Consider the following 72,089-nt stretch of genomic DNA (forward strand, 5'->3'; position numbering starts at 1 on the left):
GGTATTTCGATGGGGTTTGTTTGAGTTTTGACACAAATCGTATATTGTATAACTTTAAATTCATTGGATTATTTAGGAATATTTATAAATTTATTTACCGGTAACTTTATTTTTCAGGTTGATTTTATACTTGGATTTTGCAAATAATTACTTCAAAATTATGTTTATATACTGTGATGGAGCTTTTATTGTATAGTTTAGTGAATTGACGATTTTTTGCAATGAATGAGTTTGGCTAACATTATTCATCGTTCGTTGTTGTGTTATGTTATGTTGTTAGTCATCGCAGTTGTTAATGCGTTTATATTTAAGTGACACACACCCCCATATTGAACCCGGGGGTGAGGTTTTGGTAGAAAACCCCCGTTCGAAAACGAGATATAATAAAGTATTTGAATAATAAATCATTCTTATCCTCAAATCTAAAACCTTAGCCCCTAAGTTCCCTAGTTAGTTACACATTATTTATGAAATTAGCAGATATTAGACCCCCACAAAGAAGTTATCAGTGTAAGGGAATCTTAATATAAAAAAAACAATCGAATAATCATTTGAATAGCGTCTCTCTAAAAAGCATTTGTGTAATATTATTCTAAGTGAGTCTCTTTTAGTTTATCTTTTGTGAAAAAGCATATTATGTTAAATCTTTCATGAAGTCTCACCTAAAATATCTTACAATAAAACTTTTCTGTTGATTCAAAGGATGATAAACAGCATGAAATAGACCTAGCTATTAATGAGTGGTTAAATCTGGAGTGGTATGTAGCTTTTAGAAAGTTTGAAACTAGGTTTGAAACTTCATATGTAGTGGGTATAAATGTTCCTGGCCAAAGAAACAGTTGATCTTAGTCTGTAAAAAACTATCATCTTATCCATCCAACATTCATCTTTCCCTCAAATACGCACCTGGTGTATCGACATCATGCAAATATAATAATCTAATCAATATGCCAACGATTTTATCCTGTGAATTGGCAGAAGCTTTTCAGTATTTAGACCCAGCTGTGCTTGACCATTAAGATTTTGGTATATGCTGATCCTGACATAAGAAACATTCAATCTTGGTCAAAGCTAACACTCATCTTTCACTAATTTTTTACTTAAAATACTCATCCTGGTGCAATTGCTTCGTAAGATACATAAAGATGCTGGAAAAGTACAGAAGAGAGAAAACTAAAACTGCTAAACTCCTGGTGGAAGAATTCGTGATGGGTTGGCCAAAGAGAACAGCGAGCTCAGAATAGAAAACCACTGCCATGACGTATTTCCCATAACCATCCAATCTGCAGGCTGGCTGAAGAGGACATAGTTCTAAAACAGCTTCAGTCCACTAGGGTTTCAGCTGACTGGACTGGGACATTGCGACGATGACGACGAAGGGATCCACCTCCTTCGCTATTCGTAAGAGAAGATGTTTGAATCAAGGACTAATCAAACTAATTGGTGTCGTGGTGTCTCCATCTCAACTAGGATAATTGACTGATTGATTGATTGATAATTAATTGTACTTTTCCATGTTCCAGAGGCACCGCGTCCCACCAGCTGTCTGCCACCGCCCTCCTCTCGTCCCCGGACGGCTCGCGGCATCCTCTGGACTTGTATGAGTTCACCGAGGAAGACTTCACTCCCCGCCGGGCTGGACCTGGACTGTGGGAGTGTCTGGTGGGGTGTCGACACAAGATGGACCAGCAGCTGGCCCGCAGGAGGGTAAGTGACTGAAAGTCATACAAATAATGTAACATAAGAACAACACACAACCTTTTACTGGGTTGACAAAGATTGTAAAGATCCTCTTCATATGTGAAAATTATTACTTTGTTCCCGAAGTGATTCATGATAAACATCATAACAGCTTTTGATGGTGGAGCTATCAAACTTCAGTTGTTGCTATGTGCAGTGGTTGATTTTATTGACAGTTGATAGTATTCTAATGACGGTCTGTATCTATTGTGAATATTGCGATATTGACTGCCGTTGTATCTATTAACAGTAGTTGATATTTTATGACAGTAGTAGTTTCTATTGGACTATTTTTCTATCTTAGATGTTTGCTATCTACTGACAACTTTGTATTTTATTGACCATTGTTGTCATTTACTAACAGCTGAGTAGTATAATGTCAGCTGTTATAATCCAATGACCTTCGTACCTTTCTAATTATTTCAAGTCTATAATTATATGGTAAGAATACCAAGCTTTGGACTGTTAAGGCAACTAAAACATTCAAACGGCACGGAGGAACAATATAGTAGTACATATTTAATAATTCATTAATATATCCATGGCTTTCCAAAATTTTGCTTTTGAAGTGTTAACCATCCCAAACGAGAACTGGTAATAGTAATTAGTTGGTGTAAGAATTATTCTAAAACTTTATTCTAGAAAATAATTGTCAAACTATGACTTTTTAAAACACTCTAACCAAACACAACTATTTATCAATATTTTGTGGGGACATTGTTGATCAATCCAAAGCCAGATAAAAAAAATTTTGGGATATTAATTAATGGTGCTATCCAACAAAAATTTACATGTTATGCATAAAAATAGGTTAAAATCGTTTCCTCACAAACAAAATTTTAAATTTTCAACAGCATAGAGAAACACAAATTAACTATTTCAGTCAACAACTAATCTCTAAAGAATGAAAACTACTTGTAAATACGCAATATTTACGAAAGTCAAAATAGTTTACAGATTAACAATCTTGTAAAAACAAGGCAAACGCTAATAATCCGTGGAAATTCAAGTGCCAACTGCTCATAACACCATTACGACAGTGGTGTAGTGCTAAGTGCAGACCCTTGTCTCAGAATTGCTCTGCTTAGCTTACAAAAGGGTTGTGCAACTGATCTTAGTAAGCTCTTAATGTAATCGCCTAAACAACCCGGCTAATTTGACTTTGTGGTGTTGTGACCTTTGTCGATTGAAAGATCATTGAAATGGGTTTGGTTTTGATTTTCACTTTGGAGATTTCATTAACTGTGAACAAGTTTTATTTGGAAATTGTTTTATTCACACTGTTATTCATTGTGGAAGAAAACTTTAAGTTGAAAATCTCTCCAGGATTAATTTTTAATAGACCTTCTGAAACAGACCGTCTTGTTTTGTAAGAACCGTCTTCATGTAAGTGATATAGGCCTCTTCAAGTTGAATTAATCAGAAAAATAAAGTAATAATTTCGAACACAGAAATATACCCTTTTGAGCAGGAGTTATCTAAATGAAGTAGAAGCCATTTCCATTTATAACTCTGATATTTTTATTAATCAAATAGTTAAAGAATTGAAAAAAATAAACAAACTGTTACTGAATATGCATCCAGGTATTTTACTCCTAATTGAATAATATTGAAGGATTTTGCTTTAAAATATGAAGCCTTCTGTCGAGGTTTAGCTAGATCTGTTCTATAATATACAAGAGGAACTCATCTGTGGAATATACATGTGTATGAAAATAATTTTTAGGTTAAATATAAATTTCGATTACTATTTGCTTTATTAATTATTGTGTTTTTTTGTTATCTGTCTTGTTATAAAGTTAAGCACATTTAATTAATTGAAGTTAACAGCGAGTGTTATTTTCTTAAATTTATGTTCAACAATATTTTAATACGAATTTTAAAACAGATCTTATTTTACAAGATTCTAATGTTCTGGCATAAGATACCAGAAACCAACTTTGGCCAACGGAAGTATAAACAGAAACTTGGTTTCCTCTATTGAGGATAATCAAATGATTCTTCTTAACATTTTATAATGACTAAATTCGTTTTATAACCAAAACATTAATTAGTATTGTGGTTCATTTCCAACCTATTTAGTAGATAACTTTTCATGAATGGTTATAGACATTGCGTTACAAATTTCCCTGTAGCCTTGTTAAGTCAATTTTTAAAGTTGATCAAACAAAGACCTTGCTTTTGTCATAACCGTTTAACAAATACTATCTGAATAGAAAAAGTTTTTCATCACAGATTCAACGTTTCATTAGTCGCGTTATCGTTGATTGACTTTAGGTGCTGGAAAACGTAGTAAAGACTCAAACTTTAATTAGCATTATTCAAACCACCTACCATTAGCCCAGAATCCAGTTGTTAACACTTTTTAAATAGCATTGTCATGCCAATAAGATTTGTGTTAGAGATGGATTACGTCATATTTTATTTTTAATCTTTGCTTATAATACACACTAAAACATTATTAGTATACATCGTACCTAGGGCTGAAAATGAGGTTTTACTGAGATAGTTTTAGAGTTCTCGACTTCGTCTCGAACTTAAAACGATCGAGACCATTTCGGTCCGTGGTACGAACGCTATTTTTCACCGCACTATACGCTATTACCACTATTCAACACAATAATAATATTCACTAATAGTCATAACAACTACAACTTAAAGGTTATGTGAAGAAATAATTTGAGGAATCAGCAGAACAGTTGCTTGGCAGCGGTGACAAAAAAACAAGTCTATTGCAATGCTATGGATACGGCTTGTGTATTTAATGTTTTAAGAAAGTAAGCGGACAGCTGATTTTGCGGCACTAGGGATGTAAAAACCTGTTCGGTCCCCAAACGACGATGACAGCTGGCATGGCCAGCAAAACGTAACTTTCAGCCACCAATCAACGTATGTAAAACAGCTAAAAACATCTAAGTGGTGAAAAACCATATATTTGTATAAAAATATATACAAACTCAAATCCCTGTGACAGATGTGTCCAAATTATTTCGTAAAAAGTTCAATCAAGGTCAACCACTATCTTCAGTGAGTACAAACGTGTACAGCAACTCTCATGAAGATTTGCTTTGAATCTAATTTGAGGTGGTGACAGTTAATGTTTATTTATATTTGCCAATATTTTTAAATCAAAGCACTAATACAGTCTCCATGTTGTTCAGGTGGAGCAGGGACTGCGCCTATACAACCAGCACAAGCAGCAAGCAGCTGTTTCCAAGTGGCGGAGCGCGCTCAAGAGGATACGTAAACCTGGGGACAAGTTTATCCTGCTCGGCTATCTCTACCAGGCCTACATGGACTGGGGCAAGTTCAGGTAGTTTTCTATAAAAATATTCGTTTCACTCAATTTGTTGACTTACCACTTTTTTATCATTATTAATTGAGATGGGACACCTAGGTGCGTATTTGAACCCGAATATTGTTAAAGGATGATGAAGGATGAGCGTAGAACGATAAGGCATTTTTAGCGGTGTTGCACCAGCTAAAAATGCCTTAACGTTCTACGCTCATCCTTCATCATCCTTTAACAATATTCGAGTTCAAATACACACCTAGGTGTCCCACATCTCAATTAATGCTGCTCAGCTGTTGCTGTTTAATTAAACAGCTGTTTATTGAAAGCCAGAGATCAGGGACTGCTGGGTCTAGTTTTGAAGAATCACTTATGGTTTCAGGACAATTAATCTAATCAGGAATTAAGTCTCGATTTGAGGTCCCAAGCATCTTTCTTAAGAAAAAAATCAATTTTATTACGGTTAAATTGTGACGACGAGAATAATCCCCTTTATTTTATGACTAACCCCTATAAAATTGTGTTAACCACAGCCTTGTTCATATGACTTACTTCATATGAATTTACTATCCTACTATCCTGATTCAAATGGCATTTAAATGAGTTACTGTAGATCCATGTACCCTGGCTCTGACTGGTTTAGTTATTTAATTATTTACGGGAAAATCGCAATTTTTACAATTAATTACATGCATGGAAGTTTTTGGATTTTAATTAATGCCATATATATACATAACATAATACATAAAATATATACATAACAGTGACTTTTAGATTGTGCTTTATGCAAGTGCTTTATAATTGCGTGCTCAAACTAATAACATTTACAACAAAGAAGCAAATTAAACGGTGATTATTTTTGACGCTATAAAACAAATGCATTTATGTAACGTTCGTTTACAGTGAATCACAACACCAACAAAAAAGAGAAAACATGCAAACATCGTGAATTTAAATAAAACTATTTTTTCTGTTGAGCCTCACTAGAGAACAGGAATTGAAATGGAAGAATGTCAAATATGATTGAAAACATACAATATAAATATAAATTCTGTAAAGACAAAAACCAATTACAGTGATAATTTGACTATTTTTTGGACTAGAATATAATGATGGTTTGTAGAGAGATGCATCCATGTTTATCTTCTATTAATTGTAAGACATGGTTAAACTATTAAATTTCTATAAATTCTGCCATCTGTAAAAGAAGCGTCAAAACTCTCCCAAAATTGCCCTAAAAAAATCCACTGAAAATTAAAACGTAAATTATTGATAATTTATGTTAATATGAATATTCCAATCATTCTACAATCAAATCATATTCATAATTCAATAATAGTGATAATCACAATATTCATAGTCGGGGCAGCGTGTTTGTTCGGCTAAATTATAAATGTCCACATTGAAATGCAGTAATTACACTCATTAAATCCTATGACTGGAAACAGTAAATCGTGTGTTAATTGCTTTGTTCGTGATTGAGGTTTTCTAAATATACATTTTGATTGTAGAAATACAAAAACATGTCATGCGATAGACTTCATTTGAATGTTTTAACAATATTATTGATATATAATAAATTAAATGTATTTGTACCTAATTGTTACACTTTTTACAAATATCTTTAATATTTGATTCCGTAAGCGAATCGTTCCCCACGAAATATATCGAGCTAAGAAAAAGGTGGCATGGCTGTTGAGTATTCATTTTAAAGCTTAAGGTCCAAGGACGGTGGGGAAAATGTCAGAAGGCTCAAGAATTACCCCTGCTCTGCCCCACAGGCCGTCAAAGATCCAGTCACTTTGTAATGGAAGTACTGCTATCAGTGTTTCTATAAGGTGTTTTAAATATACCAGCTGGTGTAAACATTGCGTATTTGTTTATTTATTGATTTTAATGTTTTGATTTTAAGTTAGAAAGTGTAATTAAGAGGTTTTTGGGGGAAGACTGCAACTAAAGAGAGTATTTAGGGATGGTGCAAAGCAAAGGGGGTGGTTAAGGCCTAGTTTTTCTTAAAATCACTATACTATACACTACATTGTAAATCACAACAGGCGAGGAACTTTTGCACATTTTAATCAGCTGATTTTGCATATTTCACACTAATAAGCTGGTTCGAAGTTTAACTAAGAATGAACAATTTTGTATAGAGAGAGCATGGAGTTCGCACACCGTCAGTTGAACATCGCTGAGGAGGCGGACAGCCCCAACCTGAGGGCGGAGGCCTACCTGAACCTGGCGCGGACCCATGAGAGGATGGGCGCGTTGGAGCGGGCCCTGGCGTGTGCGAGACACTCCCTGTACAACGAGTGTGATCAGTGCAGGACTGCTGGGTTGGTGCAGATCACTGTAGGCAGTGTACATCTGGAGTTGGCCACCTTCTGCAAGGCGCTCCAGGCCTTCCAGCAGGCCCACAGCATCGCGCAGAGGATACAGGACCCTGCCCTGGAACTACAGGTAGTGTCTTAGTAAAGGACAATAGGATGCACAAACCTCTCACTACAAGCCCCCAATGGTAGGGGGCAAGCTGGTCAAGTGGTAGAGCGCGTGACTTCGGTCCTTGAGGTCCCGGGAACAAATCCCACCGAATCACCAATGGATTTTATCCATGTGACAATGCCGCAAACCCCTAGTTCTAGCCTGAGGTAACGTGAAAAACAATTCTGGGCTCGTGCCTAGCGTCCTATGAAAGCAAAAAAAACCAATGGTTATAATAAAATTGCCAACCTCTAAACCTAGCTTGAATGTGTAAAACCGTCTTGGGATAGAGCCAGGTGTCCTAGAATGTGACGGTTGGGTATAATAATAAATAATTTCCTCTTCTCTATGTACCGGGTGTCCATTAAGTAAGTAGAAAATTTTTATGAATATATTGAACGTTTTAGATGTATCTATTTGAACTTTGTCGTGTTTTTTTTTTTTTTTTATTTCAAATTCTCGACTAACATGTTTGAAATTTTTTTACAAAATCTGCCATTTTGTATAGTTTAAGCTATACGAATTAAAATTACCGCTATTTTGAACACAAAAAATGTTTTCGTTTGTGAATAAATGTATACTAGATTGTTTACATTTAATCTATTCCCACATTCGTGTACTTTCTTCCGCGCCACCCTACGTAGACAATAGATTAATATATTTTTAAGTTCTCCCGTAGCATTACAGGACATCAGACTCTAACACAAAACACTATTTACACACTCAGACTTACGGGGCCGCGAAATTATCACACCATTGATTGTTGGGATTTGGACTTGGCACCTCGGTGACCATTTTCTTGTGCTTCTCCACGAGACAGATCGCTTCAGTGATATCAAATAATTTATTCAATTATTGCTAATGCCTAAAGTGACTCTTTTCAACATGGTGTCTTGTTTGGAGACCAAGGTGAAATCAAAGTTGGAACAGAGCGAGAGTCAAAAATACATTTCGGTTCGTGTAGTGTTTTTTGGTGTCCCACCTGAACATCCTAGGACGCTTCCCCGAACTGTTTTACACATTAATTCAGGCAATGAATACAGAACCTATAAGTTTCGCTTCTTATTAGGTTCTGTATATTGCCTCAGGCTAGTCCTAGAGGGTCGTGGCGTTATCACTTAGATAAAATCCATTGGTGTGGTTAAAACCCGAAACATCTTGAACCAAAGTCTCTACCACTAGCCATCTCGCTCGTGTAATTTCTATTCAATAAAAACTTGATCTCGTGTCAAATAGGTTCACTTAATGACCTAAGAATTAAAACTACTACAGTACATAAAAGAGCATAACAAACTTTACAAAAATGGCTTACAAAATGACAAAACATTCATAATGATATTTTGTCAGGTATCGAGTTTCCAACTATTGATAAGTGTTCGTTAATTCAGCAATTTACCATTTATATATATTTACCAACTATAAAATCACAAACCTTGAATGTTAAGCATAATGTTAAACTAGAAATGTAGATGCAAGTAACATATATGGTACGAGAGGACATAAAAACAAACATTACAGGCAATGAAGAGGCAAGTCCCTATAATCCAGTAACAGACCGATGGGGACAGTTCTGACCACAGATAATCTGCAATCTTTTATATCAACACCTTTCTTCACGCAGTAATCTGTGTTGGTAAAAATATTTCACCAAACTTAAATATTTCAATTTATATGAATAAGATGTTATTGCAATCGTTATTCTGGTGTAGTAATTAATATCATCTAGTAAAGCTGTAATATCATCTATGGTAACTGTATGAGAAAATAATATTTTATTTACAAGTAAATAGCACCGAAAAAAGTATTTCGCTAAATTATGATATTTTATTATAATACATCAAGATTAAATTAACACTCTGTAACATTAATTCTGTAGTCTTTAGTAATTACATTCTCCTAGTAAAAATCTGAGAAATTTTGGAGAAGAGTTCGTATCTTTACACCCAAAAAATAGCAGTTATCGTTTAGAACCTCACCTTTATTTACATGGTAACTTGTAGTTCAAAAATACCTCACCAAAATCTTTCATTGCATAAAAACTCATTTTTACATAAAAAACCATTAACATTATCGTAATGAGCTTGGACAGCGCTGAACACAGGAAAAACCACAGTCATCTGAAATGAAAAAGCAAGTCAGCAAACGCACCTTTTGCACATTCATGTTTCGTCATGGAATAATAATTTTACTGAACTGAAAATTTTAATCAATGTATGAAAAAGTTGCCATCATTCTTTTACATGAGGATATCTTTGGCCCCAACCAATTACGCAAAGAGCCCAACCTCCAAAAACTACTTCAGCTTGTGTTTTGACATCGGAAACTTTAATTAGACTCGATGGACAAACGTCAAAGCAGTATTGGAGCTCAATGTACAAATTGATTGTTGATTACTAATTAACTATTTCCAATTAAATGATCACACCAGCCAATGTCAATTGGTGTTTTCCGGTTTTGGATCACTTTGCTTATTGCCACAAAGGTTCATGCTTTCTTTTTTTTATTGACTAACACCAATTTCCTTTGAGTGCCAATGTCATACAAATTTTGATGGTATTTAGCAAAAGAATGTTTATGTCTATTTTGTATACAATAATTGTAAAACCTTTTTAGCCTATATTTGGATTTTTGTGAAATTGGATTTCCTGTTTGAAAACCCCTAAAATGTGGTTTAGAAGTCGTTAATTAATTTAGAATCAACTAATTTTTTTAACTATTCATAAATAGTATGGCTTAGAGTTTGAACGGGTTTTCATACAATACAACAAGGATTTTATTTTATTTTGTTAGAAAAACAACTTTTCATAAATTTATAACTCAACAAATCGAAATAATATTGCTTCACCGCTTGGGTAGTAAATAATTTGTAACATTTTGGTGCAATTAAATTTTGGTATTTCGAATGTACTGTATAATCAATGCTAAGTATGGATTAAGTCCAAGTTGAACTATTTCCCGAAGTTATTCATTGATTATGGTATTTATACCATAATCCCTTTTATCAGTGAGAGCAAATGAGGATTGTTACCTTTTGTAAAGTTAGATACATACAAATTAAATACCAATTTTTTAACTCTTTAAATTAAAATATTGCTGCACGTCATAATATTGCAGCATTATTTTACAAAATAGGTTAGAAAACGAAAATACTATTCTCGTAAAGGTTATCTCTCAAACAACTCTTAATTAGTTTTAAATTTTCCTAATGCAAATGAGCAGCTGGTTAGTAAGTGATTCAATCATTTCGTCTATTACGATAGTGTTAGTGGACATTGTACTATCGATATGTCGAACTATTGAAAAGAGTGCAACAATAATAAGCTAAAGCCGATCAAATCAATCGATATATAATTACGATACATGCAATTGTTAGAATCGAAGTTTACGGCAGGGTAAAATAGCTACTTTAGACCCACAACGCTTGTATTAAAAATGGCTGTTCTTGTTGAAGTATGACCAACATCTAGCATTGTTATGTTTGATATTTTAAAACTGGGCTCAGCTGTCATTGATTGGGCTATAAACAATTCTGGCTGAATGTAGCTACAAACATCCAATTGTAGTTATAAATGCTGTAATAGTATATTTCGTACCTAGGGCCGAAAATGAGGTTTTGCTGACTCGATATAGTTTTTTCACCACACTATGATGTTTTTGGCTGTATTACATACGTTAATTGGTGGCTGAAAGTTACGTTTTGCTGGCCATGCCAGCTGTCATCGTAATTTGGGGACCGAGCAGGTTTTTACAGGCCGGGGCCGCAAAATCAGCTGTCCGCTTAGTTACTAAAAACATGAATGCATTTTAAATACACAATCAAAATCCATAGCATTGCAATAGAATTGTGTTATTGTCACCGTTGCCTAGCGAATGGCCTGATTTATTTTCGTTGACTATCAGTGTGCATTATTATGGTGGTGAATAGTGGTAATAGGGTATAGTGTGGTGAAAAATAGCGTTCGTACCACGGACCGAAATGGTTTTGCAGCTCTCGATCGAGGTACGAAATATAGTATTAAGTTCTCGACTTCGTCTCGAACTTAAAACGATCGAGCTGCAAAGCCATTTCGGTCCGTGGTACGAACGCTTTTTTTCACCACACTATACCCTATTACCACTATTAATTCACCACAATAATAATGCACACTGATAGTCAACACAACTACAACTTTAAGGTTATGTGAAGAAATTAATTTAGGAATCAGCAATAATAATAATAAATAGTTGCTAGGCAGCGGTGACAATAAAACAATATTGCAATGCTATATGGATACCGATTGTGTATTTAATATGCATTCATGTTTTGGGAAATCAAGCGGGCAGCTGATTTTGCAGCCCTAGGGATGTAAAAACTTGCTCGGTCCTTAAATGACGATGACAGCTGGCATTGCCGGCAAAACGTAACTTTCAGCCACCAATTAACGTATATAAATCAGCAAAAAATATCATAGTGTGGTGAAAAAGTCATTTTGGCCTAATTCATTTTTCACTTATCTTAACATTAAATTTAGTTTGAAATATGTCTTAGTTGAGTCACCATATTATTATTGTTGTACAGTTATAAGCACTCAATGTAGATAAATATGCATTCAAGTCAGTATTAACTCCATGTAACTTGTATACCAGTTTTGTATTTAATAACTCTCTGGAGTTCCTCCTCAAACACGGCAGTCAATTAGTGTGTATGAGGTTGACAAAGGAGCAGAGTCCCTACTAGACTCTAATTGGCTGTTATACGTCACTGTTTAATAAGCATTATGCACTTTTTCCCTGGATTTATCATTAACTAAGTCTATCGTTTTTTCATTAAAAGTAAAGAAATACTGTGGTTTTGTCAATAATAAATGATAAGTAAAAATTTTAGAAGTTCCCATAGAGTATTGATAGAGTTACGATTCCATTAACAATCTATTATTCTCAACATTCGTGGAAAACTAAGTATGAAGATTATTAAACAAGGCATTCCACTTAAGAGTAAAAATAAAATAGAAACTATGTTTATGTAGTGTTTAACTAAGTTCTTAGTATTGACATTTTCCCACCAGTTGCCTCAGGATAACAATTCTTATGGTAAAACACAGTTTTGCATATTATTTATTCGTATTTATCATTTAGTTAAAGGAGCGTCAGGATGATGCTTATTTTAATTTGCAAAAAAGGACGGATTTAGAACTGAGTGAGATTAAATGTGAAGCTTTTAATAAATAAATCCAGTGTTTCTTCCACTATGATAAAAAATATAATAAAAGGCAGGTAGGCTCCGTTTTAAACATAAAAAAACCTATCGTCTTTTGTCAGGACAGAACAAACTATTCTGTGGTTACACGACAAGCACACTATAACCACTTAGTCAGGATAAAATTTTACCTAGAGTTTTTAAAGTAGCCATTTCAGTTTAGTTCTTAGAATTGAAATGTTTCACATAACAGCATTGTTTACTTTCAAAACGGCATATTTTTACTCATAACAACACGGGTAACGGACCAATGAGGTTCAGAGATTGAGAGAGAAGAAGTAAAATTTTAATGATTCGAACTTCAACTAATCAGCTGTTCAGGCAATTTAAAATTGTAAAGTGGTCAATTAGTGTTTGGTACAATGTTTCGTTGTATCACTGTCAGTGGCAATGAGAGGTTATAAATGAAAAAATAACCTCTCTTAGAAGTTATGAGTAGTGATTTTAGTAATTAAAACACTTTCGTAGGTAAAGTAGTGTACGCAACTCGCGTAAATAGTGTTAACGACACGAGAAGAAAATTTAAGGTACGAGCCTTATTAGTGAATTTATTTATAATTAATTTCGACGGATATTTTATTGTCTGAAGCCTCAACTGAGCGTGAGTGGAGGATGATGGTAGAACATAGTTAAATTATAAAAATATCTTAACTCAGACCGTTTCTATATGAATCAGTTTTAAAGACTCCAATAGTACAGTAAAGCTACGTTAAGTTTTGAACCGTCAAAATCTACTAACCCTTATGATTGCACACAGCTAGGTCATCCCCTTGACTATATTTTATATTGTGTCCATCTACGCCAGGGCATTTATTACCTTTTTTAACGGGGACAGTCCTAACACTGGTCTTGTTAGGCTACTATCTAACGCCAACCTATTAGAAATAATTAATTGATAGCCCAGTGACAAATGACATCTGTGTCTGGTAGCGATTTTGCTTGCAATCCAACCAGCGTCCATCTAATGTTCTTCTAATATTCATGACAACTTCTACTCACCTTCTGTTGACCTTTACCAGGTGTACGTTGGCTTGTCAGAGCTCTTCGGCAGACTACAAGACGCCGACAAGAGCGCGAGGTACGCCTCCAAGGCTTACGACCTCAGCAGGAACCTGCAGCTCGGGGACCTCAACAGCAGACACCACAGGGCCGCGCTGCTGCAGATGGCTTCAGCACTCAGGAAACAAGGGGAGCTGGGGGATGCTCATGACTACTGCAGCGTGAGTATCCACAGTAGACTCATTATCCGGACATTGATTTAACCGGACTCGGCAGAATGACATCTCTGTAACCGGACTGGATCGGCAGGAAGTGGGCGGATATCAAACGAATTTTATCGTAGGGAAGACTTGGGACCATCGATCATGTGTCCGGTTTGACTATTTTTACGTAATAATCATTATTGGTTATGCGTTAGATGTTCCTAATTTAACGAGTTGTAGCGTTGTAGGGGATGTCGGTTTATCCGGAACTCCCACTATCCAGATTGGTCTCAGACCTGATGAGTCCGGATAAGAGGGAGTCTACTGTATTGACTTTTTATGTTGGCAGCCTGGTTAGCTTGCATTTTCCTATCTATATAGGTCTAAGACATTTCCGTATATCCGTAAAACGTATTTAGCAAAGTAAGGGGTGAGCCGGTACAGTGTGCTATCGCACTAGAACATGACATCACTATCGTGGATTTTAAATACTTTAAGTTGGTACGCCGTGTTGCCAACCAATGATTAATATTTACTAGGAGTAAAAGTGCTAGTGTCTTTTAAGCCAATTATTTTTTATTAGTGAATAAGAGCACCACGAAAACTGTCCACTCGCTCATATTTTTGTGGATATTGTCTAACCTGTCCCTTCAGCATTGAGCAACACGCTTAAAATATGTTTGTATCTTTATAAATATGAAAACCTACATGGAAATTATTTGCTAAATTAATTTTAATGTAAAAAAGAGAATCAAGCATCAAATGAATAAAAAGAAATCGGCTTACATGGAATGCTAAATGTGGCATTTACAATTCAGATGCCTGGTATTTAATAAACTCATCAATCCAGAACAAATGAAAGATATAACGTTTCAACGAGAAAAATAATGCGATTTACTAGCAATTTGGTATCATAAATTTCTAATACATTTTCTTTACCATTACTGTACAACACGTATCATATTGGTTCCATATAGCCATAAAATCCATAAATCCCCAAAGAGTTTTAAACGATAAAACTACTTTCATGCATATATTCCCCGAAATATATTTGACCCACTATACTTTTCTACATACTAAGTAGTTTGGAAGACTTGTAAAGATAATGTAGCCAACTTTGAGCAAGCAAAGGAAGGTAATATAGTTAGGAAAGTTTTAGAAGGCAACGTTGTCGCTTTAAACTTCGTTCCTCCTTGCACTCTCGAATAAAAATCATTTACGCTCCTTCCATGCTTTTTACCTGGATGTTAGATATTATGGTAGTTACAAAAAATTTAATTTGTTTGGAAACGATTTGATAAAATATTCTTTCTGCAATGTTGGCACTATGCCATTCAAGTATTGAGATATGTGCATAATTCAATGCAGTGCATTAATTATAGTACATGAACTATTGTACTAATACATTTTTTAAGGTTAAACCGGAACCGGAACTCATGACATAGCTTCCTTGGGTATCCTGTCCATATCGGTATCACAGACGATAGAGTAATTAATAGAGTATTTCTTTTGTCTGTGACGGTGCCAACTGATCCACAGATTTACTATAAACTTTGACTACCAATAGTCAATGCTATAAACATACAAGAATTCCCATAGAATTAAAGTTGATGGATATATTTATCTCATCCAAGAGACATTATTTATTTAGAAAAATCTACATTTAAAAAGGCACATTCCTTTTAATTTTTCCAAAAATATCATATTAATGTACCCACTCGTAAAAACAGCTGATTAAATCAAGCGTTATAGCTGACATAGCATTCAAAAAGTTTCTCACGGAAAATATTGATCACGCAAAGAGCTACACTATTTAGAATGCATAGTGCATGTTTATGCAAAATATGTTTTCAGCTTTGCTTTAAAGCTCTTATTGATGAAAAGCAAAGTGTAGCTGAATGCAATATTAAATGAAATAGAAAATATCAGTTATTAGTTTTAAATAATAATTTCAGCATGAGTTAAGACTTGACTGCAATTTTTATGAACCAGGGCGTTTTTAAAATATGAATGGATTGAATTTGATCAAAACTAATGTAATGAAATAAAATATAAAAGAAAAAAAAGAAAAAATATTAAGTTATTAAAATGAAATAGAATATAATCAAGTGAAATAGAATAACTTAAAATGGAATTTCTTGAATAAAATGGAATAGATTTAAATTGAATCACAAATAATTTATTCATGTCCATTAGAATAAAATGTAGCTGAATACAGGGAAATTGAATTAAATTAAATCTATTCAAATTGAAAAGGGTGGAATTTATTTAAATGCAAATTTTTAGCATGGATGCAATGGTTGAGAATTAAATAACATTGGGTATAAATGTTATCTAAGTGCAACGGAATAAAATGTATTTCCATGAAATGTTGTTTTATAAAATGTTTTAAAATAATAAAATCCATATTAATTGAGATAATTAGTGTATATAATACGTCATAATGACTTTTCAACTATTAGAGTGTTAACATCAGTTGCCGTATCAGTCATAAGATTACACGCCCAACTTCGCTGAGCCCATTAGCCCCAGCTTCAAAGGTTACGAATAAAACCGATGTAATAGTTTATACGTAAAACTAGCTGTAACCCGCGGGCTTTGCCCCGTTTAACTTCTTAATTTTCAAGATTATCTCGTTCGCATGGCTCAATCACGTCCTGGTTGAAGTTTGTTCGCTACGCTCACTCACCTTTAGGTTCGAGCTCGTTCGCTGCGCTCACTTGCCTTCAGGTTAGCTCGTTCGCTACGCTAACTCGCCTCCAGGTTGAAGTTCGTTCGCTACGCTCACTCACCTTTTGGTTGCAAATTAGCTGTTGTCATAAATGTAAAAGAAATAATAGTGCTGCACCCTGTTGGTAATCCTTGTAACTTTAATGCTATTGAACATCATAGAACAGGGTCTGTTAGGGGAGGTACGATTGAGGCATTAGTTCAAAATTCCTCCGTGAACAGCGCTGTAGTAGAGAGCACTTTGGCAATGAAGGTTTAAGCAAGTTACTAATCGCAAAAATAGTTCTGTTCATAAAATAAAACTATAAACGCCTCAAATTTAATTTTATTATTTTTTAATTATAAAATTAAACTATCATAACCTAACCGAACTAACCAAACTTGCTGATAATGAAATAATACAGTATAACAAAAGTTTAGTAATAGAAAAAATAATTCTGTTTATTAAATAAAACTAGAAATTTGCTCAATTAAAATTTTATAATAACTTAATAATAAAATTAAACTGTCATAATCGAACCAAACCAACCAAACTTGCTGATAATGAAAAACTCTTAGACAAAAAGTTAATGTAACTAGCGGGATTCGAACCCGGGATCTTCAGCATACCAGCCCGGCACGCTAACCACTAGACCACCGAGGCCAATGGTAATGGCTCGTATTGTTACGGTAATGGGGTTCCCTCAGCTAATAAGAAGCCCACAGCTGTCATCGTAGCCTCTTCTGTACCTCCCCTGAGTAAATACCCATAGAACAGAACCAACTTGTTTAATTGAAACAGCTGTTAAGATTCAATAATTCCATTTCTCATAAGGTTAACATGGGAAACTCCAGAGCCACTGGGGCGGAGCCCGAAAGGATTTTTGAAATAAGAATATGCCTATATGTTAATCGGGAATGTGAGGTATCATCATGCCAAATTTCAGCCCAATCCGACCAGTATTTTTCGCGTTCACTTGTCACAAACATACATCCATACATCCATACATCCATACATCCAAACTTTCTCATTTATAATATTAGTAGGATAGGATATACCATATACATTTCATATAAATTGTGTAAATCATTGTGCCAAAGGAGAAATTTAGTCAGCGATGCATTAGTGTAAACAGCGTCAAACACTATGTAATTTTGAACTAATCTAACTGGTTTATAATGTTAAACATAACGTGTAAAATTAAATAAATTGTGTAAAATCGTGTAAAACTTGTTTGGAACTAAACAGGAATCCAGACAATCAGCGATGCATTATCTTAAACATCTTTGATCACTACGGGATCTTAAAACCAATCTAACTGGTTTTTACTGTTAAAACAAAACGTGTAAAGTGCATCTATATATGGTGTAAAACTCCTAGTTTATAACGAGGCTGAAAATCAGACAATTTTCGACGAATTTTTATAAATATCTTACAAACATTACGGAATATTAAAGTCGATGTGAATGGTTTATTTAAATAAAATGCACGTGATATATACGCTCCTATACTTATGAATCGTGTACGATCTCCTTTTTGGTGAGGAGACAACCTAACAGTTAGCGAAGAATCAGAATGTAAACTGACTCAGTGCTGTACTTCCAATAATTATGGTTTTCCGATAATGTGATAAACTTTGGTCCGGATTTGATAGGAAATAATGTTAGGGCACAATGTAGTTGGGTTCCCACAAATGTTTAAATTTTCCACCAATGTTAACTGTTTATGGCAAACGTTTTAAAAGTAATTTTAATAACAGTGCAGTCTATGGTATAATATATCTTATACACTAGAAATCTCTGGGAGTGAGCTGGTCTAGTGGTTAGAGCGTGTTACTTCGGTCCCTAAGGTCCCGGGTTCAAATCCCGCCAAATCACCAATTGTTTCATCTAAGTAATATTGTTGCATCCAATCCCTGGCTCGTGCCCTAGCGTCCTAGGACAAAAAAGGTACATTATCTCTGCGACTAGTAACAGAGAAGTATACAGAAACACATCTCTTTGTCTAAGTGAGTAATATTTACTCAACGTGCAATTAACGATAAAAATGGATTCCGAACCCCCGGGTAGTAAAATCACCACGTAATCATTAATGTTGATAGTGTCAGGATTCAAACTTGTGCTCCTCGGAACAGAAATCCCATGCTCTAACCACTTAACCAACCCTACTTCCTTTTTAGTCATGTCCAACAAATCATGTCTTTAGAAAAAAAAGCAAAGACAACTTACGTCTATGTTTTAAGGAAACTCTACTCTGAATATACTATAAATCATCGTACTATTTTCAGAATCGTTCTTTCATACTATTTATATTTCCAAACATAAATACAACTCTTGGATTCGTTCTAAGTTTGCAAAAGTTTTTGTCGACAGCTCGCTCCTTCTGTAGTTTGCTAACTTAATATTACCTTCCACGTCTTTGAAACTAAAACATTCTTTAAAGCATTGTTATTTTACAAAGCAGCAATATAAAATAAGATCAAAGCTAAAGTTTATATGGTTTCTGGGAAAATGCACATTTTACGTGTATTGACTGTAGTAAAATATTGTACATATTAATTTATAGTGTTTATTTTCACACACATAGCCTAGAAATATAGGTAAGAAAATATCAGAAAATTTATGATGTTATTTATATGATCACCTTTTCAAAATAATTTTAGACTACAGTTTCAGATTCTAATCCCAATGCAGATTGAAATCATTGAAAAAACTATTAGGAAAGCATTATCTTTTTTGTTCAAGCAAATACCACGTAAATGGGTAAAGCGGTAAATCTGATGCTACTTTTTGAACAGTAAACAGAAATAGTCAAATCGTATATTTCAGCTAGTCTTTTTTATGTGGTGTCAAAAAACTAACTGGGTAGCTGAGTGGTTATATTGCTTGCCAAGTAATTAGTAGGCCATCGGGTTTTCTATGTTTTTGTGAGAGAGGGTTTGTAGCAACCTTTCTTCTTCGTCCTTTTGGAATTTCCTTGCTTGAAATTAAGATCAAACTTACATTTCCTCACTATTTTATAACAATATCTCTGATATGAACTAATAACATTAAACTTAAACAAAATCTGTTAGCTTTTCACGTAACTTATGATTTGTTAACTGTTTAAAACCGACGAACTTATAAATATGACAATAATTATTACATTTTGTTTTTAATTTACACTTATGTCAAAAATAAATAACACATATTTTTTCCCTAGTAAAATTTCAAATTAATACGTGTAACTAATATATTTTAGTCGAAAAAAAAAAACTAATTATCAATTGTATTATTTAATATGGGAACGCCACTATGTGCGTATTTTAACCCAAATATGAGTGAAGGATGAGTGGCGCGATCTTGTAGTCTTGTTAGTGACTAAGGCCGACATGTTCCTTAGACACAGCTGTTAATTAATCGTCCATACAGCTAATGGCAACTAAGGGACCTACGGTTTATTGTGGAATCCGAACGACATTTTTCCTTGTAATTAATGAATTGGTATTTATCAGGATAGTATTGCAAATAGTTGTAGTACTCACTAGTGCGGACGTTAATCCACACCAGGGAGCATCGCATCCACAGTGCATGTCTATAAATATCCACAACTCGTGACCTCCTAGTAGCTGGATTACAGGACAACGCCACCCGCCCCAGTCACCATGATCACCATGATTTAATCACCAATGACCTAAATTTAAACTCAGATATCGTGATTTTACTTTTTTACCGTCCTTGGAAAATTGTTGGACAAAGTTTTTTAAATGATTCAAATGATTCAAATGATTTATTTGGCCATTCGGTACAAACAGACAATAGGCTACGTCAAACAATACAATAGAGCTGAAATAAACACATGCAGAATCTCATTTCAACATGGTGTTTAAAAATCATTCCGACCATTTATTTTATTAAGATATTAAAGGGGTTTTATGATTGATAAATGAAAAATCTTAAGCATTACATGTGATATTTTAACATCGGGAACCTAAATATACAGTTTAATAGATCTGTGATTATTTTAACCGATAAATTGTTCCTGCTACAACGTACACTAAACATAAGTTCCAATCCCACAAGATGTGATGGTAGCAGGGTGTGGTGGAGGGGGTTGTGGGGGGAGGGGGGTTTGACAAGCCATTAGTGACGTCATTACAGCCTTGATTGGTCATTTAAATGTCACATGCATTTAGCCTTGGCGGGTGTTTAAATTTGTGTGTTGATGAATATATTATTATCACTCGATTAAACTCGCATTGGTTTGACTGAAGTGACCTCTATATCTGACGATGAAAACATTTTACAATTTTGTGACGGATAAAATTAACTATCAATCGTCCTGCATTTAAATATGTTGTTTTCGATGCTGCTATGATTGTTTTGATTTAAGAAAAATATAAGTAGACTTTTTTAGCTTTGTGAAATTATTCACATATTTTTCGAAATAAAATAGTTTCGAATAACATACTATTGTATCGTGATCCATGTAGTGCTACGTTGGGAGTTTACTACATTAATTGTATCTTTATTGATGTTCAAACTAATTGAAATGCAAACAGGCTTTCGTACTTTGGTTTGGAATATCTTCTTGGTTTAGCGTAGGTATGTTTCTAGTAGTACATTATATTTCCTCAAACGGCCTTATCAGCCTAAAACTGTGAATACACATGTGGCTCATGAAGAGTCATTTTATACGTAAGCAATCAAATATCCAATTTCTAAATTGATGGACATAAAATTAACACGTAAGTTCAGGGTTTCATTCATTGTAGGCCTACATCAAAGGGATAGGCTATTATACTGTTCATTTTTCTAATCGTCATATGATGAGGCATCGGAAACACATTTTCATTATCTAGAAATCCGTTCAACGTTAGCAAAGGCTGTAGGCCTACACTAGCGCCCGTATTTGGTGTGATGCAATACTGATGGTGCATCTGATTTGCATCTTCCCAACAGAAGGGACTCACGGAGCGATTATAATTAATTACAAACTTATCTACTCATTTTAGCGATTTCCCTATATAAGGAATAAGCTATTACCATGACTTGAACCCGGGACCGATTTACTTTTTCGTTTTAAGGGTCCTAAATGGTCAAAAACACTATCCGTTCAAATTCATATATATAAATATACACATGTATAAATACATCTTACATGTGCATATTTTAATTATTTTTTAATTTTTTTTATAATTTTTATATTTTAATTCTAGTTAAGTCATTTTTCCGGAATCTTGAATCATCTTATCCCATATTATTATTAGAATCGCAAGTAAGTTACATACATTAGGAGGGTATTTTCAAACATGTAACAATATTATTTTTGTACAACTACTTCATATTTTATCACATATCTGTAAACACAGTTGGGTCTTTGAATGATTGACTTAGTAAACAAATGAAATCGAACTCTACATTTTCAAAAATATTTAAATTACTCTATTACAGTATTGAATCTTAAATACATAATACAATGCCCTATATGATATTGAGGTCACTAGTTTGTATAGATTTTCACACTCCATGTGAAGCCATAAAGCGGGAAGGTCCATAAAGCATACATACGGTTTAACTCATAATAGTACTAGAATGGTAATTGATTACCTTAGTAATCATTTAAATTCACGTCGTAACCATTGTTCATGACAACAATGGAGACTTGGATAGGTCTGACTGTCATTAATTCACTCATCTGGGGATATTAAATTACTACTGAGGTTTGTTTTGCAAGCATTTAATCCTACAAATAACGTTAAACTAATTTACTTTGGATGGCATAAGTAGACCCTTAGTCCTATTGTTAACTATATGCCTGATTTTAGCGAATTTCCCACATAGGAAATATGCTAATACCGTAGGTCTCATAGTAAGACCTGGACCAGGGACTAATTTACTTTTCGTTTTGAGGTCCCCACAGGCTAAAAATATTATCCGTTCAAATTCATATATAAATATATTTACAGGATATGTGTCTTTTAGCACGATATCTCGAGCAAAAATGATCGGATTTTGATGAAATTTGGTATAAACGTGTTAACTTACACGTTAACACGTTAAGTTTCTTATTCGATCGAGTTCACGAACCAGCATGATTAGACTATGGACACTTGGTTTGGGGGGGGGGGGGTTTGTGAGGTAAAATGCGGTTTTCCCATTTTCACTCTAGAAACTTAACCTTTAGTAGTTTTTTTCCAAACCATTTTTTAGAGCTCAAAAAACAGTGAAGTTGTATGCCTAACGGTTACAGGGAAAATCTAAAAAAGTGTAAATTTTAAATTACTATTTTATTTTTATGGAGAAAATTAACTGATGTAGCTTTACTTGTCTACGGACGTATTTTAATGGAATTTGGAAAATTTGTCTACTTTATACTAAACTATCAATATTTCAATATTTCAATTTGCTGCGGTGGGGTGTTTTAATATTGGGCAGCGAGCTTTTTTAATGGTAGATTGTGGGATTTCAGTCACTGAGATCCTGAGTTCAAATCTCACCAATCACCAATGTATTTTATCTAAGTGATAATGCGACTCAGCCTAGGTCTAAGAGGGACTGAGGCTAAAGTAATGTGGAAAAAATCCCAAGTTAGAACTACAGGATAAAAAACTCATTATTTAACAGTTTTAAATAGTTTCTAAAATAAGAATACTTTAAAGAAACACCTTGACAAATGTCGTAGTTTCAAAGACGTGGAAGGTAATATTAAGTTAGCAAACTACAGAAGGAGCTGTCAGCAAAAACTTGAAGTTTTCTTTCAAACTTTGAACGAATTCAAGAACTATATTTATGTTGGGTAATCTAAACTTTTATATTTAAGTGCAACTCCTTAAACATTGCAATTCTACACCGCGTACTCTGCCCAAAGACTTAAGAAATTATGGAATTTCCAGATACTGTAAGATGATTAGTTGTACCTAGACATTCCATACCCATGTTAAAGCTACATAATTTCTGTTGATTAAACGAACATTTTAACCAAGTCAACCTGATGGAACGAGTACTGATGCCATAGCAACTGTTATGACTCATTTACTATATCAGCAACAAAAATATGGAGAAACATAGCATTTTATACACTATGACTTATATAACTGACTAGCTCAAACAACTATGTTCTTATTTAGACAACAAAAATGGCAACAGCTATTCCATACACATGGGATATCTACTTCAGTATCCAATAGTTAATGGTTATACCATACTATGGCGAATGGTATGAAGCATGGCCATCTCCAGAGACAGCTAAGTATAAAGTCACTAACTATATAAAGTCGATATACAAAACGAGACTGTGGTTGACCTGGTCGTTAAATCACGTGCCTTCTGTTCTGGGGGCACATGTTCAAATCCGATCGATAGAAGTAATGTCATAATGATGTAACCTCGAAGTTCGGAGATAATCTTAAGCTTCTAGTCCAATCACTACTATGTATGATCGCCATTTCATTGAACAGTATTAACAGGATTAACACTTAGATGAGCAGAATTGTTTGTGGTGAAGATCACTCAACAAAAATCCATTAAATATTATTTAGTTACGGAAATTAGAAAGAAATAATTCCTGTGAAGGTGTGTCCTACAATTAACCCGTTTATTTGACATTTCGTTTAGGTTTATTTTTTTTTAATAAAGCGATTATTAATCTTTCAAGACTGTTCCTAACAAGTTATGAATCATACGCAAAAAATTGTAAATCATACGTAAACGAAAAAAAAATTTTCAAACAAAATAAATAGGTTTTGTTCTAAAACGGAACTACTTACAAAATATAGATGGCTATTTTGATAAATCTTTTAGCGAATTTACCTAACAGGGACTAAGCTATTACGTGTAAGTCTCATGGCAATAGCTGGACCCGGGACCAATTTACTTTTTCGATTTGAGGTCCCCAGATGCCAAAAATATCACGTTTAAATTCATATCAATATGTTATCGACAACGTATATAATCAGGCATTCTTTAGAATTACTAAGCACTCTATACACTGTCTGACGCTTTTGATAAAGAATGAAATGAAATAATAATAATAATAATAATAATATAATAATAGATTTCATTCGCTGTGACTAGGCATTGTGTATAGTGTTAGGCATTCAATACAGTGAGTAAGTAAAAAAATGTAAGAATTGGTTTTATTTCTAAAAATCAAGAATAATTTATTTTTAATGCCTTATAAACGCGATATCTGCTATACGGTTCTTGCATTTCATTTTATGTGGTTGAAAAAATTAAGGACATTATTATGACTGTACAATTTTAATTAGCACTGACGTTTTGAAAACAATATGATCATCAAAAATATATAATAATTTCAAAATCTATGAATAGCTATTTTATAACTGGTGTTATACTTAATTAAGTGTTGTGCTGTAATTTAGATCAAAATCACGATTTTAAATTGCAAATCAGAAAGTTTTAATTATTTAGCAATATATTATTAGATATTTTTAAACTTGATTTACGATAATAATTTAGAGCGACAGGAGGACAAATTACTTTTGAACCGTCTAAGTCAATCAATACAACATATTGGTTCATTGAAAGCTTGACTTGTGATCAACAAAATGAAGATTGATTTTGTTTCTCGAGTTTATTAAATTATTACTCTGCAATCTCAATATAACCATTATCGTATCAAAAGTTTGCTACCACCTAATATTGTCAAAATACAAACATAACTTGTTAGAAAATAATAGTATCGAGGTATACAGTTTTGCACAATATAAATAAAATAAAATAAAGTTTTGCACAACATAAATAAATAATACATTTTGGTATTACTAATAAAACCAGTATACATTTAAATATACAAGGTTTTATTATTTTGACCTTAAAACGTTGCGGAAAGTAGTAAACAATTAAATGTATTAGGCATATGTAGTAGCAAAGTTTCTATTCATTATTTTTTGCGTATTCATTGTTGTATCCAATACCAGAACAAGAAACTAACAGTACATTATGGACATTGTGTATTAGCAATATTAAACTTACTAATAATTGTTTATCAGATTAAAAAAACTCGATCGTAAAAACATTCGTTTTTAAACTTGCACCTTACAAAAACATTTAAATAAACCCAAATCAAATTTTAACTTACTATGCAAGTTGTATATCAGAAATATTAGATTTTTTTTTTAAATATATACTTCTTTACAGGAATTAAAACTAATTTATCTCTAATAAAAAAAGAAACTTTAATCACTATATTAAAAGTTCGAGTCATAATACACTAAACTAAAATGATTATATCTTAAGCTGTTTACTTATAAAATGCAGTAATTCACCAGATTATACTTAAGTTAAAAGGGCTCTAAAAGGAAGTAAAGAAGGAAATGGTTGTCCCATCTCGGCGCTATCTGGTGTACTTTATGGTCAAAAACATTCTGTAAGAATAGCTATTTTCAGTCAGATCTTTGAAATCACCAAAGTCTGTTATATTTCTTACAAAATATTATCCATCCATATGATACGAAAGGAATTTTAACATAATGGATTTCAAAATGGTTTATTTATACAATTTATTGCAATTGGTTTTGTATACTAAAGCTACGTCCCATAATAAAAGACCTCAGTAACCAGGGTACTCCAATGAGAATTTGTTTAAACTCTTTTATAGTAAACTTTGGCTACTGAAGTTTTAGTTCAGCCTGAGTTTGAGTACACTGCTACTTATGGTATATCTTTCACTAAATGAATGCCAATAAAACACCGTATATGCTGTAGTTCGACTAGTTAGGTATTTATTCTGATTTAATTACCAAGTTGGTGTACAAAATAAGAATTTTGTACAACCACTGTATCCGTCGGATAACTCTATAAGTTTTTCTCTTATTTTAGAGTAAATTTTTTGTACTTTACCCTTTACTTGTAATACTAGAGGAAATAATTGTATACATCCTTAATAACTGTATAGATCGTTTTATATTGTTAACATTTTTAAACTTGTAAAATAACCAGAAATAAATGTGGGATATTGAAAACGCAATCTACAAATATTGGACAGACACTTCCCTAAAAATCAGCTGATAAAAGACGTAAAAAAATTAATTGTTAATGTTTTACTCAAGCTGTTTACTTCTAAAATGCAGTAATTCACAAGATTATACTTGAGTTAAAAGGGCTCTAAAAGGAAGTAAAAAGGAAATGGTTGTCTCCCATCTTGGCACTAAATATGGAATTTAGGCACAAAATTTAGGCGGTTTGAAGGGAAGTTCACCCACTACTTTTTTGCTTAATATATAATGGCACAGCTGATTTATGTTTTGACAAACATCAGCTGTTTGCTATTACCTTAAAGGTAGGTTTAAGTGGAGGGAACAGATTTTTCCTCTAAAAACGCATAAATTTTGTGAACTGAGTATAATACTTATGTTTTTGCAGGAAGCTACAAGACTAGCTCTCGTATCCGGCGACCAGTCAACCTACGCCAAGAGCATCCGCATCATGGGAGATATTTATAGAAAAAAGTCTGAAATCAGCGTAAGTTTCGTGTAAAAATATGTTAAGTAGTATAACAATATTTTATTCGTATTACTTTGTGCTTGATGTGGTGGTTAAGAACTACTGGAAGACAAAAATATTGTTTAGTTAAAAAAATTCTTTGAAAATCTTATAGCATTTAGGTGACCACATAGAACCATAGTTAAATCATAGCTAGTCAATTCTGCATGTTTAAGTCTTTTAAGGAAATAACTTCAAAAGGGGTAAAGAAACCAACTGATATGCGTAAGTAATTTATAAAATGTGTCCATGAAGACAAAATACATGACTTGGATCGATGAATATTGTAACCAACGTTCAATAACCAAAGGCTATATAGCCAATATGAATATTCTCTTTGTTGCTTGTGGTCACTTATTTAGGAATGCATTAGCCTTGTACACGATACATTTGGGCTTAGACAGCTAGGATGCTAGTGTAAAGTGGTTCAGTCGAACCTCTTCAATATACCAACTAGCTTTTAACTTAAGCGTCTGTATAAGTAAGAGCGAAATGGTCTTGCCAACTCAGATAGTAGATTCCATCTGATGAATGGGTTAACGCAGAATAAATCTATGTTTACTGGCACTACCAGTGTCAGATATGAATTTATTTTTGTCACCCCTAAACAACATTTTAAAATCCGTACACCTGCCCCAAAGATCGTTCATGGACAGGACAGTAGCACTTGGGTAATCACGCTCGCAACGTCTCGCAATTCAGTCATCCGTCATAGTCATGCCACCCTCAGACACTTTCTTTTCATGTCTCGTGCGAAACAAATCTTTCTCTTGGCTTAGGTAAAACATCTTTGACACACATTGTAGTATTCTTCTACCGATCTAATCCTTCTCAAAGGACCAAAGCTACTTACCGCCTAACTCCCTTAACTCCTTTTAACTCCCTTAAGCTTGAAGTGCCCTAACTCCCTGATTTCCTTCCAGAACGCCTACCGCCAGTACGAGAGTGCGATGAGCTCGGCGTGTGCGATGGGGGACCGCCTCTGTCAGATGGAAGCGATGGACGGAGCTGCGAGATGTCTGGAGGCACTGAGACTGCAGCAGAAGATCTGCAACTGTCGACCTCTAGAGTTCAACATAAGACTGCTGGAGGTTGCCATAGCTATAGGTGCTAAGGTATGTAACACCAACGTTATAGGTGTCACTAAAGTAAGGTATCAATCGATTTGTAATAAATATGCCATAAAAAGTTAATCTTGTAAATCTTTTGTACAAGAACGGTACATTGGTTTTGGCCTATTTAAGAAACAAAATGTTAAATGGCCATTTTGTTTCATGGTTTTAAATTCAAAGTTTAAATTTCGAATATTTTACCACTTTTTAGAAAACAATTCATAAGAAAAATAAATAAAATGGCGGCTGTGTGAGTAGCTAAGGACTTCCGGACAATTTAAATATGATATTTGGATATGTTTCTTACCCAGGAGTAATACCCTAAAATATCCGACACGAATTCTGAAACACCCTGTATAGTTAGTATATTACCGGGCAAGTGGCTACGTAATTCAAAACAACTTGTATTAGAATCAAAACTAAAAAGTCAAAAAATTCTAACCAATACAACCGTAAAACAAACTTAAGAACATTTCAAGAAACAAAAAAAATCCCCAGAGGCAACCACCATTATCCACGTAACCTTAACAAACCCATAAATTAAGTACCCTTTACTTACTTTGCACCGTGAGAGCTACTTGTGTCCTTTTTCGTGTAGCTCCTGATACGGACGGTGCGAGTGAGGCTGTGTCGGATCTACCAGAGTCTAGGGGACGAGGAACACCAGGATGAACATGCGAGGGCGGTCCAGAGCCTGGAGGAGGAGCTGGAACTGCAGTGTGGAGCGTGCAGCCTGCCTCTGGGCTTCGAGGCAGACAGTCTGGAGGCTCTGCCGTGTGCTCACATACTGCACGCCAGGTATAGCAAGCAGGAGTTGTGATGCCAGTAGCTTTTTGCTAGTTTTTTTATGGTTCGAAAGTAGAACCAGCGTTCCTTGATGGCGGTGCTTGCTATGGCCTAAGGAACCGGCTGATCTTAGTCAGTAAAAATGCTGTCATACAATTCATTCAGCACATCAACCTTCACTCATATTCACCTTACAATATAGGAGAATTAATGAACACTAATTTTATCTAGCTGCTTTAATTTTTGCTGTGTAAAGCAACACTGTATACGGACTGTAATCTTGGTATGATCAGAATGTGAGAAAACAGAAAACTAATGGGAATTTCAAGTCTAAGGCTACAAAGACTTTGGATGAAAAATATTTCTTGATTATGGAGAGAAGTCAATTTTCCTTTCCATTCACCTTCACTTACATTTTTTTTAATCCGGGGTTCAAGCTAAAGAGAATTATATACCGGAATGAACATAGCCCATGTTTAAGAAGGGTTAAAACTATGATTTTAAACGCGAATATTTTGAAATTAGAATATGTTTGTCTCGAAGCTTCTAATTCCTGTCATAAACTGACTCTCATATCTTGGTAAATAAACTAGGTGACTCACTCGTAAAAATGAATGTATACTAATCGTTATAAATATCCTCAAATAACTTGCCAGCAATAAAACTGAACTACGAATATTGCTAAAGCGGTATCTAGAAGATTTTGACCTAATAAAATATATGAAATTGGACAGCCAGTAGATGTTTCCTACTGGTTGGGTTCTAGTTTTCCGCTCTATAGCAACTTACTACTACAAGTCTTACCTAAAAATACTTTGGAGGATCGAGCCTTGAATAAGTACAGTTAGACCTTAGGAACATACAGAAGAGAGACTGAACCCACAATATTTTAGTCCCCTAGAGGACTTTGTCAAGTAATCATTTTGTAATCTCTCCTCACTCACTCTTCACTTGACAAAATCCCCCAGGGAACTAAATATTGTGTATTCAGTGTTTCTTCTGTATGTTCTAAGACAAACCTATACTTCTACAAGTTAAGCTAGCTGCTATCCTCCTAATTCCACAATTTAAAATCCTGGCCTAAAGCATTTCTTAAACAATAGTGGGAGCAGAAGGTTCCTAACCATATTACCTAACCACCAATTGTATTTCCAGATGCGCACATGAAATCCTCCGCCGGAGAGATAAGAAGAAGAAGCGCGTGTGTCCAGACTGCGAGAGAACCGTGAGTTCCCGCCTTTACCTCCACTGTGAGGACCCGCACCACTCCACCTTCAGTCTGGGCAGTCTGTCACTCCAGGCGTCCTCGGCCGTCTAACATTCGGCCCCGCCAAGCCGCAGGACCAAATACCTCACTAGCCCTGCCAGCTTCAACCTCTCCTTCGAGCAGCCATCTCAGACATCCTACTTTAGCTCTCGTTAAGTATATACAGGTCTATTGGGTGGAGAAACACGTTTGAAATCAGCTGTTACACGAGGGTTTTTGGAACCGCTCTACCTAGAATAACATACGGTAAGGGATATGTAGCTTTATGACGTCATCGAAGCGTAAATTGAACGCATTGGTTTCATTGGAGGTTGTCATAGCCTCTTCTACAAGTGTTGGTGGGTGGCAACGTTGCACCAGCCCTATTGGCATCGTATTAACTTGAAAACTTGCAAACATAAACATTGCACAGAACTTCCATTATGAATTAGTACAACAGCTGTTTCGGTGGGCCGGGGCTGCGGTGTTGCCATTTTTGTCTCACCACAGCGTTGTATTAGCTGTGCAGTTGCAAATGTTTCGAGGCAGTTTTTAAGACGATTACTTGAGAAAGAGTATTCTGTACAATTTAATTTTGTGTATTTACTCCATTGGCATACGTATTTTTTAAGGTAATGGTCTCAACCGTGATGCTTTTTCCATAAAGGCAATTTTTTGTATAATCTAAAATTGTAGACTGGACCCAATTCACAACATTCACAACATTCCAACATTCACATTTGAAAGCAAGTGCTACAAAAACTTTGCTAACATGAACAATATATAATTCGGTGATAGCCAAATATTGTTATTCTGGGTAGGAGTGTTATCCATGTAAATAAAATGGCTTAACACTACTGTCGTTAGGGTTGTGTCAGTTATTAACATACGAAGACTGTGTGGAGTGGAAGAATCCTTGATAATGTGAAACAATAGTGTAGTGTGCAACAAAAAAAAAACTTGAAGAATGTATAAAAAACATTTTAATTTCGTTTCAGTTTTTGTTTGACTAGAGGAACTACACTAACTTCGTGCACTTCATAAGTTGAAATTGAAACCACTGTATTTTATAGTTAAAAATACGAATGTTTTACAAACAGACTATTTTACAAATGTTTTTTATGGAATCAGACGAAACTTCACCGAGAGTAATAACAATAACTATGAAAACGACGTAGTAAAAATAAAGCACCTCTTTACGAAGTGAAACTGTTATTATTTTTCTTTCAAAGTACGGGTTCACTTTCTGTCAGCGTTATCTTATCACACTTGAGTCTAAAGAGAATTCAACTGGGAGAATCGTTAAACTATATTGTGTATGCAATCAGAGAAATATGAAACTAAACTCAAATTAGAAAATTACAAAATTTAAGTCGAGTTGAACAAAAACTACAGTAGAGAGTTGCGTTTGAAATCGGTCGTGAAACTTGTTTGCACATTTCTTACTGTTAAAAAGCTTCTGCTTCTATTCCAGGAAAGGAAAACTGTGATACTAAAAAAGTAAACAGAGTTTTGTTTTACTTTTACTAACGTTTTTCATATTATAAACGTCGGTCTACGTAGTCCATTCTTTACAAATATTTTAAAACGGACAATTTGGAGGTAGTATCTATTTATCAAATCTATTTTTGTAAAAAATTCAAACTACCTAACTACCTGCCGTTTATTTGCATCGAATAATTTACCCTTTAGTTTTAATGCAGTACCACAGATGTTTTCTAGAGGCAGGTCCACCCTAAACTCATTTCAGTATTATTAAATAGGTAAAAAGTGCCAAGTATTAGTTGAATTCACGAGCTATATTATTTTGATACATTAACTCGGTGCCAAAAGATTTAAGGTTGCAAAGTGGTAGGTTTTTCGTGATCAAGGCCAAATCTTAGAGTGTTTTCAGAATGTAGTACTTATGCTCATTATATTGCCGTTGCCTATGGGTACAGAAGTAGATATTCCATATTATTGACCAGCTGTAGCCGACTTGCCGACCACAATGAACTTATAAGAGCCTACAATTTAATGAGCAATTCATAAGTTTTAAATTCTCTTATTATGTTTGTTTCAATATACTTGATGGTTTTATCGTATAGCGAAAGATTTTATAACCTAGAGTTGCTCTTCTAGTTTTGCATGGCTAAAAGCCGGTTTATAAGAAAAATTGAAAATTGAATGAGAAAATTTATCTTATTTTTGTTGTTATTTTTCTCTAAATCTGGTGTCAACAGTTGGGAATAGAATATCTGCTTCACAATAATTAATGTACTACCTACATTTTAAAGTAACAATACAATGCGGAGAGTTCAAAATTTGCAAAAACAATAAACAAAGGAGACTGTAATAACTAAGCAGTTATGTTGGTTCACGAATTGTTTGACGTTTTGTACTAATCAAACCAAAACAATCCAATTACTGATAATCTACAATTATGTGTAAAGATAGAAACTTGTACATATGTTAGGAAGGCTAACACTGCCACTAGATGGTGCTTGACATAGAACTGCTCAATCTGGGTATAATTATACTTGTACTTCGTGTACGTCGCTATACATATCTGCTATACACCAACTGCCCTTGGTTGGCTTTCTACGTAATATTGTACGTCATAACAATCAAATAACATGTCTCAAAAACATCGACTATTGATACTGGAAAGATGTATGTTTATTGGATTCAATTTGGTGGTAAAAGACCATGAGCAAAAAGGTTTAGGTTAAAATCTTTTAGCTGTACCCTGATTGAAAAACTGATGTTGGGTGAGGTTATGTTAGGAAGGGTATTGTGTTTCATGATTTCAAATTAAATATATCTAGTGAACATTAATTTATTATGGACCAAAATTAGGGGTTTTGACCAAAGGGTGCTTAAACATTTAAACCACAAAGATTTTTCGAATACTTTAGCAACTACGTGCTATGTTTTATCTGTATGTCATATATTTTTAAATTGGGACTCCAGTACTTATAGTCGGTGAGAAAGTAAAAATAAAAAAGTGTAATATCCAAAATAGTATCTTTAAACAGCTTAGCTTAACGATTTAAACTGTCAATTTTACAATCAGTGTTTAAACGTAATGTGTATAGTAAAGTAAAATGTGTTTAAGAAAATAAATTTTATGTGACTGTACATAGTAAATTGGTGTGTTAAATGTGAAATTTAAATATGTTAGTGTAAAGTTAAGCTACTATTAAAAAATCAACCTTGTTTGAAAGATAAATTTCAAATAAATTGTACCTTTTAGTCGTGAAAGGCGAATGTTAAAAATGCAATTGTATAAATTTTAAACTGTTTACTGTACTTAATCATATATTGAGGGTGTTATATTGTATATTTTGTAAAGCTGTGCAATTTCTTAATTAATAGATTGTGTCTTGGAATTGTTAAAGATAATTATGTTAAACGTGAGATTATTTATCTAGTTAAATGTGAACTGGTAATGGTAATTATTTTATATTTTGTTATTTTAAACTAGAACTATCTTTGTTTAGTAATTAAATAGCTATTTAAAAACGAACATTTGAACTATAAATTAAAGAAAGTTGATTTCTTACCAACAAAACAAATTTCACAATTGTATTTGCCTTGTAACTTATTATTGCTTGCATTTTTCTAAAAGCTATACGAGTTTAAAATTACTATACACAGTGTTTATATTTTTTTTTAGAAAAGGTCAATTAAGTTGGAATTAGTACGTAATAAAACTTCACGATAATTGATAATCTTTACTAACACATTTTCAAACTTGTTATTAACGATTGATAGTACTTGTTCTGATATTTATTGGGTTTTTGTTTGAATTAGTCTCTCATTCTTTGCACAATTTTTACCTGTTATTTGACTGTCATAGTCTTTTGCACGTCCTGTCATACGCTTTAAACTGGGAACTTTATATATTTTGCCTGGGTAGTTAAGAACTAACAAATAACTTCTAAATATATCAAAGAATTGATTTTGCTGCGTATATGCTTAGCAATAAAACTACAAAAACCCATCTTGCAAATAAAAAAGCAGCAAGGTGGTTTAAAGTTTAAATTAATTATTTCACTAGAGACATTTTTTCTTAGGTGATAGAGATACAAACATTGGAAATACTATGTGAAAGATAGGCCAACTACTTTTCAGGTCAAACAAAGAAAACTACTGAATAAAATACCAGATGATAATTCCATATACAAAAATAATAGAATAAATATTTAATTCTTCGGCTATGATAATAATGTTCCACGTATTGCAATTATAATCAATGGCTAAATGCATTCAAACGGAAGGTGAACTATGGTTGGAATGAGTACAAATTGTGGTTTCAACAATTAAACTACCCATGCGGAACAATACACTGGCCAGAGTTTATTAGAATTATGTGCGTTCTACCATATAATGGCGTGGCTTTGGCACATGCAGTAATATACCCTGTGTAAATAGGTACTAATAACATTGAAAGCATAAATTATAATAAAACTAGACGAATTTGGATTACTGTAGAGGATACCGCATTGCAAATATTGTGAGTAAACTGCTGGTTAATTGTTCTAAAGGCCTACAATGTTAGGGGAAAATAAATAGGTATTCTTTTGGTTCGTCGTCTTCTTTTAACAACCGTGTGAAAATTTCAATCGAATATTTTAATTTTTAATAAAAACTCGTCACTTGGATTTCACAAATCTATAAAATTGAAGCATAACTTATCCATGAAAAAAAAACGTAACTTAAATAAAATTATCGAACATAATTTTAGGTCACCTAACCTTTCCTAATCTAACCTATCATATCCTAACCAAACCAATAATTGCACCAACAATGTAAAGCTTATCAAATAACCAGTATATTTCCACATAGCCAACCTCGTCCTCATCTAATATAACCTAGCCTAACAAAATTTTCAATGTAAAACAGTAAAAAAAATTAAAACGCAGTATATTTTTGCAATGCGAAACATAGCCTAATCTAACTTTTACCAGCCCAAACAATTTAAAATTGGAACCTACACTTTGCAAAGTAGCCTAAATAATAGATTTTTCACTTTACTTCATAAATTCGTTGTACTCCTCTACAAAACGTATAATTACGTTTAAACTGCAAGGTAAAATAGATTAAAAGGCGAACAACACGTAAATTGATATAGGTCCAATGACATGAAAACAACATATTCACTTAAAGGCTTTAAGCTAATTGAGAACTTTGAAGGAATGCGATGATTTTCTTCCAGAATAAAAAGTAACTTCAGAATAAAGAGTGGCTTTTTTAAATAATTAATTACAAAAGGTTTTTTATTTAAAAGGTACGTTTATGGTTTAGAGTTAAAGATAATTTCAATTATTGGTGTTTTTAAAATAACATAGTGTATCTGCTACTTGTTATGAAAGCTGGTTCTTTCATATCACCCTGAATTGACGCCATTATATTGTTTATAACACTTTGATAAGTTCCCATGCTTATCTCTGTTACTGTTGGCAAAGTTAAATAGTATGATAAGACGGCTTATCCAGTTTGTACATTGTTGTAACACTTGTTATAATAAATATGTTACTGAAAACATCTCTGTCAGTTTACTTACCTGTTCTTATCTTAGGAAGGGTTTGTGTTTTTATTTATACTAGTTGTATTTGTACTGTAATATTTAATTTCCAGCTACTATAAACTGGTACTTGTTTAAATATTGTATTTATACTATGTATGCTGACAGAAAAATTACTCGTAGTAGGTTACAACAACAACTATTGGATTCCCACCTTTACGTTAGGATTGGAGAAGGTGCAACTAACTTTAAAAGTGTTTTTTGTTTCACTTGTGTTTGGAATTTTACTTAACATTATTAATTTGAAAAAAAAATTTAAATTCCGTATAAATTTAGACTGAACTCGTAAGAAAAAATAACATTTACAATATTAATAAGAAGACTTTTACTTCAAACTTTTCTGTACTACTATCAACATCTTTTTTAATTATAACAAACTAAAACCATACCAAATGATAAATTATTCTTCAAAAGTTCTGATTCAATATGAAATAAAATGAATCTTAAATCAGCATTATATCTTTGAATCTTTGACAAAATGAGGTTGACTTCCGTATCTGTTGGCACAGATAACCAAATATGAAAATATCGATCGATATATCGATTATTCAATATATTGTTTGGTTAGTGAGGTAAGGTTAACCTAACCTAACCAACCAAACGATATACAGGGTTAGTAAAAAGTGTGGAGACCCCCTGTTATTTTTTTAACAGCCCATACTAGAAAAAACTAAACTAGGCACACCTTTATGGCATGTTATGAAGTACTTTTTGGGCATAACCGTCACTTGGTGTACATCCCCAAAATGGGGGGTTTTGGGGGAAACTCAAAAATTTCAAATACAAAGACCTATCGAGTGATCCCTCATTTTGAAGGTCCTGGTAAAATAAAACCAAAAACGCAAACTAGAGGTCTTTATCTCAATCCAGTAAAAAATGGCAGCCAATTGAAATTCTCAGAAGTTGAATTTAACTTGCAGCTTTCCAAGTCTGGAGACTCCCTGTAAATTTTGTAGCGGCTCACACTAGGAAAACTAAACTCTACACACCTTTTTGGCATGCTATGAAGTACTTTTTAAGCCTATAGCCACTTGGTTACCAAACCCAAAATGGGGAATTTTGGGGGAAACTCAAAAGTTTTAAAAGATAAGCCCCATCAAGTGACCCCTCATTTTGAAGGTACTGGTAAAAGAAAACTAACAACGCAAACTAGAGGTTTCTATCTCAATCCAGTAAAAAATTGAAGTTGATTGAAATCTTTAGAAATCGGAAATAACTTGCAATTTTATATTCAATTGGCTGCCATATTTTACTGTGTTAAGATAGAGACCTATAGTTTGGATTGTTAGTTTTCTTTTATTATGACCTTAAAAATGAGGGGTCACTCGATGGGGCTTATCATTTAAAATTTTTGAGTTTTCCCAAAATCCCCCATTTTGGGTTTGGAAACTTATGAGAATTTCAATTGGCTGCCATTTTGTACTGAACTGAGATAGAGACCTCTAGTTTGCGTTGTTGGTTTTCTTTTACCAGGACCTTCAAAATGAGGTGTCACTCGTTGGGTCTTTGTATTTGAAATTTTTTAGTTTCTCCCAAAATCCCCCATTTTGGGGATGAACACCAAGTGGCGGTTGTGCCCAAAAAGTACTTCATAACATGCCATAATGGTGTGCCGAGTTTAGTTTTTCTAGTATGGGCCGTTAAAAAAATAACAGGGGGTCTCTACACTTTTTACTAACCCTGTATAGTATGAAACAATCGAACAATCAATATTTTCATTCGGTTGTTTGTGCCCACAGATACGAAAGTCTACTCATGAAATGTGTTAAATTGTTTTAATGTAATGACCACCATTTTAATAGTCACAGATACAAGTCTAATTGGCAAATCCACAAATAAAATATCCTAAAAATATTACAGTTTTAACAATTAACAATGGATACCACTTAAGCTTCCTATTTGGACCACATTATACTGTAGGTTAATAATGCGTTATTAACAAGTCATTAATAAACTTGTTATGTTATTTAGTAAAAATTTGATAAAATAGTAAGGCTGCTGCAATTACTTTGAAATAGCAAGTCTAGTAATTTTAATAAGAACGTTATACAAACTGAAAACACCACAAAACCACCTACAAAATTCCTATAATTCCTAAATAGTATGTTGGAGTTTGATTTGCCACGGAAAAAATATTAAAGGTTAAACATTTATTGTCAGTAAGATATTAAAGGGGATCATAAACAACGCTAAGCTCCAATAAACTTTACAACTGCAATGATTACAGTCGTGGTTGTATCATAAAGTAGCTTATTTGCATTTCAAAACTCCGTGGGATGTAAAACATGTTAATAAAGTTTATTGGGAATATAACGCAGAATGAGTAAACAGGGAATGTCTAATTTAACCAGAGAGCACAGAATAGAAATCCTATTCTGTGCTCTCTGAATTTAACTTGCAGTAGTACGCAGCGCATTTTAAAAATATAAGGAATCAATCATTTACTGAAATACAAATGAAATGTGCTTTTTAAATTGAAACTGAGGTTTTCTTCAATATTCATAAAGTTATTGTATTGTAGAAGTTCCTGTTCAGATTAAAATGTTTGATATCGTTTCAACAACCGCAGTAAAACAGATTATTAATGGTTTATTTACAAATAAATGTCTGCCTACTATAAGATACATTACTAGTCAATAAATTAGTAATACGTCTTTCTGCCATACCGTGTACACAGATTGGTCTATGCCAACACATAATATTTGTATTGTTTTGCCTTTTTAATGTAATCTTCCTTATTACACAAGCCTAAAACAGCTTACTAGCAAATACTATATGAGTGTACATACGTACAATCAACAAAGCTTAAACACAAAAATTAGCTTAACAACAATTTGTATGCTAAAATAATGCTGTATATAAAAAGTGCAGTGAAAAAAATGAAATAATAATGAAACCAAAGATATTCCACTGGTTTGGAAGTAATCACAAAGTAAGAAGAAGACAAGGAAAAGAGAAGGATTACATAGCGTCTTCAGCTAACAAAGAAACTGTCCGTTTGTGTTGGTAATGTGCCTCTCTTTTCAGCACAGCTCGGAAGTGAAATGTTGGCTAACGTTTAGAAGGCTTTTAGCATTTACTGACAAACTTTAAATGCCAAGTTACCGAGCTTTGCAGAGAAAAAAAGGCTTACAACTTAAGGGAACACTGTTAATTACTTTGTCTATGCACGTAGTGTGGAGGTCTAGGTAACATGCCCAGCTGATGTGGTAAAGAGAGGTACACAATGTAGGGCTTGTCATCAAGTCTCTCCTCAAAGGGAACACTGTTAATTACCTTGGCTATGCACCTAGTGTGAAGGTCTAGGTAACATGTCCAGCTGGTGTGGTAAAGAGAGGTACACAATGTAGGGCTTGTCATCAAGTCTCTCCTCAAAGGGAACACTGTTAATTACCTTGGCTATGCACGTAGTGTGAAGGTCTAGGTAACATGCCCAGCTGATGTGGTAAAGGGAGGTACACAATGTAGGGCTTGTCATCAAGTCTCTCCTCAAAGGGAACACTGTTAATTACCTTGGCTATGCACGTAGTGTGAAGGTCTAGGTAACATGTCCAGCTGGTGTGGTAAAGAAAGGTAAACAATGTAGGGTTGTCATCAAGTCTCGCCTCAAAGGGAACACTGTTTATTACTTTGACTATGCATGTAGTGTGAAGGTCTAGGTAACATGTCCAGCTGGTGTGGTAAAGGGAGATACACAATGTAGGGCTTGTCATCAAGTCTCTCCTCAAAGGGAACACTGTTAATTACCTTGGCTATGCACGTAGTGTGAAGGTCTAGGTAACATGTCCAGCTGGTGTGGTAAAGAGAGGTACACAATGTCTGGCTTGTCATCAAGTCTCTCCTCAAAGGAAACACTGTTAATTACCTTGGCTATGCACGTAGTGTGAAGGTCTAGGTAACATGTCCAGCTGTTGTGGTAAAGGGAGATACACAATGTAGGGCTTGTCATCAAGTCTCTCCTCAAAGGGAACACTGTTAATTACCTTGGCTATGCACGTAGTGTGAAGGTCTAGGTAACATGTCCAGCTGGTGTGGTAAAGAGAGGTACACAATGTAGGGCTTGTCATCAAGTCTCTCCTCAAAGGGAACACTGTTAATTACCTTGGCTATGCACGTAGTGTGAAGGTCTAGGTAACATGTCCAGCTGTTGTGGTAAAGGGAGATACACAATGTAGGGCTTGTCATCAAGTCTCTCCTCAAAGGGAACACTGTTAATTACCTTGGCTATGCACGTAGTGTGAAGGTCTAGGTAACATGTCCAGCTGGTGTGGTAAAGAAAGGTAAACAATGTAGGGTTGTCATCAAGTCTCGCCTCAAAGATAACACTGTTAATTACTTTGGCTATGCACGTAGTGTGAAGGTCTAGGTAACATGTCCAGCTGGTGTGGTAAAGAGATGTACACAATGTAGGGATTGTCATCAAGTCTAACCTCAAAGGGAACACTGTTAATTACTTTGGCTATGCACGTAGTGTGAAGGTCTAGGTAACATGTCCAGCTGGTGTGGTAAAGGAAGGTACACAATGTAGGGATTGTCATCAAGTCTAACCTCAAAGGGAACACTGTTAATTACTTTGGCTATGCACGTAGTGTGGAGGTCTAAATGACATGTCCAGCTGGTGTGGTAAAGGGAGGTACACAATGTAGGGATTGTCATCAAGTCTCACCTCAAAGGGAATACTGTTAATTACTTTGACTATGCACGTAGTGTGAAGGTCTAGGTAACATGTCCAGCTGGTATGGTAAAGGGAGGTATACAATGTAGGGATTGTCATCAAGTCTCACCTCAAAGGGAACTATGTTAATTACTTTGACTATGCACATAGTGTGAAGGTCTAGGTAACATGCCCAGCAGGTGTGGTAAAGGGAGGTACACAATGTTGGGCTTGTCATCAAGTCTCACCACAAAGGGAACACTGTTAATTACTTTGACTATGCACGTAGTGTGGAGGTCTAAATGACATGTCCAGCTGGTGTGGTAAACGGAGGTAAACAATGTAGGGATTGTCATCAAGTCCTGTATCAAAGAAAACATTGTTAATTACTTTGGCTATGCACGTAGTGTGAAGGTCTAAGTAACATGTCCAGCTGGTGTGATAAAGGGAGGTACACAATGTAGTGCTTGTCATCAAGTCTCGCCTCAAAGGGAACACTGTTAATTACTTTGACTATGCACGTAGTGTGGAGGTCTAAATGACATGTCCAGCTGGTGTGGTAAACGGAGGTAAACAATGTAGGGATTGTCATCAAGTCCTGTATCAAAGAAAACATTGTTAATTACTTTGGCTATGCACGTAGTGTGAAGGTCTAAGTAACATGTCCAGCTGGTGTGATAAAGGGAGGTACACAATGTAGTGCTTGTCATCAAGTCTCGCCTCAAAGGGAACACTGTTAATTACTTTGACTATGCACGTAGTGTGGAGGTCTAAATGACATGTCCAGCTGGTGTGGTAAACGGAGGTAAACAATGTAGGGATTGTGATCAAGTCTCGCCTCAAAGGGAACACTGTTAATTACTTTGACTATGCACGTAGTGTGAAGGTCTAAGTAACATGCCAAGCTTTTGTGGTAAAGAGAGGTACACAATGTAGGGATTGTCATCAAGTCCTGCCTCAAAGGGAACACTGTTGATTACTTTGACTATGCACGTAGTGTGAAGGTAACATGCCAAGCTGGTGTGGTAAAGAGAGGTACACAATGTAGGGCTTGTCATCAAGTCTCTCCTCAAAGGAAACACTGTTAATTACCTTGGCTATGCACGTAGTGTGAAGGTCTAGGTAACATGTCCAGCTGTTGTGGTAAAGGGAGATACACAATGTAGGGCTTGTCATCAAGTCTCTCCTCAAAGGGAACACTGTTAATTACCTTGGCTATGCACGTAGTGTGAAGGTCTAGGTAACATGTCCAGCTGGTGTGGTAAAGAGAGGTACACAATGTAGGGCTTGTCATCAAGTCTCTCCTCAAAGGGAACACTGTTAATTACCTTGGCTATGCACGTAGTGTGAAGGTCTAGGTAACATGTCCAGCTGGTGTGGTAAAGAAAGGTAAACAATGTAGGGTTGTCATCAAGTCTCGCCTCAAAGATAACACTGTTAATAACTTTGGCTATGCACGTAGTGTGAAGGTCTAGGTAACATGTCCAGCTGGTGTGGTAAAGAAAGGTAAACAATGTAGGGTTGTCATCAAGTCTCGCCTCAAAGATAACACTGTTAATTACTTTGGCTATGCACGTAGTGTGAAGGTCTAGGTAACATGTCCAGCTGGTGTGGTAAAGAGATGTACACAATGTAGGGATTGTCATCAAGTCTAACCTCAAAGGGAACACTGTTAATTACTTTGGCTATGCACGTAGTGTGAAGGTCTAGGTAACATGTCCAGCTGGTGTGGTAAAGGAAGGTACACAATGTAGGGATTGTCATCAAGTCTAACCTCAAAGGGAACACTGTTAATTACTTTGGCTATGCACGTAGTGTGGAGGTCTAAATGACATGTCCAGCTGGTGTGGTAAAGGGAGGTACACAATGTAGGGATTGTCATCAAGTCTCACCTCAAAGGGAATACTGTTAATTACTTTGACTATGCACGTAGTGTGAAGGTCTAAGTAACATGTCCAGCTGGTATGGTAAAGGGAGGTATACAATGTAGGGATTGTCATCAAGTCTCACCTCAAAGGGAACTATGTTAATTACTTTGACTATGCACGTAGTGTGGAGGTCTAAATGACATGTCCAGCTGGTGTGGTAAACGGAGGTAAACAATGTAGAAACTGTCATCAAGTCCTGTATCAAAGAAAACATTGTTAATTACTTTGGCTATGCACGTAGTGTGAAGGTCTAAGTAACATGTCCAGCTGGTGTGATAAAGGGAGGTACACAATGTAGTGCTTGTCATCAAGTCTCGCCTCAAAGGGAACACTGTTAATTACTTTGACTATGCACGTAGTGTGGAGGTCTAAATGACATGTCCAGCTGGTGTGGTAAACGGAGGTAAACAATGTAGGGATTGTCATCAAGTCCTGTATCAAAGAAAACATTGTTAATTACTTTGGCTATGCACGTAGTGTGAAGGTCTAAGTAACATGTCCAGCTGGTGTGATAAAGGGAGGTACACAATGTAGTGCTTGTCATCAAGTCTCGCCTCAAAGGGAACACTGTTAATTACTTTGACTATGCACGTAGTGTGGAGGTCTAAATGACATGTCCAGCTGGTGTGGTAAACGGAGGTAAACAATGTAGGGATTGTGATCAAGTCTCGCCTCAAAGGGAACACTGTTAATTACTTTGACTATGCACGTAGTGTGAAGGTCTAAGTAACATGCCAAGCTTTTGTGGTAAAGAGAGGTACACAATGTAGGGATTGTCATCAAGTCCTGCCTCAAAGGGAACACTGTTGATTACTTTGACTATGCACGTAGTGTGAAGGTAACATGCCAAGCTGGTGTGGTAAAGAGAGGTACACAATGTAGGGCTTGTCATCAAGTCTCACCTCAAAGGGAACACTGTTAATTACTTTGACTATGCACGTAGTGTGAAGGTCTAAGTAACATGCTAAGCTGGTGTGGTAAAGAGAGGTACACAATGTAGGGTTTGTCATCAAGTCTCGCCTCAAAGGGAACACTGTTAATTACTTTGGCTATGCACGTAGTGTGAAAGTCTAAGTAACATGCCCAGCTGGTGTGGTAAAGGGAGGTACACAATGTAGGGCTTGTCATCAAGTCTCGCCTCAAAGGGAACACTGTTAATTACTTTGGCTATGCACGTAGTGTGAAAGTCTAAGTAACATGCCCAGCTGGTGTGGTAAAGGGAGGTACACAATGTAGGGTTTGTCATCAAGTCTCGCCTCAAAGGGAACACTGTTAATTACTTTGGCTATGCACGTAGTGTGGAGGTCTAGGTAACATGCCCAAGTAACGTGCCCAGCTGGTGTGGTAAAGGGAGGTACACAATGTAGGGTTTGTCATCAAGTCTCGCCTCAAAGGGAACACTGTTAATTACTTTGACTATGCACATAGTGTGAAGGTCTAGGTAACATGCCCAGCTGGTGTGGTAAAGACAGGTACACAATGTAGGACTTGTCATCAAGTCTCGCCTCAAAGGGAACACTGTTAATTACTTTGGCTATGCACGTAGTGTGAAGGTCTAGGTAACATGCCCAGCTGGTGTGGTAAAGGGAGGTACACAATGTAGGGTTTGTCATCAAGTCTCACCACAAAGGGAACACTGATAATTACTTTGGCTATGCACGTAGTGTAGAGGTCTAGGTAACATGCCCAGCTGGTAGGGTAAAGGGAGGTACACAATGTAGGGCTTGTCATCAAGTCTCACCTCAAAGGGAACACTGTTAATTACTTTGACTATGCACCTAGTGTGAAGGTCTAGGTAACATGCCCAGCTGGTGTGGTAAAGGGAGGTACACAATGTAGGGATTGTCATCAAGTCTCACCACAAAGGGAACACTGTTAATTACTTTGGCTATGCACGTAGTGTGGAGGTCTAGGTAACATGCCCAGCTGGTGTGGTAAAGGGAGGTACACAATGTAGGGCTTGTCATCAAGTCTCGCCTCAAAGGGAACACTGTTAATTACTTTGACTATGCACGTCGTGTCAAGGTCTAGGTAACATGCCCACCTGGTGTGGTAAAGGGAGGTACACAATGTAGGGATTGTCATCAAGTCTCGCCTCAAAGGGAACACTGTTAATTACTTTGACTATGCACGTCGTGTCAAGGTCTAGGTAACATGCCCACCTGGTGTGGTAAAGGGAGGTACACAATGTAGGGATTGTCATCAAGTCTCGCCTCAAAGGGAACACTGTTAATTACTTTGACTATGCACGTCGTGTCAAGGTCTAGGTAACATGCCCACCTGGTGTGGTAAAGGGAGGTACACAATGTAGGGATTGTCATCAAGTCTCACCTCAAAGGGAACACTGTTAATTACTTTGGCTATGCACGTAGTGTGAAGGTCTAGGTAACATGCCCAGCTGGTGTGGTAAAGGGAGGTACACAATGTAGGGATTGTCATCAAGTCTCGCCTCAAAGGGAACACTGTTAATTACTTTGACTATGCACGTCGTGTCAAGGTCTAGGTAACATGCCCACAAATGCCCAGCTGGTGTGGTAAAGGGAGGTACACAATGTAGGGCTTGTCATCAAGTCTCGCCTCAAAGGGAACACTGTTAATTACTTTGACTATGCACGTAGTGTGAAGGTCTAGGTAACATGCCCACCTGGTGTGGTAAAGGGAGGTACACAATGTAGGGCTTGTCATCAAGTCTCGCCTTAAAGGGAACACTGTTAATTACTTTGACTATGCACGTCGTGTCAAGGTCTAGGTAACATGCCCAGCTGGTGTGGTAAAGGGAGGTACACAATGTAGGGCTTGTCATCAAGTCTCACCTCAAAGGGAACACTGTTAATTACTTTGGCTATGCACGTAGTGTCAAGGTCTAGGTAACATGCCCAGCTAGTGTGGTAAAGGGAGGTACACAATGTAGGGCTTGTCATCAAGTCTCACCTCAAAGGGAACACTGTTAATTACTTTGGCTATGCACGTAGTGTCAAGGTCTAGGTAACATGCCCAGCTAGTGTGGTAAAGGGAGGTACACAATGTAGGGCTTGTCATCAAGTCTCGCCTCAAAGGGAACACTGTTAATTACTTTGGCTATGCACGTACTGTCAAGGTCTAGGTAACATGCCAAGCTGGTGTGGTAAAGGAAGGTACACAATGTAGGGATTGTCATCAAGTCTCGCCTCAAAGGGAACACTGTTAATTACTTTGACTATGCACGTCGTGTCAAGGTCTAGGTAACATGCCCAGCAGGTGTGGTAAAGGGAGGTACACAATGTTGGGCTTGTCATCAAGTCTCACCACAAAGGGAACACTGTTAATTACTTTGGCTATGCACGTAGTGTGGAGTTCTAGGTAACATGCCCAACTGGTGTGGTAAAGAGAGGTACACAATGTAGGGATTGTCATCAAGTCTCACCTCAAAGGGAACACTGTTAATTACTTTGACTATGCACCTAGTGTGAAGGTCTAGGTAACATGCCCAGCTGGTGTGGTAAAGGGAGGTACACAATGTATGGCTTGTCATCAAGTCTCGCCTCAAAGGGAACACTGTTAATTACTTTGACTATGCACGTCGTGTCAAGGTCTAGGTAACATGCCCACCAGGTGTGGTAAAGGGAGGTACACAATGTAGGGATTGTCATCAAGTCTCGCCTCAAAGGGAACACTGTTAATTACTTTGACTATGCACGTCGTGTCAAGGTCTAGGTAACATGCCCACCTGGTGTGGTAAAGGGAGGTACACAATGTAGGGATTGTCATCAAGTCTCGCCTCAAAGGGAACACTGTTAATTACTTTGACTATGCACGTCGTGTCAAGGTCTAGGTAACATGCCCACCTGGTGTGGTAAAGGGAGGTACACAATGTAGGGATTGTCATCAAGTCTCACCTCAAAGGAAACACTGTTAATTACTTTGGCTATGCACGTAGTGTGAAGGTCTAGGTAACATGCCCAGCTGATGTGGTAAAGGGAGGTACACAATGTAGGGATTGTCATCAAGTCTCGCCTCAAAGGGAACACTGTTAATTACTTTGACTATGCACGTCGTGTCAAGGTCTAGGTAACATGCCCATCTGGTGTGGTAAAGGGAGGTACACAATGTAGGGCTTGTCATCACGTCTCGCCTCAAAGGGAACACTGTTAATTACTTTGACTATGCACGTAGTGTGAAGGTCTAGGTAACATGCCCAGCTGGTGTGGTAAAGAGAGGTACACAATGTAGGGCTAGTCATCAAGTCTCGCCTCAAAGAGAACACTGTTAATTACTTTGGCTATGCACGTAGTGTGAAGGTCTAGGTAACATGCCCATCTGGTGTGGTAAAGGGAGGTACACAATGTAGGGCTTGTCATCACGTCTCGCCTCAAAGGGAACACTGTTAATTACTTTGACTATGCACATAGTGTGAAGGTCTAGGTAACATGTCCAGCTGGTGTGGTAAAGAGAGGTACACAATGTAGGGATTGTCATCAAGTCTCACCTCAAAGGGAACACTGTTAATTACTTTGACTATGCACGTAGTGTGAAGGTCTAGGTAACATGCCCAGCTGGTGTGGTAAAGAGAGGTACACAATGTAGGGCTTGTCATCAAGTCTCACCTCAAAGGGAACACTGTTAATTACTTTGACTATGCACATAGTGTGAAGGTCTAAGTAACATGCCCAGCTGGTGTGGTAAAGGGAGGTACACAATGTAGGGATTGTCATCAAGTCTCGCCTCAAAGGGAACACTGTTAATTACTTTGACTATGCACATAGTGTGAAGGTCTAAGTAACATGCCCAGCTGGTGTGGTATAGGGAGGTACACAATGTAGGGATTGTCATCAAGTCTCACCTCAAAGGGAACACTGTTAATTACTTTGACTATGCACATAGTGTGAAGGTCTAAGTAACATGCCCAGCTGGTGTGGTATAGGGAGGTACACAATGTAGGGATTGTCATCAAGTCTCACCTCAAAGGGAACACTGTTAATTACTTTGACTATGCACATAGTGTGAAGGTCTAAGTAACATGCCCAGCTGGTGTGGTAAAGGGAGGTACACAATGTAGGGATTGTCATCAAGTCTCGCCTCAAAGGGAACACTGTTAATTACTTTGACTATGCACATAGTGTGAAGGTCTAGGTAACATGCCCAGCTGGTGTGGTATAGGGAGGTACACAATGTAGGGATTGTCATCAAGTCTCACCTCAAAGGGAACACTGTTAATTACTTTGACTATGCACGTCGTGTCAAGGTCTAGGTAACATGCCCACCTGGTGTGGTAAAGGGAGGTACACAATGTAGGGATTGTCATCAAGTCTCACCTCAAAGGGAACACTGTTAATAACTTTGGCTATGCACGTAGTGTGAAGGTCTAGGTAACATGCCCAGCTGGTGTGGTAAAGGGAGGTACACAATGTAGGGATTGTCATCAAGTCTCGCCTCAAAGGGAACACTGTTAATTACTTTGACTATGCACGTCGTGTCAAGGTCTAGGTAACATGCCCAGCTGGTGTGGTAAAGGGAGGTACACAATGTAGGGCTTGTCATCAAGTCTCGCCTCAAAGGGAACACTGTTAATTACTTTGACTATGCACGTAGTGTGAAGGTCTAGGTAACATGCCCACCTGGAGTGGTAAAGGGAGGTACACAATGTAGGGCTTGTCATCAAGTCTCGCCTCAAAGGGAACACTGTTAATTACTTTGACTATGCACGTCGTGTCAAGGTCTAGGTAACATGCCCAGCTGGTGTGGTAAAGGGAGGTACACAATGTAGGGCTTGTCATCAAGTCTCACCTCAAAGGGAACACTGTTAATTACTTTGGCTATGCACGTAGTGTCAAGGTCTAGGTAACATGCCCAGCTAGTGTGGTAAAGGGAGGTACACAATGTAGGGCTTGTCATCAAGTCTCACCTCAAAGGGAACACTGTTAATTACTTTGGCTATGCACGTAGTGTCAAGGTCTAGGTAACATGCCCAGCTAGTGTGGTAAAGGGAGGTACCCAATGTAGGGCTTGTCATCAAGTCTCGCCTCAAAGGGAACACTGTTAATTACTTTGGCTATGCACGTACTGTCAAGGTCTAGGTAACATGCCAAGCTGGTGTGGTAAAGGAAGGTACACAGTGTAGGGATTGTCATCAAGTCTCGCCTCAAAGGGAACACTGTTAATTACTTTGACTATGCACGTCGTGTCAAGGTCTAGGTAACATGCCCAGCAGGTGTGGTAAAGGGAGGTACACAATGTTGGGCTTGTCATCAAGTCTCACCACAAAGGGAACACTGTTAATTACTTTGGCTATGCACGTAGTGTGGAGTTCTAGGTAACATGCCCAACTGGTGTGGTAAAGAGAGGTACACAATGTAGGGATTGTCATCAAGTCTCACCTCAAAGGGAACACTGTTAATTACTTTGACTATGCACCTAGTGTGAAGGTCTAGGTAACATGCCCAGCTGGTGTGGTAAAGAGAGGTACACAATGTAGGGCTTGTCATCAAGTCTCACCTCAAAGGGAACACTGTTAATTACTTTGACTATGCACATAGTGTGAAGGTCTAAGTAACATGCCCAGCTGGTGTGGTAAAGGGAGGTACACAATGTAGGGATTGTCATCAAGTCTCGCCTCAAAGGGAACACTGTTAATTACTTTGACTATGCACATAGTGTGAAGGTCTAAGTAACATGCCCAGCTGGTGTGGTATAGGGAGGTACACAATGTAGGGATTGTCATCAAGTCTCACCTCAAAGGGAACACTGTTAATTACTTTGACTATGCACATAGTGTGAAGGTCTAAGTAACATGCCCAGCTGGTGTGGTATAGGGAGGTACACAATGTAGGGATTGTCATCAAGTCTCACCTCAAAGGGAACACTGTTAATTACTTTGACTATGCACATAGTGTGAAGGTCTAAGTAACATGCCCAGCTGGTGTGGTAAAGGGAGGTACACAATGTAGGGATTGTCATCAAGTCTCGCCTCAAAGGGAACACTGTTAATTACTTTGACTATGCACATAGTGTGAAGGTCTAGGTAACATGCCCAGCTGGTGTGGTATAGGGAGGTACACAATGTAGGGATTGTCATCAAGTCTCACCTCAAAGGGAACACTGTTAATTACTTTGACTATGCACGTCGTGTCAAGGTCTAGGTAACATGCCCACCTGGTGTGGTAAAGGGAGGTACACAATGTAGGGATTGTCATCAAGTCTCACCTCAAAGGGAACACTGTTAATTACTTTGGCTATGCACGTAGTGTGAAGGTCTAGGTAACATGCCCAGCTGGTGTGGTAAAGGGAGGTACACAATGTAGGGATTGTCATCAAGTCTCGCCTCAAAGGGAACACTGTTAATTACTTTGACTATGCACGTCGTGTCAAGGTCTAGGTAACATGCCCAGCTGGTGTGGTAAAGGGAGGTACACAATGTAGGGCTTGTCATCAAGTCTCGCCTCAAAGGGAACACTGTTAATTACTTTGACTATGCACGTAGTGTGAAGGTCTAGGTAACATGCCCACCTGGTGTGGTAAAGGGAGGTACACAATGTAGGGCTTGTCATCAAGTCTCGCCTCAAAGGGAACACTGTTAATTACTTTGACTATGCACGTCGTGTCAAGGTCTAGGTAACATGCCCAGCTGGTGTGGTAAAGGGAGGTACACAATGTAGGGCTTGTCATCAAGTCTCACCTCAAAGGGAACACTGTTAATTACTTTGGCTATGCACGTAGTGTCAAGGTCTAGGTAACATGCCCAGCTAGTGTGGTAAAGGGAGGTACACAATGTAGGGCTTGTCATCAAGTCTCACCTCAAAGGGAACACTGTTAATTACTTTGGCTATGCACGTAGTGTCAAGGTCTAGGTAACATGCCCAGCTAGTGTGGTAAAGGGAGGTACACAATGTAGGGCTTGTCATCAAGTCTCGCCTCAAAGGGAACACTGTTAATTACTTTGGCTATGCACGTACTGTCAAGGTCTAGGTAACATGCCAAGCTGGTGTGGTAAAGGAAGGTACACAATGTAGGGATTGTCATCAAGTCTCGCCTCAAAGGGAACACTGTTAATTACTTTGACTATGCACGTCGTGTCAAGGTCTAGGTAACATGCCCAGCAGGTGTGGTAAAGGGAGGTACACAATGTTGGGCTTGTCATCAAGTCTCACCACAAAGGGAACACTGTTAATTACTTTGGCTATGCACGTAGTGTGGAGTTCTAGGTAACATGCCCAACTGGTGTGGTAAAGAGAGGTACACAATGTAGGGATTGTCATCAAGTCTCACCTCAAAGGGAACACTGTTAATTACTTTGACTATGCACCTAGTGTGAAGGTCTAGGTAACATGCCCAGCTGGTGTGGTAAAAGGAGGTACACAATGTATGGCTTGTCATCAAGTCTCGCCTCAAAGGGAACACTGTTAATTACTTTGGCTATGCACGTAGTGTGGAGTTCTAGGTAACATGCCCAACTGGTGTGGTAAAGAGAGGTACACAATGTAGGGATTGTCATCAAGTCTCACCTCAAAGGGAACACTGTTAATTACTTTGACTATGCACCTAGTGTGAAGGTCTAGGTAACATGCCCAGCTGGTGTGGTAAAGGGAGGTACACAATGTATGGCTTGTCATCAAGTCTCGCCTCAAAGGGAACACTGTTAATTACTTTGACTATGCACGTCGTGTCAAGGTCTAGGTAACATGCCCACCTGGTGTGGTAAAGGGAGGTACACAATGTAGGGATTGTCATCAAGTCTCGCCTCAAAGGGAACACTGTTAATTACTTTGACTATGCACGTCGTGTCAAGGTCTAGGTAACATGCCCACCTGGTGTGGTAAAGGGAGGTACACAATGTAGGGATTGTCATCAAGTCTCGCCTCAAAGGGAACACTGTTAATTACTTTGACTATGCACATAGTGTGAAGGTCTAGGTAACATGCCCACCTGGTGTGGTAAAGGGAGGTACACAATGTAGGGATTGTCATCAAGTCTCACCTCAAAGGAAACACTGTTAATTACTTTGGCTATGCACGTAGTGTGAAGGTCTAGGTAACATGCCCAGCTGATGTGGTAAAGGGATGTACACAATGTAGGGATTGTCATCAAGTCTCGCCTCAAAGGGAACACTGTTAATTACTTTGACTATGCACGTCGTGTCAAGGTCTAGGTAACATGCCCATCTGGTGTGGTAAAGGGAGGTACACAATGTAGGGCTTGTCATCACGTCTCGCCTCAAAGGGAACACTGTTAATTACTTTGACTATGCACGTAGTGTGAAGGTCTAGGTAACATGCCCAGCTGGTGTGGTAAAGAGAGGTACACAATGTAGGGCTAGTCATCAAGTCTCGCCTCAAAGAGAACACTGTTAATTACTTTGGCTATGCACGTAGTGTGAAGGTCTAGGTAACATGCCCATCTGGTGTGGTAAAGGGAGGTACACAATGTAGGGCTTGTCATCACGTCTCGCCTCAAAGGGAACACTGTTAATTACTTTGACTATGCACATAGTGTGAAGGTCTAGGTAACATGTCCAGCTGGTGTGGTAAAGAGAGGTACACAATGTAGGGATTGTCATCAAGTCTCACCTCAAAGGGAACACTGTTAATTACTTTGACTATGCACATAGTGTGAAGGTCTAGGTAACATGCCCAGCTGGTGTGGTATAGGGAGGTACACAATGTAGGGATTGTCATCAAGTCTCACCTCAAAGGGAACACTGTTAATTACTTTGACTATGCACGTAGTGTGAAGGTCTAGGTAACATGCCCAGCTGGTGTGGTAAAGAGAGGTACACAATGTAGGGCTTGTCATCAAGTCTCACCTCAAAGGGAACACTGTTAATTACTTTGACTATGCACATAGTGTGAAGGTCTAAGTAACATGCCCAGCTGGTGTGGTAAAGGGAGGTACACAATGTAGGGATTGTCATCAAGTCTCGCCTCAAAGGGAACACTGTTAATTACTTTGACTATGCACATAGTGTGAAGGTCTAAGTAACATGCCCAGCTGGTGTGGTATATGGAGGTACACAATGTAGGGATTGTCATCAAGTCTCACCTCAAAGAGAACACTGTTAATTACTTTGACTATGCACATAGTGTGAAGGTCTAAGTAACATGCCCAGCTGGTGTGGTATAGGGAGGTACACAATGTAGGGATTGTCATCAAGTCTCACCTCAAAGGGAACACTGTTAATTACTTTGACTATGCACATAGTGTGAAGGTCTAAGTAACATGCCCAGATGGTGTGGTAAAGGGAGGTACACAATGTAGGGATTGTCATCAAGTCTCGCCTCAAAGGGAACACTGTTAATTACTTTGACTATGCACATAGTGTGAAGGTCTAGGTAACATGCCCAGCTGGTGTGGTATAGGGAGGTACACAATGTAGGGATTGTCATCAAGTCTCACCTCAAAGGGAACACTGTTAATTACTTTGACTATGCACATAGTGTGAAGGTCTAGGTAACATGCCCAGCTGGTGTGGTAAAGGGAGGTACACAATGTAGGGATTGTCATCACGTCTCGCCTCAAAGGGAACACTGTTAATTACTTTGACTATCAACATAGTGTGAAGGTCTAGGTAACATGCCCAGCTGGTATGGTTTAGGGAGGTACACAATGTAGGGATTGTCATCAAGTCTCGCCTCAAAGGGAACACTGTTAATTACTTTTGCTATGCACGTAGTGTTGGAGGTCTAGGTAACATGCTCAGCTAGTGTGGTAAAGAGAGGTACACAATGTAGGGCTTGTCATCAAGTCTCACTTCAAAGGTAACACTGTTAATTACTTTGACTATGCACATAGTGTGAAGGTCTAGGTAACATGCCCAGCTGGTGTGGTATAGGGAGGTACACAATGTAGGGATTGTCATCAAGTCTCACCTCAAAGGTAACACTGTTAATTACTTTGACTATGCACATAGTGTGAAGGTCTAAGTAACATGCCAAGCTGGTGTGGTAAAGAGAGGTACACAATGTAGGGCTTGTCATCAAGTCTCACCTCAAAGGGAACACTGTTAATTACTTTGGCTATGCACGTATTGTGAAGGTCTAAGTAACATGCCAAGCTGGTGTGGTAAAGAGAGGTACAAAATGTAGGGCTTGTCATCAAGTCTCACCTCAAAGGGAACACTGTTACTTACTTTGGCTATGCACGTAGTGTGGAGGTCTAGGTAACATGCCCAGCTGGTGTGGTAAAGGGAGGTACACAATGTAGGGCTTGTCATCAAGTCTCACCTCAAAGGGAACACTGTTAATTACTTTGGCTATGCACGTAGTGTGGAGGTCTAGGTAACATGCCCAGCTGGTGTGGTAAAGGGAGGTACACAATGTAGGGCTTGTCATCAAGTCTCACCTCAAAGGGAACACTGTTAATTACTCTGACTATGCACGTAGTGTGAAGGTCTAAGTAACATGCCCAGCTGGTGTTGTAAAGGGAGGTACACAATGTAGGGCTTGTCATCAAGTCTCACCTCAAAGGAAACACTGTTAATTACTTTGACTATGCACGTAGTGTGGAGGTCTAGGTAACATGCCCAGCTGGTGTGGTAAAGGGAGGTACACAATGTAGGGCTTGTCATCAAGTCTCACCTCAAAGGGAACACTGTTAATTACTTTGGCTATGCACGTAGTGTGGAGGTCTAGGTAACATGCCCAGCTGGTGTGGTAAAGGGAGGTACACAATGTAGGGCTTGTCATCAAGTCTCACCTCAAAGGGAACACTGTTAATTACTTTGGCTATGCACGTAGTGTGGAGGTCTAGGTAACATGCCCAGCTGGTGTTGTAAAGGGAGGCACACAATGTAGGGCTTGTCATCAAGTCTCACCTCAAAGGGAACACTGTTAATTACTTTGGCTATGCACGTAGTGTGGAGGTCTAGGTAACATGCCCAGCTGGTGTGGTAAAGGGAGGTACACAATGTAGGGCTTGTCATCAAGTCTCACCTCAAAGGGAACACTGTTAATTACTTTGACTATGCACGTAGTGTGAAGGTCTAAGTAACATGCCCAGCTGGTGTGGTAAAGGAAAGTACACAATGTAGGGCTTGTCATCAAGTCTCACCTCAAAGGGAACACTGTTAATTACTTTGACTATGCACGTAGTGTGAAGGTCTAAGTAACATGCCCAGCTGGTGTGGTAAAGGGAGGTACACAATGTAGGGCTTGTCATCAAGTCTCACCTCAAAGGGAACACTGTTAATTACTTTGACTATGCACGTAGTGTGAAGGTCTAGGTAACATGCCCAGCTGGTGTGGTAAAGGGAGGAACACAATGTATGGTTTGTCATAAAGTCTCGCCTCAAAGGTAACGCTGTTAATTACGTTGGCTATGCACGTAGTGTGGAGGTCTAAGTAACATGCCCAGCTGGGGTGGTAAAGGGAGGTACACAATGTAGGGTTTGTCATCAAGTCTCACCTCGAAGGGAACACTGTTAATTACTTTGACTATGCACGTAGTGTGAAGGTCTAAGTAACATGCCCAGCTGGTGTGGTAAAGGAAAGTACACAATGTAGGGCTTGTCATCAAGTCTCACCTCAAAGGGAACACTGTTAATTACTTTGACTATGCACGTAGTGTGAAGGTCTAGGTAACATGCCCAGCTGGTGTTGTAAAGGGAGGTACACAATGTAGGGTTTGTCATCAAGTCTCACCTCAAAGGGAACACTGTTAATTACTTTGACTATGCACGTAGTGTGAAGGTCTAAGTAACATGCCCAGCTGGTGTGGTAAAGGAAAGTACACAATGTAGGGCTTGTCATCAAGTCTCACCTCAAAGGGAACACTGTTAATTACTTTGACTATGCACGTAGTGTGAAGGTCTAGGTAACATGCCCAGCTGGTGTTGTAAAGGGAGGTACACAATGTAGGGATTGTCATCAAGTCTCACCTCAAAGGTAACACTGTTAATTACTTTGACTATGCACGTAGTGTGAAGGTCTAAGTAACATGCCCAGCTGGTGTGGTAAAGGAAAGTACACAATGTAGGGCTTGTCATCAAGTCTCACCTCAAAGGGAACACTGTTAATTACTTTGACTAACGTTTAGTTTACATTGGACTTCATTTTATTTAAACGCTTACAGTGGTTAGGGGAAAAGAAACCTATAATGGCAGGTACATGGAATTCGATGAGTTCCGATGGAAATAAAGACTAAGTTCGTTGGCATTAGTACTTAAAGGCAATCCGGAGGCTAAGAAATTTTGGACAGATCTAAACATTCCATTCCGATGTTAATGTTGTTATTATTTTAGAATAAATATTATCTTAGTTGATCTGAACCAAGGACAGGGTGTTGATATGAATTATTACAGGTGCGTTTCGTAAACGTCTATGTTTTTACAAAGCCAAACTTCTTATACTAAGCCTTAATGCCTTATAAAGTATTTTAACGCAACATAGCTAAGGGGGTGGGGGGGAATAGAAAAAGGATATCTGACTTTGGCACACTTTACAAAACACTCATTCAACTATTATTTATCTAATATAATAGACTACAGCCGATCTATATAAATTAGATGTTTACTTTAGTATCTAAGAGTCAATGCCCAATATTATGTAATATACTACCATAAAGCTTAGTAATTGAACAATAAATAATATAAGACAATAATAGACTCTACGATCCCTGGTTAAATTATTCAAGGAACATTCTGAAACAAATATAATCCCAGAGACAATGATATCGTTGTGTTGACGAGGGTCTAGTACGCCAACGTCTGATCAACTTGCACCTTTAATCTGTGATGTAGTCCCTTAACTTGAACTCTCTCCTCCTACCATTCAAGATCGATTCTTTATGAAACGAACAGACCCAATTTAAAAATGACTTATGCTACACTAAAGTAATATATTTATACAAGTTTAAATTTGTAAAATCTTATTTAATTATTAAGTATGTGGTTTGAATATTTTTAGAGCATACATAAATAATGAATATATCTGTCAATTCAGAACGTAAAAATGATTTTATGTACTTGTCTTATCAGCTAACCCCTGTTTTTACAGCTTCCGTAGGCAACTAAAACTAAAAATAAATAATTTACAACACGTAAAACAATACAATAGTCAATTTCAATACCTAATAGATCTATTTCCATACATTTAGGATGTATATAATCCCATGTATATAATCCAGCTATTCCTCTTCATTTTCCACAACCTGTTTTGTACCATCTTTGATAATAAATCCAGCCAAAGCTTAACGTTAAACATAACCCACTAACAGCCATAGACAGTAAAGTAGAGAAGGAATAAATTCAGATTTTACCTAAGCCGTATCCTGGATAAATATTTATCTTCATAAAGATAAAGTAAAAAATATCTACGCTTTTATCAATGATAATAATATTCACCCTGAAATCAAAGTCATCGATATTATAGAGGGTCTAGCGATGTAAAATTTAATACAATTAGATAAAAATCTATACTCTCATTCATAACATAAAAAAGTTTTTTTTTAATGACATTTCTAATTTATTCGACAAAATATAGTATACCAGCGAAGCCACAAAAATAATGATACCCATTTATAGATTGGAAATACTAACTCGGTCATATCTGAATGGTATCAGAGAATGTAATGTCAGGAACATAACCGTCAGACTCAAACATCAATTTCTAAGAACTCTCTGAGACCTTTCAAACTAAGCTACTATCAGCAATTCTTATTGAGTAAAAACACATAATTTATATACTGTATATGCATTTAATTAAAAAAAATGTATTTTTCTATGTCATTCAAATCGTATGTTTTGTTTGTTTATACATTTAAACGACATTAATTATTACAGTCCACTGTTACCTTACATGTACTAAACATTTTCTATCTTTTCTTTTATAATTTAATTCAATTTTACTTTACATTTTAGTCCTTCGAGCCGGATTCTTTTTCTAACTTTGGTAGATTGAACAGAGAGTGAACATGTTTTTGAACTATGCTAGTTAGGTTTGTCTGAATCAACAGTACTACTCAAAATAGCTACAACAATGATTGGTAGTAATACGTATTTAAATTTTTCTTGCCACTACAGGAAAATAGGTTATCGATGAGAAATTGTACTTCTCAATCAATTTATACTATTAACGGTTTTTATGACATGTTTCAAGTGATACAGTTTTATTCTAACAATTCTCAACTTAATTAAGTTGAGAAGCGTTGTGAAGCTCGTAAAAAGCATATAAAATCTCGTAAAAAGGTTGTTACTTAACTCACCAATTTTTACTCTTAAATATGTATTATTATTATTATTTATGTGATGTTATTAGGACTAATATCATTCTAAGATCTCCAATAATCAGTCTGAGCTCTATGAGAGAAGAGTAAAGTCCATTCCTGTTCAGAGCCGTGACGACAAATCCCCCTTTGAAGTTACTTATGTCGAGTATGACAGGATCCCTTATTATTGGATTATCTTTAGCGTTCATGGCATTACATGTTCACATATTGTACAGTTCATTAATAGCAAATGTTGTTTTTTCTACATTGTTATAGAGATATATTTTTAAGAAATTTGTTTTAAGGTTAGTATAAATAATTAATGCTAGCCTTAAAAAAACATTTCTTCACGTAATAATTATTATTGGGTGCGAGCCTTTGTAAATCGGGATATTATATTGTAAAATACTATATTGTTGAAGTACATTTATTTAATTCTATACGAATACATAAACATACACGACACAATTATGGCACGATTATTGTTGAATAAAAGGTCGATTTTTACCAATGTCAACTGAAGGTTTGTAGAGTTGTTGCATGCATTTTGATTAATTATTTAAGTAACTTTAATTAGGATAATAACACGAAATAAATATAAGAAATAGAATAAATATATTTTTTTATAACTGAACAATTATACTATTTATTAAATAGTATGAATACTTAAGTTAAAAACATATATTTTTATACCGTAATAGTTTTAGTGATTGCCTGGCAACCAACAGGGCAAGGCGGTTCGATCCTGAGAAGAATAAGTAGCTTATTGAAGCTTTAGAAATAGACCCAACTTCACAAATCCTTGTAACTTTAATAAATGTTCTTTATTAAAGAAGCATCTTGTTAAAGGTCTTGGTAAAAAAAAAACTACAAAAAAAACCTCACAACATTATCCATTCCTTCACTAATATTCCAGTTAAAATATGCAGTATTAAATGCTTGTCTCAGCACTAGGCAATGTAGAAAATAGAATGCAATGATAAATATATTTTAGGTGAACCATTATTTTAAACGTTTCAGATAAAAAGTGTAGTTAAAAGATGTGCTATACATTTTTCAAACATATACTTCAGAATAGTAGTATATTTTAAACATATATATTTCTTTAGTTTCATGTTTTTTTGTAAATACTCAATTTTATAGGCAACTACTAAGGATTTTTTTTACATAACAAGCCAAATTACTTGATCCAGCTATTTCAGAGCTTAGTTATCGCAAGGATCTTTTATTTTAAGTTATTCAAGCTCATACAATGTTCTGCACAGTGTTTTTCATGCACTAAATTGCTCGCGCTTTGAAACTAGTTGACAGTTAGTTAACTTCTGTTTTGTATGTGAGGCAATTTATTTTACCTACGACCGTTTTTTAAAGTAGCCATTTCAGTCCAGTTCTTAGAATTGAAAAGTTTCACTTTACAGCTGTTTACTTTCATATCCTCATAGTTTCATTTCATATCCGCATAGTTTTCTCATATCCACACTGGTAACGGACCAATGAGGTTCAAGTATTGAGAGAAAAGAATTAAAACTGTAATGCTTCGAACGTCAACTAATCAGCTGATCAGCTGATCAGTTGACCAATTTAATTGTTGATCCGACTTGTTCATGTTGATACTCGCGTATTCTTAATTAAGTTGGTGGAAGTCCAAAAATAAATTAAATATTTGCCGAATTGTACCTGATACAATATTATTTATGGTAAGAATGCTGCTAGCAATGTAATATTTAACGAAGTTTAACAAACACGTAATTACAGGAAATCAGCTGATTATACAACAAGTCGTTGCATCACTTTCAGTGGCAATGACAATATACGAACACATAACCTCTCTAAAAAGTTATCAGTAGTTATTGTTAGTAATTAAATCCAGATTGATAGTAATTAAAAAACGGTCGTAGGTAAAGTAGTGTACGCAACTCGCGTTAATAGTCTTTACGACACTCGTAGAAGTTTTTAAGGCACTCGCCAAGGCTCGTGCCTTAAATTTTCTACTCGTGTCGTAAAGACTCACTTAACGCAATCGTTGCGTAAACTACTATTCTAGTTTTGTTTCATGAAAAATAGCTATTTTATAAATTGGGTACTTTGTAAAAAAAAATGTGTTTTCACAAATTAAAAAGTAGGAATATAAAATGTGATGTTATTGTTAAATTTGTTTGTAGAATTGTAAAACATTTTAAAATATGTTTTTATAGATCTTCGACACGGAGATGGTTCTGGGTAAATATACCACCTTATAAAGTTTCTGAACCACAATTTTATTTTATATTGTATGGCTAAATGTTACAGATACCTAATTAAATTGATAGGTATGATTTTTTCTGTTTTTCAGTTAAAGCTGAATCCTGAATACATACATTGTACGCTTATGAACTGCATGAAATAAAGTAGCCCAAGATAATATTAATTAAATTTAATTAAGTTATTAATGATGAGTTAATTAATATCCATCGATCAAAGTACAACCATTGACTATATATACCTACATGTATGTATATATAGTCAATGGTACAACCCAGTCTATTCGTGGCAATTCAACCAACCCAAGGTGCAATGTGACAAGGACAGACATTTGTACACATCAATAATGAAGATCTGACCCTTGTAATGTGTTCCACAGATAACATTGCTTGTCCCTGACTGAATTAATTACTTTGGTCTTTTGTACTCACGTAGGTGCTTTATATTGTAACACTTACTTTTAAAAGATCAATCTTATTAACTTTTATGTATGTGTGAACAAATTATGAAAAAGTGTAGGCTATGAATAAACCATTGATTAAATAATGTTATTACTTATTGGCTTTTTCTTTTACACAACGTAACCTATTGACGAGTAAACTGTGCTAACTAAGATGTAAACCATAACGACACAGTAAGTTTCGAACTTTATATCGTCGGAAACCCTACGTCACCTTATCGATACGGAAACCAACTTTGACAAAGTTTGCAAATGACTCAAGTTGTATTGTCTTACAACTTCACAATGGTGCAAAGATAGCACGGATAAAATCTTTGTTGGTACTCGAAGACTTAAATGTGCTCGAATAAGATTAGGCATATTAAACTCTGCTAATACATTGGAGATAAATGGTTTTTAATCATATAAGAGGAATGACTTTGCTTAATACAATGATGAGTCAATACATTTTAATGTAAATTGAAAAGTCACCAGGTAACACAGACACAACTTTTTATTTTCCCTCTCTTATACATGTTGTTACTAACAGACACGAATTATTGGACTACTTTGGTCTAACCTCACAAATCCGCAGCATGTTTAGGAACACATGTTGGCCCCTTTGAAACACTCTATGTCTGATCTGACTACATTTCAAGATAGAACAGGGGGCCTAACTAACTTGGTGGACAGAATTCATCATTCACTTACATGGCTTCTTTGATCAGTTGAAAATCTGCCCTGTACAATCTCGCATTAGTGTAGGCCTATTTTAAAAACCTCCATTATTGGGCCCAGCCATTATCAGTCAAGAAAAATTCAATGGGTGTAAATTAGCTGTTTTAAATCTTAAAAACCTAATATTACTATTACAAATATTAATAACTTAAAATCAACTTAATCCTCAAAACTAAATATTTGTTTATGATCCTTACGATATTAATTGCGGTTTTGTTTGGTTTCAGGCGGTAGTTTACAAATGTTCATTTTATACTACGCAGTTATTTCCAATGGGATTTATTATTTCCTTGGTGTATCAGCAAACTATTTTCAAAAAGACCTTTTATTTCCACATTGAGTAAAACTTTAGTGTGCAATTACTTATAGAATTCCCACTGGCAATCCTATGCAAACAAGGGGTTTAGTTTCACGAATGTTTGTTCTCGCTGATAGATTGTGCCTTCAGACTGTTGTACTATTCGATTTCACCTGATTGATTGAGGGATGGAATACAAAATAATATATTTTGTTCTTGTTTGGAATATCTTTGAAAATCATAAATTTGCTTAAAAGTTTAATAGCTTCATGTCCAATCGTACAAAATAGTACTAATAGTATAAAAGTGTTTTAAAATCCGTAAGTAAGTTTAAAGTCTTGGATTTTATCTCATTGGATGTAATTTTTATGTCATTAACTCTGGACACAGCAATTGACTTATCGAACTACAGCAAAATATGAGATATGTTTTGATGTGTTTTAAATGCGGTTCGGTTGAATTCACTGATGACAGCCTTATCTTGCTGAGTCTTCTTTTTACTTTAGCATGACTTTCATATAGTGTAAAATGTGTTATACATCATAGAATAAAAATGAAAATAGATAAGACTGATAATTTTAAAGTTTATTTAGCTCACTTAGACCCTCCGCTGTTCCTACAACCAAAATGTATAGCACAAATAGTTAAATATATCTTAAAAGAAGACAGGTAGATTTAGTCGATACAAGAAATAAAACTACACCATCATGAAAGACATCATAAAAGTCTTCGGGAATATACTATAGCATAGGAAGATGTATAATTTTTTTAGGGTTATATAAGTAAACAAGCTGCTATACCCGTGCTTTGCAACGGGAAGAAAATGTGACCTAGAGAGCTATTAAAGTAATCCTGATGTGTGTTTTAAAATACGGCAACTTTATGATTTAGTTTTAAAATATAAACTGATTTAAAAGTGTAAACCTGCTTACTTTCAAACCCCTACTTTTTATGTTAATAGATCCAAAAGAATATGACAACATACCTTAGTGTAGCAACAGCATCAATTGCTTCATATTGATGCTTCACGAATGACATGTTTTACCATAATTCTTCAACTTTAGTCAAGCCTCTTTACATTTAGCTTACTATATAAATTACAAAATGAAACTTTGCGCAATTCTATACAAAACGTATACAAACTTTCTTTAAAACCAAACATAACCCTCCTAAATCTACACAAAGCTTCACAAAAATCTTTTTCGAGTAAATAAACAAACACCATTCATTTTACTGACCAGCTGTTTCATTAACTAAATTAAATTAAATCATGTAAACTTAGGAAGCATGGCAGGCGTAGCCCTTTGGAAATTCGTCCATATAAATACTTTTCGGCAAATCTACACACTCTAAGCTTCATTTGTATGTGCCATATGCATATATTTTTATTTGGTAAATGGCCTTAACAGTTTACATAAAATTTGATTGTATCACTTAAATAATATAATAGATTTGTTTAGAAAAAATTGACACTGTAACCGCTGATGTATTAATGCTGTTGTAACATGTAACTGTATTGCCCACATGGGAGAGTCTATAATCTTCAGTATTAATGATCTAAATAATCTGACATCCCCTGTGTGTCTAAACATGCATCATCCTGTATAGACACTCCAAGGTCTCTTAGAGATCCTGTCCTTCAGTAATATATTCTAAACCACTGACAGCACAATATGTTCTTGAAGAGAAGATTGTAGCATAAAATTAATTGATATTTTTAATGCACAACCAAATCAAAATATAATGTTTTCCAAAGAATGAAAAAGGTAACACAAACATTTATCTAAAACCGTTGAAATCAATGTAAGGGCTCTTAAATTTGCGTGATAAAAGCATACTTAAATTAATTTCTAGAACGTATAGTATTGATGTATAGCAATTTTGATGTAAGCAACATTAGTAAGACTAATTTGTTAAAATTAAGCCTTTGTCTGATGAATGCCTATTTGAACGTCTTGTCACTAGCTGTGGCCTACTAAATATCGTATAGAGCTAATTACATTATAAACTGTTCAATTTATACTATTTAAGGACAATTTTGAAACTTAACATGTGATTAGTAGAAGCTAAGTAGGCAAATGAAGTAAAACAGTAGGCTCAAAGGGCATCATCAAAAGGTTACATTGGTCGTTTGACTTTATAAAGTTGCTATGTACAATGCGGTTGACAAGGTTGATTTTTTTTTCTCTTAAATATTCCAATGCCAGTAAAATTGATTTATTACCACACTAAAAAAGTATCACATATTTTGTAGAGCACTTTAAATTAATTTTATTCCTCTATTACATATTTTTAGGTAAACAATTCTTGTTAATGGGAATATCTCTAGGTTTCCTTGTGGCTTTATTTAACAATTTATTTTATATATGAACCATAAAATATTTCGATTGTCATGCTAAACAGAGGAACACTAAGCAATAATTCATTGTTGAATACAGACTCGTTTGTCTGCGTCAGCATGAATGCATTCAGGTTCGCCTTTACTGTGCAAACCATCCATTTACCTGAGAAATCTCAAATATAGCTTATAGCGGTCTTATAGAACATTTTTCTGGACGAATTTTGACGATTCAAATGAAAAATGTTTGTTGGTGCATTTATTCATAAATATATCCGAGACATACTAAAAAATAAACAACTATTACCTTGCTTTAAACATTAAGACCATTGTTTACCGGGCATTTAAGTAATAAGATTAATTATCAAGCTACATACCCTACTTAGATAAATCTTGAGAAAACTCAGTCGTTTTTGTTCTAAACTTGACACAGCTCTCCTTAATCATTGATCCTGTATAAACATCCAATCTTATTAGTACAAAGAGTACACAAAGCACAACTTGCATATTCCACACTCACTTCATTATTATATATATTCCACTTTCATATTTGGGTTTAATGTGTTATAGTTGCGTGCTTAACTCATAAAAAAACACGTCCACTTATAATGTATGATGTATTAAGAGGCTTTTCTGTGAACACCAAGTACATTTATAACGTAATAGTGTTTGCATTTAACAAACCCAAACCAAAAGAGAAAGAAGGAGAGACAATATCTCTCACTGGAGAGAGAGAGAGAGAGAGAGAGAGAGAGAGAGGGGGGGGGAGAGAGAGAGAGAGAGAGAGAGAAGGAGAGAGAGCGATGGGGGGGTTGGGAGTGAGAGAGTCTCCCAAAGCGACTACAACAACGTTATTACCTAGAAATTACAACCTCACAAATGTCTCCCTGGTGCACCTTACATCTATATTACTACTTTTCTCTTCCACAGGAAAAAAGGTGCGATAGAAAGACTTTCTGAATAGAAAATCCATTTATATAAATTCAGTTAAAATAGATAGCTTATTAAAATAATTGTTTACTTTAAAATCTTTTCACTTTGCTTTTGCTGATAGAATTTCCATGATCAAAATAAACATACTTCAAAACTATTGTTAGCTGATCTTTATAGATAATAATATATTCCATATAGGGGCATGTTCTATTAACAACTTCTATGTGGTTACACAACAATAAAACACATAATGACATGTCATATGTTTTAATACGATAAACTAGGAACATATCTTAGCCTAGATAACATTTATTAGGATTAGTTTTTTTTCCTACAGTTACCTAACAATGTACATGTTCTCTCACTGATTTGAGAAAGCAAAGTGGCCAATTCGCTCATCAGTGAGACAATGTTAACATTGTCTCACTCTTAATTACTTTGTCTCACTCCAGATTTGCAACGTGAAGGCACGAAATAGTGAGCGCCTAACATGCAGGCAACGTCGTATGCGCGCGAAATACGTTACGAAATACGTACGAAATACGAGCACTGGCTGTAAATCAGCTGGTCAGCTGTTGTACTGTTGTATTTTCACTTCACATTAAATGTTATAATAAAAGTAAAACTAGGTTATGTTTCTTCACCAATTTATTTGTTTTATGGTAACTGTAGGAAAAGTATAATGTGCAACTCGAGTGAAAAGTACAATTGCCTCACTCGAGAAACCATTCCTCACTCGCCTACGGCTCGTGAGTAAGGATTTCTCTCGAGTGAGTCAATTGCTCACTTTTCTCACTAGTTGCACAAATAACTATTTCAGTCCTTAAAACCACTTCTTAACTTTACAGCCCTTGTAATTAAATACCTTTTTCATTATAATATACTATCAGTAAAATTAAAATATGGAAGTACCATTAGAGTGATTCTTGGATTTATGATGATAAATTATAAAAAAGAATATGTTTAATCTACAATTTTATTGTTATACGAATCTCGTAAATAACTAAAATCGAAAATACATTATTAAGGTTTTTGAAAGGGAACGTATCTTTCCCAAAGTTATTGGAAAAGATAGGTTCTCGGTACACTACAATTCGCCCCAGGGGACTCCCTGATGTCGTGTTATGTATTTTACGGTACTAATAATTCTTGGTCTGAGGTTTCATGTATAAAGCTCCCTATTTTATAAAAAGAAAGAGATAAATTATCGGTGTAAGTATCAAATGCATCGTTCATTGTGAAAAAATAACCGCAGTTCAAAATAAAGTTGGTATATATCCAGCGTTTTCATTTTGCTCTCAAACTGGCTGCAAGTTTAACATGAAAATGGAAGGGTAAATGTCAAAAATTAATTTTATTACACATACAACAATGTGTCTTTAACTGCTGTGTTTAATGTTGTTTATTAGTTTATTAGTAATGTTGTTTAATGCCCTTTGGGGCACTAACCTTTAAATATTTTTCTCTAAATCATAACAAAACAGCTGATTAAGAGCATGACAATAACTTTATTGTAATATTAGCTTTTGTTGAAAAGCTCTAAGTATTGATCCGGTACCATTGTTTGTTGATCAACTCAGCACTTATCATTTTGAACTTATACAATTTTCATCATTATTCATACAGTTTTATAATAAATGAGCAAATGAAAAAGTGCATTATTAAAAAAAAAACTCTGTTTTATACAGTCACTGGTCAAAAATTACAAGTTAGAACATCATATTGTTATATTGGTTATATTGTTTTAAATGTTGAGTTAATCATCACAAACAAACATTTATGCATGTGAGAAAGTTTTATTCGACATTAGAAAACCAAACCAACACAATACCCCAGCAAACTAATCATCAAACAACATCCAATGTGATGAACTATGAGTACCAAGTTAGATTGAATACTAGACAAATTAGACAACTCAGAAGCTAGTTAATGGCGAGAGCGAGTTTTGAGGCAGAGCTTTGCTAATACAGAGGAGTTTCCTGTAAATGTGGTTTTTGTATTCTTTAGAAATGAACAAAGAATCAGACCATAAGCTAGTTCTATTGTTTGTAGAGCAGGTAATATCTTGAGTCAAGTTTATTATTTACTGCACTAATATTTAAGCTAACTGATTTCCCACAAAAAATCTTTTTTATTGTACTACAATGAAAACAAGATCTATTTTTCGAAACTGTTAACCTATGGTTCCAAAATGTTTTAAATTCACTGATAAAAATATTTAAATGAAACTTTACGTAGCTTGTGGTATATTTGTAAGAGTTCTAGACATGGGATAGAACCTTATACCTTTGACTAGCTTATACAGTCCTTAAAACTAAAATTTTTAAAATATTCAAATCAATTGGAATTTATTGTATAAATGAACCAAACAACTGAAAGAGTGATTGTGTTTAAAATGCAAGTAGGTATAAATTAAAATGCATAACTCTTATTTAATCATTAAAATGTAATAAAAATATCTCTGGTTACAGTGGTAAAATGACTGATTTATTATTGTTAAATTATATATAGTTTCCATCGTTGGTAAAAAATGGTCCATTGCAAGGGGTAGAGTTGAGGAGGTTTTTAAGACAACTTGTACTATGACGTCACTGAAGTTTATGTGTGTGTCAGGTCGAATATCGAATATCCGTAAGTATGTATACACTTCTCCGTTTGTCCTCCTTCCTGCCCTACTATTGCCTACGATTAAATTTTTACATATTTGCTTTTAAAAATTCATTATTTGGTATTCGATAGTTTATTATTTAGAAAAAAATTATAGTAAAAGCATAAAATGATAAAAGGTAAGAGAAATAATCGGAAGGACTAAGGAGATGTTTTTGAGAAGAAAGTTAAGCTAATAAAATATTAGTAAAAACTATTGTGGTCACTTTCACAAAGGTTCCTAAGACAATACAAATTTTACTTTTAATACATCCCATGTTTTTAACATTTAACTAAGTAGTAAAAATATGTTTCTTAGAAAACAGTTGAAGTAAAATAGACGAAAATATAATAACAAGTTTGGTCCTAAGATTACTGATGAATTTATATGCATTGTATGAGTTTACAAATTTGATAACTTAATAGTGGGAAACTACAACTTCAATAAACAAATCTGTGTCTCTGTAACTTAATATGAGATTCACAAACAAAGCTTTGTACTCAAAGAGGAGTCGATGAATATGGATGACTCGTTCTCTAGACTGGAGTGTGTGATTGGAGTAGAGAGTGTGTTCTACACGGTACTTTGTGTTGTAGAACACTATGTATACAGTATCTAACACCTAACTAAATACACAGTGTTTGTAGTCAAAGAGGAGTCTATGAATATGGATGAATCGTCCTCTAGACTGGAGTGTGTGATTGGAGTAGAGAGTGTGTTCTACACGGTACTTTGTGTTGTAGAACACTATGTATACAGTATCTAACACCTAACTAAATACACAGTGTTTGTAGTCAAAGAGGAGTCGATGAATATGGATGACTCGTTCTCTAGACTGGAGTGTGTGATTGGAGTAGAAAGTGTGTTCTACATGGTACTTTGTGTTGTAGAACACTTTGTATACATGCATAGTGTATGCATAGGGTTTCAGATCAAATTACACAATCACAAACTTGACTTGTACCCAATACTATTAAGAATATGTATGCACCACAATATATTATAACAATTTAAAATTTAACAGAATAGCTTACATATATTTGTATTTTACTGTCTTGAATATGTCTGATGAGTCCTTGGAGCCAAGACGTTCTAACTAATAAAACAATAAAATACAACTAAAAAGAATTTTTCTAATCTCACAGTGCACTAGACTTAAAGCAGAACCGTTTTAGTAATTGACAAATATTTTTGATTGATAAATGATTTGTAAGCAGCTGTTTAAAATTACCCCAGATGGCCGCTAGTCTCCAAGGACTCTTAATTAAAATACATATATTATCCACCGCAATTTTAAATTCCTGTTCTCTATCTTTTACTTATGCGTAGGTATTTAAAACAGAAGATGTATGAAGGATTGAATGAATGAAGATAGCTTTATTGCCGTCCTATATCAGCATTTCTTTAGCTTATACCATTTTTAAAGCCTTATGATCAGGGACAGCTGGGCCCTGTTGTTAAGTAACTGAATTGTTTAGGACCAAACCACCGACCATCTGAATACCAGGTTGAGCCTTATATTCTTTTAGAAATCCAAGAATTTTATGGTAATTTATAAGGTCATTAAGGAGGTTTCCATAACTGTCTTAAGTTAAAACTTGTTTATGATTCAATTTTCGAATGCTGGATATTGATTTAAGCTACTACTAGGGGACCCGTACGAAAATTGAGCTAGGGAGGGCATAACCGTAAAGGAAAATACCTTTTTTGTGACCATCTTTCCATCCACTGGATCATAGGCTTTAAAATGACATGCCTACCATAAAAATCGGTTCAGTAGACCGTATGAAAAGGTGATGTTACAGTGAATTTATTGTATTAAGCCTTTAGATTAAATATTTATTACCACGTTAATATCCTTTGGAATTGAATAATTATACTATCCGATTAGTTGTACATATATATATTTTTTTTATTTAAGAGGTTGGCGGCCTCTTTTAACCTTGCATTTGCCCGTCCACATAGACTACAGATCTGTGCGTGGAACGTATCCAGCAAAGAAAGGGTTGAGCCGGTACAGTACAAAGGTGAACTATACTGATAAAAGTTAGTGGCCGTGACCAGGATCCGAACCCACGACACTACTGCCTTGGGCCCGAAGTCCGCGACGCTACCGACTGAGCCACCGACTCACCAATTATCTGCAATATTTCCAGGTATACTCTCCTCTATGGTTTGTCATACATAAAATACTGAAAAAAGATTGAATCTGGAATACACATCAACAAATATACACACTAAGCTATACATTATTCCGATTAAAGCATTAAGAAAATGGTTTTATACAAAAGTTTATTTACAATATATAAGGGACATGTACTTAAAATTACTTCGAGATCTCTATAGCCAATAATCAATTATGTTTACACAAAACTACTTCATTTTCATTTGTCAATGATTGATTGATGATAAATTGAAGTTTTTGTATCACATAATAGATTTACCAAAAATCTGTAATGTCTGATGAAGCAGTTTGGTTGTTGAGTTATAAATCTGCTACAAATTGACAGTTGAGCTGAGTAGAAGTGTGATTTATCTGTTGTGTTACATCGACATCAACTATTTTGTTTCTCACTCTGCATTCTGTAGAACGACTCACTTCATCTGACTACTTTCTAGAGATTAAACAATACAATTGATTAGTTCATTGGTTGAACTAAAATACAATTTTAGTTCAACTAGGCCACCACCAAATTGTAAATGTTGTTGCACACATTAAAACAGACTGTATATTTAAATTTTATCAAGAAACTCTTTGTTTTGCAAGATTTTCAACAACAATTACCAACGTGATTGTCAATAGCAATCTAACTTGACTGGATGGTAAGAGAAGTCAACTTAAGATGATTGCAATGGATTTGTTCATGCTGTGATACATTATTCATGTAGGCTACATCGCAATACATTATGTAGCTCAGTCGAGTTTTCATTTCATATTCAATGAGTCAAAAGTAATGTGTAATACATACAACCCCGTTTGATTCAAATACAATATTGCTTTTATGAAAAGTTGTGAGATTGGTTGTTTGCGAGGTGGATTTTAGAAAGAAATATTTTGTTGAATTTCGTTGGTTTTCTCGTTACATATAGCAGACCCGTTGCATATTATACTAAGTTTTAATAAACATGATATTTTGACACATGAAAGTTAAGAACTATCTCAATATACTTGCGTTTTAAAATAAATAAAATTCTGGATTTAGGTATTGGAAAAATATTTGTAACAACCCTTGAAACAATATTACAGGAACAGTATAGGAACTTCGCACATCTTCAATAGTTTAGCTAATCATTATATATAATACGTGAAGTAGATTTCTACAAAACACTACTCGTCCGTTAATAATGGACGGATTTTTACAACCGATGTGTCAAAATTATGTATTTTTATGTGTAGATGCCCCCATTCGCAAATTCCTGTAATAAAAGTCCTCGGGCTTTGCCCCACAGGCCATCAAAATCCCAATGTATTTCATATGAAGAAAAGATTTTGTTTACTATTCATAGTAAACACATGATACACGCAAGAGCGTTCGTTTTCAGAGTAGTTCGTTTTCAGTTACGATAACTGGAGTGGAGTGATTGATTATAGTATCTAAATTATTACTGTTATTCGTTTTGAAGTTACACCTGTAATGCTTTGCAATTGCTCGATTTCAAGCAACAGGTGCACTATTTATTTATTATTTATTTATTTATTTGTTGTCCTTATATTTTGACTTTTATTATGACTCCGTATACTACCGCAAGACATGTATGTACTATATTTATGGAGGTTATAGTACTTAAATGTCATTATAGAGCACAGGTTCAGTGTAAAGTTGGAAGGTTTTACCGTCAGGTCTGTATTTGCATTTCATTACGCTATCAGGAACTCTAGTTAGAATAAGTAAGGAAGCAATTTAAAGTTGTAAAATTGAATTGCATTACCAGCTACACCTTACAACTTGTCGTTCAACACTAAAACTTTAAATGAAAGTTATTACAAAACTTCTATCCCAAATCCATGGTTGTATTTTAAGGAATTTTATTATACTCAGGATTACCCTGGATGTAATGTGACACACAGGTCCAATTGTCCTCACCCTTCGTCATTGGTATGACCGTGTCCACCGACAGCAGTCCTACGATCTGTTGAGCCTCCAGGCGAGGCCTTTCCCAACGCTGGCAGTGGTAAAAAGTATGTTCCACGTCATCGGGAATGCCTGGTCAGTATATGCAATCAGGTGACACGGCTTTACCCATCCTGAACAGGTACGACCGGTAAGGATGAGTGTAGAATGTTGTGAGATGATCAGCTTTGGTACTGACTAAGATCAGCTGGTACATCGACCAGGATAATTTATTAAAGCCCAATGATCAGGAACAGCTGGGCCCGGATTCGAACCATCAAAACGCTACTGACTTTTCTCATGATCGAACCGGTGATCTTTTGATTGTTAGGCGAGCACTTTAGCCACTGAGTTACGCAGCCTATTATCGATGTATCCATAAGTAATAAATTCCAGAGTTAATAATAAAGAAGAATATTGTCTTGAATGTGGCCTTGAAGAACAGTAAATACATCTTATAATTACAACAATTTAAATACTTATTATGTTAATTTCTACACATTATGCCTCATGAAGGGTTCATTAATTTAATCAAAAAGAGTTTAATAAAAACAATAACCCAGTATTGCATATTGAGCAAAAAGGAGGGAACCTATCTTGGAAATGGCCTGTGAGAAGAATAAATGGCCAACGATAAAATATTAAGCAGTGTATAGAGCGGCAGGAAAGGTAAGGATCCTTAACCTGGATCTTGCTAACACGTAGGTATATTTTACACCAAAGTCTGTATAAATA

The 72,089-nt window shown here is 35.8% G+C and overlaps 1 protein-coding gene across 1 annotated transcript; it reads left to right on the top strand.

Moving 5' to 3' along the window:
* Positions 1-1,145: 1,145 nt before the first annotated feature.
* On the top strand, positions 1,146-30,618 carry LOC129003368 (43 kDa receptor-associated protein of the synapse homolog). Its single transcript, XM_054431660.1, has 9 exons — positions 1,146-1,156; positions 1,524-1,707; positions 4,902-5,053; positions 7,183-7,489; positions 13,766-13,966; positions 27,023-27,121; positions 28,066-28,257; positions 28,853-29,052; positions 30,196-30,618. Exons 1-9 carry the CDS (start codon positions 1,146-1,148, stop codon positions 30,356-30,358), a joined length of 1,509 nt encoding a protein of 502 aa, XP_054287635.1. The 3' UTR covers positions 30,359-30,618.
* The last annotated feature ends 41,471 nt before the right edge of the window (positions 30,619-72,089 follow it).

Source organism: Macrosteles quadrilineatus, unplaced genomic scaffold (assembly GCF_028750875.1).
Source record: "Macrosteles quadrilineatus isolate MER2022 unplaced genomic scaffold, UCM_ALF_1.0 Scaffold_9__3_contigs__length_116548681, whole genome shotgun sequence".
Taxonomy (NCBI): Eukaryota; Metazoa; Arthropoda; class Insecta; order Hemiptera; family Cicadellidae; genus Macrosteles; species Macrosteles quadrilineatus.

What these genes read in the sequence shown, in the direction of transcription:
- LOC129003368 (XM_054431660.1), top strand. An exon ending in AGCAGCTGGCCCGCAGGAGG is followed by an intron (nt 1,708 to 4,901) that starts GTAAGTGACTGA and finishes CATGTTGTTCAG; the next exon opens with GTGGAGCAGGGACTGCGCCT. An exon ending in GAAAAAAGTCTGAAATCAGC is followed by an intron (nt 27,122 to 28,065) that starts GTAAGTTTCGTG and finishes ATTTCCTTCCAG; the next exon opens with AACGCCTACCGCCAGTACGA.